Source organism: Callospermophilus lateralis, chromosome 3, assembly GCF_048772815.1.
Source record: "Callospermophilus lateralis isolate mCalLat2 chromosome 3, mCalLat2.hap1, whole genome shotgun sequence".
NCBI lineage: Eukaryota > Metazoa > Chordata > Mammalia > Rodentia > Sciuridae > Callospermophilus > Callospermophilus lateralis.
Genome location: NC_135307.1, coordinates 185395325 through 185466664, shown reverse-complemented (window position 1 = coordinate 185466664; position 71340 = coordinate 185395325). Strand labels below are relative to the sequence as shown.

Sequence of the window (71340 nt, the reverse complement as noted above, 5' to 3'; positions counted from 1 at the left end):
CAGACACCGTCGGGCCCAGAGCCTCCTTTGCTTTCTTAAAGGTCACAAAATCTAATTAGAACCATCGCTAACTGTATATTCTCGTTGTCGGTAAGCCTTAAATAATAAAAATCAGACCAAATGAGACTAATCAAGGGAGATGGAAAATCGATGTCATATTTGTTCCAAGTAATTTCCTTTTAGAAAAGAAAAGCTCTTAGGAGTGGTTTGTGAATTTAAAAGATGTTTAAAGTTGCATCTAGACATCGGAACATCAAAGTCAACCCTAAACGGGATTTCACTGGATGATCTCTCTCCTTATTCCCGGAAAAGTCAGTGCTATTTGGGATAAAGGGCTAAAGCAGGGTGACAGCCTCAAGTCTGCCTTAAGTAGTTCTGGCTTTGCCAAAAATGTAAAAAAAAAAAAAAAAAAAAAAAGAATTCAAATGGATCCCTTAAGACAGGAGCAAAGAGTAATAACATATGGAATTCTTTCCCTTCCCTCAAGATATTTTTCTGAGTAATCACTTTCAACTATGCACACTTAGGAAACCCTAAATAACAAGAAGGCAAGAGACACCCACGTATGCAGAAATGCAGAGTGAAGAGGACTGATCTGCTTCTTCTAATCATTTGCTCTTTTGCCTGGAATCCCCGAAAGATGAAGTAGCATCTCCAGACAAGCACCACTGCCCACTTGGTTTTTTCGCGTGTGTCCATAATGACAGAAGAGTAATTGGCCTCCTTCCTCAGCATCCTGCCAGGTACCCTGGATCCTCAGGTGGGAGCACCAGCACCTCCTTAGCAGGGAGGCGTTTCTCAATGTCACCCCTATCCCATTAAACAAGCATTGAGCACCATGATGGCAGGCCTCCTTAGCAAAGGCTATTGTTTATCACCAGATAGTCCCCAGGAATCCAATAAACCCAGGCTAAGTCTTTGCCCTGGGCCTACTGTCCTGCAAAGTCTGACCTACTGTGTGCAGAGCCACTTGTACCTTTGGCACACAAGTTGAGGGTAAGCACACTTTCCCTTTGGCATAGAAATCTTCTGAGGGAAGGGGCATCTCCCATGGAAACTGGCAGCTTGAGTCCTAATCCAAAAAATGCCCTGGAAGTCTTCTTTGAATTTTGGTCTGTCGTGTCTCCCTCTTCTCCACAGTTTGTAACTGTCATCCTGGGTCACTTGAAAAGACACTCACAAGAAGACTGGAATGCACCACCTGTTGCTCACAGCCAAGCACAGGGCAGGTCTCACCTGAAATGTGTTTAATGTCCCTGGCACCTGCTGGGTATATGACTCTATGCATCAGGCTTCTTCCTTCTTGGCACATTTGACCACGGAAGTAATTGCTGTCCAGAGAGCTTTGCCTTTGTCCCCAGCTGGATCTGGAAGGTGTGTCAGCACTGGTGTTTCACACAGACACCCATACACGTCTGTTTCCCTCGCTGTCCATCCACCTGGCTACCCGTGGCTCCAGCTCCAGGCCCTCTTAACTGCCAGTGCTCAGAGTACAGTGTGTGTGTATTGTTAACGATACCAACAGAAGACAGCCCTTGGCAGATGGGGGAACCCACCACTCTGCTGTCATAGAGGAGGAGCTAAGATTTTTGTTTCTGGTTTTTGTTCTTGCAGTGCTAAAGACCAAACCCAGGCCTTCAAGAATGCTAGGCCAGTGCTCCTCCACTGAAAGGCCCCTAGCCCCTACACTTTTTGTTTCTCGTAGTCCTGGACTCGAACGGCAAATGCGAGTCACTGTCTGTGTCCTAGCCCCAACCCTCTTTAGGTGAACAGCAGACATCTCCTAAAAAATGGGCTGATCCTGGGGCGCCTCAGCTCTGGGCAGGGCCAGCTGTCCCACCTGGCCACCACCTGTTGTGCCTCTGGAGGCTGTGCTCCAAGGAGTTGAGGTCATTCTCCCACCTTCCTCTTGAAGGAAGGATGTGTCCCCTGAGGCTGCCACCCTCTCCTCTCTTCCTCATTTTCCATTGTGCTGAGATGGTCTGGACAGACGGAACTCAAAATCTATCATCCACTTCTGCTCAGAGCCAGGTTGTGCTCATGCCAACGAGGAGCTGCGCCAGACTGCGCCACTCACCTACCGAAGAGTCAGAACCAGCTCACTGGGTGGTTACCCCCCCTCCCTACAAAATGACTCCTTTGGGCAAATTAATTAGTGCAAATAAAATCTGAAAAGGAAATCTATCACGGACTTAAAATAATATGCTGTTTTCCCGTGTCTCCAAGTCCACTCAGCACATAAGCTCACAAGTGCTTTGAGTCCCCAGAGAGACCTCCCTGAGCAATGCTTTGGGAGACCAGACCTAATGCTTTCATGAATTTGAAAGTATAAAATGGAATATCTTTTCTTAAAAGCACCATAATTCAGTCTTGTCGCTAATTCAGACAGTGTGCCCCCCAATTAGGGAGGTCAAGCTATACATCACACCCTGCATCTAAATGGCCAGAGGACACGGCGTTCGCTTAGCAGTTGACAGCCAAGTGATGAAACCGAAGAAAAGAGAAAATCCAGTCCAATTTCAAATCACAACTTTAGAAAGATATTGTATTTGTTTCGTGACCGATAAAAAATGGAACGCCTTTCTCCTTGAGCCACCTGGCCCTTTGGGGAAGTCATGTTTTCTGAAAAATCTCAAAACTGAAAGGCAGAAAAGCCATTTAAAATAAATAACGCCGGAACCTGCTCCCAGGGAACCGGGGCCCAATTGAAAAGAACACTTCTTGACTGGGGTGCTTGTGTTTTGCAAATGGGGGAGGGTCCCTTCTGCCACTTCCGTGGGATTCAGAATTTCAACCCAGAGCACGATTCCAAATCTCAACTCTAAACGCATCAGACAAAAAGGCACTTCCATTATACCACAGTTCCGAGGGGAGAAATCCATTTTCCTGTTGGCACCTGGGTGGCAGAGGGATCAGTTTAATGTTCCTGTTTCAAGACCATAGGAGCAAGTCACCTCCAGGGGCCCAGGGCAGCAGCATCTCAGCCTTTAAGAAGGCCCCTCTCACGGTGTCCCCTCTGGGCAGGTGGCTTGTGCTAACGGCCAAATCGTCAGGCCTCCTGCGGGCTCTCTGCAGAGCAGCAATTTCCTTTTGCTTTGCTTTGATTTTTCTTATCCTGGCAATTGAAGACAAACAGAGAAAGCCATTTTCTCCTCCACCAGGCAAAATGCTTTGGTCATTTTGTTGGTTTCAATGCTGCCCTTCTCCCTAAAGCCAATGCTGAGGAAGGAACGCGTTCGGTTCCAAGTTCCCCTTAGTTACCAAGGGACCCTAGCCCTACCCTGGATCCATCAGACAAGGTCCCATGCACTGTGACAGACAGGTCCTGCTCCAGGTGGCTGGATGTGTTGGCAGTGAGAGGGACAGTAGGGCTAAGAAGACAGGACAAGTGTTACAGGTGGGGTCCAGTGACTTCAGATTACCACTGTGCTAATAAATGAAGGTGTGGGCTGGGGAGGGCCGGGGGTTCTCCAGCCAGCAGCAGAATAGCACAGCCTCAATTCCAGCCATTTCACACCAGAGTTTCTCCAAAGCTATTTAATTTCTGAAGTTGACTTCAGATCAATTCATTTAAAAAAGTTTCAACCTAAGCAATAATATCCTTGGGGTTGGGGATATAGCTTAGTTGGTAGAGTGCTTGACTTGCATGCACAAGGCCCTGGGTTCAATTTCCAGCACCACAAAAAAAAGAAAAAGGAAGAAAGAAAAGAAAAGAAAATCCTTGAAATCACACACTGAGGGTCTAGATATTTTTCTCTTAAAGTACATTAAAATAAATAGCGCACTAAGTGAAAATAGACTAATCTGTGTAGCCCCTTGGGTGTTTCTTGGAATAAACTGGGGGCATGTAGTATAACACGAAGGGCAGTGGGTAACACTCTCAGCAAGGAACAACTTGAATGCAGGCCTAGACCCCAGAAGACACATGGTCTGCTGGGGGACAGAGAACCAAATCTGCCAGAGCCCACAGCAGCCTCACATCCCCTTCCAAGAATTGTGGCAGGTGATGGTTAGTCCCTGGAGAAGCCTGGTCCTCATCACACTCAAGAGCCACTTTGTTCCTCAAGGTAGAGGAATCAACCTGCAATTTCCGCCACCTTCATCCACTGATTGACCCACATTTCTAGCTCATTAGTGCCCCACACTCCAAACAGTGGCACATTCCCCAATCTTGTTGCATGCTCTTCCTCCTGGTGAAATCCAAAAATAAGGCAAGGAACAAAAAAACAGTAATGCCTATATCAAAGAGACAAATAAGCCATCAGAATGTGGCAGGTCCTCTGGAAGGGACGTGTGCTTCCAGGAGAGAAGAAGAAAAGCAGGCAGGCAGGCAGGAGGGCAGGCCACCGTGTCATGGGGACCACTTGGGGTTTGTCTCATCTTCTTCATGGGGTTTCAACATGCTTAGAGACTGCGCTGACAATCTGGTACCTCTGTGTGGGCAAAAAAATAAATAACAAATAAATTATCTTAGTCTAGGTAGCATTTTGCTGGATCCTGTTGGGGAAAAGTCACTATCCATTTTGGCATCGAAACAGCTTGTGTCAATCGTTAACGAGACAGGTCTCACTAGCTGCTCAAAAAGAATCCTTCTCTTCTGTTTTCCCCAGAGACCGTGAACCTCCAGAGCATAAAGACCAAAGTGACTCAACAGATAGAGAACAGAACACTTGGTGAACCCTGGAAACCATGTGCTCTCAGATACTTACGATCAGCCTGAAGACCATCGGCAGCTGGCCAGGGCCTGGGGAGGGGGGAGCTGCTGAGTTTGAGGGGACCCAGTTGATCAATAGTGTCTCTGAATTCTGGAATATTGGTTTGCACTAGTGAAATAAATGGTATAATTCCCTTGAAATTGAATCTGTCCCTTCCCTTTGGCACAGTGTTAAAATGCATCGTGAGGTCTACTCCAGAGAGTGGCTCCCATCAATTAAGAAGAACAGCCCAGGGCTGTTAGATGATCAGTTTAGTATCAGATGAGGAATTTGTCACTGGGAGGGACTGTCAGGCAAGGTGGACCGGTGGACATTTCAACAAGAATGGAGGCCTGAGGCTGGGATGGGGACGGCAGCTGTGTAGAAAGGTTCCCAAGCCCCTGGAGCAGGGTAGGGTGGGGCTAACCTGATGATTCTGCCCAGAACTTGGGCAACTTGGCCCTTGACTCTAAGCTTACTTGGTTGCTCATGGCCAGGGGATTAATGTCCCTTATCCAAAGGCCTTTGGCCTGAGCTCTTCCTCTGGGTTTACAAACCCATAAAATCTCAAGGTCTCATGGCCTTACACAATCAAAGGCCCACAGGGAGACAAGCCAAACTGAGAAAGCAATGTGTGGTGGAGAGGACTGAAGAGGAGCTGGAGGTAACCCTCTGTCCCCAGCCATCTGAGCAACTCCAGAGAGATGGTCTACTTTGAACCTTAGCTCTTCCTCTTTTAAAGGGAGAGCTGAGATCAGGTGGTCTGAGGATTCTAAGATTCTGTGATCCTTTGAGCTAAAGTGTGCTGTCTCCATCCCTAGGTGTCCTGGGATCTTCTGTGCCAAAGACATAAGGATCTCCAGGTCAGTGACCATGTAAAAGTAGTAATGGCTCAGGCTGTATCAGCAGGAAGGAAAGGCACCAGTGGCCCAAAGCGTTCCTGCTCCCTTTTCTGGGGCTTTACAGAACCTGTCTACATGGATCACACTGATCACACTGTGTGAAGGCAGGAGACGCCAGAAATCTCAGGTGGGTGCTTGAGGGAGAGCCATTCTGGTCTGGGGAAGTGTGCTGTGCTTCCTTAAGGTCTGCTCCACTCCCTGTCCCCCATTCCACCCAAATGACTGGTGCCATCTGAAACAGGCAGTGAGGGCCCTGTGCTGAGGGTCACACTGTGTTGACCAGCCCCTCTCTGGAAACTTGTCCCCCACCAGTCCCCTAAGGGGACTCATGCCCAGGCGGCCTCTGGGTCCCCTTTAGGCAGGGCAGGTGTTCAGGGGTGTTGAAGGCCCTTTCCTCTCAGGACCTCACTGTAAGATACAGAAACTGGCTGTATGCCGGAAGCTCGGGCCTGTCTATGAGATAAAAGACACGTCCACATGCAGCTCACACAAACCTAGAGAAAGAGGCCAACCCAAGCTGTCACTCAGGGGCAAGAGGGAACACAAGGCACTTCCTGTTTCCTTCATTCAGAGAGGGAAGCCAATCCCAGTGCTACTGGGGCAGAACCAGGGCTCCGCCCTCTCTAAACAGACGGGATCCCAGTCCTCATGGCATGGCTGGGGTGTTGCCCATGTTTTGGAAGCGCCCTTGGCACATACTGGGAGTGTCCCCAAAGCTGCTGCCTGGAGGGTGCTCCTGGCCTCCCTGCACTCTGCCTCCAGGCAGGGCTTCAGCGCTGCGCCCCCTCTGTCCTTTCTGTTTGGTCCCTGGCCTTTCCCTTGGGAGAATGTGTCCTGGTCCTCGGCAGTCCTTTAGAGAGCAGTCTGGCAAACCATCAAATGCAGGGGTGGGGAGCTTTGACTGGATCCTGATTCTAAAAAATGATAAAAGCTGCAATCAACAATTTTGGACTAGCTGGGGACACTGGAATGTGACCCAGGCCTTAGGTGAGATTGAGGGATGGGAGGTAACTTTTAGGGTGTGCTGAGAGGTTGTGGCTATGCAGGGACTACCTTTACATCCACATCCTTCCCTCTCTCAGTGGTTCCAGCATCTGTGTGCGTGCATACATACACACACACACACACACACACACACACACACACACATCAAAGACCGCGCTAGCCAGGGTGGGCATAGGGTTGACCAGAGTTCTGTGTCTGCACTTTTTTTTGAATCCAGCAGGTGATTCTTTGCTGTCCCTGGGTCCCTGCCTGCACCGTGCTGTGCTGCTGGAAGTCCTGGAGTACCTATCTAGCCGACGCCCCCTGGCCACGCAGTACTGGTAGGAGCCATGGACGAGCCAGCAGTGGGAGGCAGGTGCCATCTGTAGATACATGCACACCGCCTGGACCAGAGAAGCAGCATGGAAAAGTCTCACCACACCTTCGGCCACATCCCACAGAGCCCCTCCCCAGCTAATCTCAGTGTTCATCTGTCTCCTTGGTGGCACCCCAAGTGTACCACTCACATAGAGCAGCATGAGGCTATTGAGCCAAAGAGATGGAATTCTCCATCTTCCCCCAAACATGGAGGGGTTTAACCCAGAGCAGCCACTGCATGGCAGTGTCCCCCTTGTCCCACACTCAGTGTCCTCGACAGCACAGTCACTTCTGAAGCCTCCTTCCCCCCTGGCTAGAGTTTTCCATAAAGTAAGACCTACTGGCCATGAGGAGGATGAAGTCCTGGGAAATGTCACATGCAGTCTACGGGAGAGGCCCAAGATCCACTGGTCACACACATGTCATCATTACCGTAAAAGAGAGTTTACCTGCAGACCATTGCTCAGAAGTTTCAGGCCAATGAAGACCACTGAATGATGAGTTGAGGCTTCTAGACCTCCAAAGAACAATGCCATTAAGCTAAGTGGAGCTTGATGAGCAGCTGAGTTGGAGATCCCAGTGCGAGCACCAGAGGCTAGTGTCTCCTAGTCTGGCTGCTGGTCTCTGAGTCCTCCATCTTCATCCTCCACATGCAAATCCAAAGTCTTACCAACCCAGATAATCTCTTGAGGCACCTTTCAGTTTTTTAGACCCCTCAGTTCCTTAGGCTTCAAGCTGTTGGATGAATCTCCTTTGCTCTGTAGATTCTAACGTGACCGCCCGTCAAATACACTAGCAAACGGCGCATGTTCTATTGCGAGGAATGAACTCAGACCTGCAGGCAGCATCTCTGGGTTGGTAAAGCATTCTTCCTCTTTTTGCCTCTCAATTCCCTATATGTTCAGAATTCTCCAACATGGAAAGCTGCTCTGGAAAATTAGTCTACATCCTGTGAGATGTGGGGAGGATCGTTTTTCATGTTCCCACCTTTGGTAAACATATCTTTGAAAGAGACTTTTTAAGATGATTATTGGTTTGGGCCTCACCCTTCATTAGGGTATTAAGACAGTCGGGCATGGGAAAAAAGCAGCCTCGGAAGAGGGGGCTCTCCTGTGATGAAAGGGCGGTCTTCACTGCCACACTGAGCACCAAGTGGGTGTTTAGACGTCACGTGGTCGGCCAGACAAGCCTCCTGGGCTTCAGGAGGAGGTGGCTTCCTTGCAACATGATGCCTACCCAAGCAAGGCCTTCTGGCCCCCAAGATGTAGATTAGTGTCCTTACTGCAAGGAAAACCAGAAATGATGCTCTGAGACAGCAACGTTTACCATGTCGGAATGGAACCTGTCAGAATGGAACCTGGAAAACTGAAGAGGCTGTAAGGAGCAAAGACAGTGTCACTTGACAGCAGGACCCACATGTGTCTCCCACCTACCCCTTAAACAGGAAGAAACACAGGAAACAGAGGAGGCAAGAGAAAGGCAGGGGGAGGAGAAGCCACAGGCTCTTACCTTGGCACCAAGTGGGCCGCTGCCCGAGGGCGAGGGGTCTGTAAAGTCACACTCATTGGGCTGAAACTGCAGCTAGGGAAACTCCCCTTTGTTAGGCCTGCAGTTCTTTAATTGTAGAGAAATGCATGCAGCCCTGTGACTGACACCACCATTGAGAGACGGACATCTCCTCCGTTCCCTAAGTTTCCTGGCCAGTGCCCACTTCCATCTCCAGGCAGCCATTGTTCCACAGAATCCCACCACTGGTATCCTGCCGTGTGTCACTTGTGGGTCACCCGTGTCATTGCACATGTCCTCAGCTCACCCTTACACTTGCTGAGTGACACACTACAGTATGTCCATGCCGCAGTGTATCCCTCAGCAGTTAGTTGATGGACATCTGGGCTGTCCCCAATTTCTAGTGATTATGAATAGAGCTGCCATAAGTGTTCACATGCAGGTTTTGTGTGGACCATGCTTCCATGTCATCTGGTGAATCCACGGCCACAGAATGGTTGGGTCACATGACAAGTGTGCACTTAGCCGCCAAACTGTCTTCCAGAGGGCTCTGCCATTTTGTTCCCCAACCAGCAATGAGTGATTCCCGTTGCTCTGCGTTCTTCCCAGCACTTGGTATCATGGGTTCTTTGTTTTGTTTTGTTGTATTCCAATCTGAGCAGTTCTCATAACTGCCTACTGGTATCTCTTTGGTACCAGGGATTGAACCCAGGGGTGCTTTACCACTGAGCTACATCCCCAATCCCCCTTTTTTTAAATTTTGAAATAGAATCTCACTAAGTTGCTGAGGGCCTTGCTAAGTTGCTGAGATTGGCTATGAACTTGGAATCCTCCTGCTTCAGTCTCCAGAGTACTTGAGATTATAGGTGTGCACCATCACACCCAGCCCTCATTTTCATTTTTGATTTGAATTTCCCTGATGTCTAAAGATGTTGAGCATCTTTTCAAGATATGCTTATTATCTTTTTATCTTTTTTGATTGTCTATTTAAACATTTTGCCCATTTTTCTTTTTTATCCAGCAGCAGAAGTTTTTGCATATTCTGGATGCAAGTCCTTTGTGAGATGTATTTTGCAAATACTTTCTCCCTATCTACGGTTTACCTTTTAGTGATCTCATAGGGTCTTTGTAACCTGGGAAAGTTCTGTTAAATAGCACACAAAAGCCATGAGCCATAAGGGAGAAGGCCAAGATGTTTGACTTCATCAAAGGAAATTTGGCCTTCTTCCTTATGGCTCATGGCTTTTGTGTGCTCTTTAACAGAACTTTCCCAGGTTATAAAGACTTTCTCCTGCTTTTTAAGAGAAACTTTTATAGTTTGGGGTCTTACCTTTAGGTCTGTGATTCCTATCAAGTTAATTTTTGCAAGTGGCCTGAGGTTTAGATCAAGTTTTCTGTTTTGGGGTTCTGGGTGTGGATAGTTGACTGTTCTAGCAGTTGGAAAGGTGTCTCTTTTGCTAGAGCACAAGCCTACGATGGGCCTTTCCAGGAGGTTCAGAGGGTGGGAGTGCATGCTCTATGCACCTGGATGGATTCTGAGTCTAAGACAGATGCTCACCCTGGTGGTTGAGCTGCAAACATGGACAAGAGGGGAGTTTGCCGTCTTCCTGCTCAGGTGTGCTTGGGCACATCAACAGACCATAAACGAGTGAAAAACGGATTTTACACCAGCAGAATTCAGGGAAAAGTCAAGAAAAAGATGCAGGAGAGCAGCCCAGTTGCCATGGTTCACCATGGCATCATCACACCTTCCCATGCAGCTGGATCTGTCCTTAGGAAGGGGGGGAAGAGGGAGAGCACCTGGCCTGACAGAAGCTGTGACTCCCAAAGGAGCACTAGCAAGGCTCCCTTTCCGATGGGCCAGTTCTAACAGCCCAAAATCCAAATTTCGGAAGGCCTTTATTTCAGAAGATGACATTTGGGAATCTTATTTGCAAATCAGCCGTCACTTTTTTATTTAGCGTCTCACTAAATCTCTGGATTTTAAATCATCTATTGAAAGTCCTACGCCCCCTCTCCCCATCAGAATAATGCTTATGAATTAAAATTCTCTCCGACGCAAGCATTTTTTAATTAGATGGAGACCTTGGAACCTGGTAACTATATTTCTTCACTGAGCACCGGCTGGGTGATTAGAAGAAGATGAAATGGAGATGTATCGGAAAGGAGATTGGCAAAGAAGGAGGGCTGCAGCGGCACCTGGCATGCGCTGGGTTCTCAATTCCTCCCTAGTCTAAGGCTCCCGAGGCAGAGAGACACTCAGACACCCGCAGGACTCAAAGAGTAACAAATTGGCATCGGCTTCTTGGCAAAGTCTGGGAGATACAACCACTTAATGAGATTTGAATGTATTTCTGTACTTGTGGTTCTCCGTGGGTAATCTGTAAAGGAAGGAGCAATTTTCTTTTTGTCTTCATTATTTTTCTAAAGATCATTGAGTCTATGTTCTATTAATGCTTCTTCCAAATTATATGGAATGACTAAGATGTCGGATATGATTTCAGGGTCAAAGGAAGGACTTCTTTTCTAAAAAGTTGAGAGGAGGCTAGAAGCCACTTCCAAAAACCGGACAGTTGGCCTCTCTAGGGAACCACCACCCTGCGTGCCCTGTGATGTATAGGGTACATTATGGTGACAAGTTCCCGGCTGGCACTGAACATTTGGGATCACTGAGTTCTTACGATCCGCAAGTGGCAAACCCAGCGACACTCTGCACTCTGGAAATTGGTAGGAAGGGGCTGGATGAGGCTGGATGCAGTGAAATCAGCCACCTTGGAGGGGTGAAAGCCCAGGTCCAGCCTTGGAGAGAAAGGGAAGGAGGAGAGAAGGAAGGAGGAGAGAAGGAAGGAGGAGAGAGGGAAGAAGGTGGGGAGGCCCAGCTACACAGAGTGGAGGAGAAGAGAAAGAAAATGGGGGCAGGGGGCTGAGAGCAGGGGTGAGAGCAAAAACCAAGAAAAGAGACGGGGTGGGGAGAGAAAGAGCTCAGAATGAATGGACAGGAGAAGGAAGGGAGAGGAGGGAAGGAAGAAGAGGAAGAGAAAGGGGGAGAAGAAATGGAGGCAAGAGGAAGGGGAGGGCAGAGGGATTCCATGGGCCAGTGTGAAGATGGGCGGGGATCCCCAATGACAGCAGTACCCTCGTGAAAGTCAGCACCAGACAGCAGGACGGAGGTTTTGAATCTGAGCTGGGGTGAGATCTTGGAATCTTCAGTGTGTTGATGAAGATGTCCAAGGAAAAGACCACCTGGGGCAAAATAGGACTGCAGACCAGCCATCTTTGGTCTATGCCGGCATGAGCTGACCACGGGCAGCAGAAGGCCCGCACCAGGCCTGGTGAAGCTGGTGCTCTGGTCCCGGCAACCTCATGGTCACCTGTGTAATGGGAACGCTGGTGTCTGACTGCTTTAACCTAATAGGATTGCCACAGGAAAGAGGAAGAGATGCCTGGGACACTGAGTGCCCTCGGGCACAGGAGAGCCTTCTTCTTCCTGTATCCTCTTCCTTTCACCCATATTTGCATTTTAGGGCTGAGTTGGACCAAATCCTCCCCCCCTGTAGGCAAGCCTGGTTGGCTGTGGGGGTTCAACTTTGTTCAGGGACTCTGTCATTGGTGGTCAACCATTGTATAGAATGAGGTGATCCTGGGTGTTGAACTGAGTCATTTCTGAGGTCCCCTAACTCCTCAGAGCAGCAGTTCTGTTATAAAAGGAAACTGAGACACAGGAGCCCTGGTTTCCCTGCCCAGGGACACCCAAAGTGTCCACAGCAAAGCCGGCATTTGCAAAAACTCAGGGTTGCCCCCATAGAGGTGGCAAGGAGGCAGACGGTCCAGGTTACCTACTCAGAAAGCTGGAGGCAGCCCAGGGCACAGGGGAGACTGAGCAATCCTCGGGCTGACGAGAAACCACAGCATCTGAGCCAGACCTCAGCAATTGCTTTTCTCCGCGGAAGATTCAGCAAATAAATCAAGCAGATGACTGGATGAGGGAGTAGAAACCCATGCGCTGCCCTGTGGCATTGAGGGCAGCCACAAAACATAGCTGCAAGCAGATGAAAGATGCAAGACAGGTCTCCACAACTGGAGACAAGTGGAAGTCGAGGACAGAAATGGAGATCCCCGGCCCGGGGCTAGAAGGCTGTCCGGATTTGGGGAGAGCAGGGAGTTGGGTTCGTTAATTTGTTTTTGCTTTATTGCTTTTATAAAGCACCCCTATAGCCCAGAAATTCATTAAAACCACTTGATGTATTAGCAAATTGGATAAATAACAAGACCCAATTTGTTAAAGACTGTCCTCAGAGAGAGAGTACAAAGCCAGATCTGTCAACCACAGGTGATAAGGAGAGAGCACTGTGCTCTGCGGTGAGCGCTGCAGTCCCTTGGGGCTCTCTGTGGGTCTGAGATTCAAACAGAAAGCAAGGCAAGGGAAGATAAAAGAAAACGACCCCAGGGAGAGAAGGCAGGGGGCTCCCTCTGGCCAAACTTGAGTGGCAGGAGGATGCTAACTGTGATGGGTGGACACACAGAAAGCCCACTGGGTATCTGGGAGGGGGCCAGGGAACCAATATTCTATTCTGAAACCCGTTAGATATAAAAAAGGCAAACATTCATCTTGCTTTTTAAAAATAAAAACCTGAAGTGGGGCACAGTGGTGCACACTTACAATCCAAGTGACGCAGGAGACTGAGACAGGAGGATCGCAAGTTCGAGGTCAATCTCAGCAGGCTCCATGTCCAAAAAATAAATAAAAAGGGCTAGGAATGTATCTCAGTGGTAAAGTGCCCCTGGGTTCCATCCCCAGCCCTACCAATAAGACAATAAAAATAAGAACTGATCATCAGTATCAGAGACTGAATCAATGATGAAGGAAATTTCTTCTTTGTAAGTCTCTTGGTTAGTCAGTAAAGAAGACAGGATAGAATGAGAACACCACCATTTTAAATGAAACCAGGGGATGCAAACAGTAAAATCTAGACCCTGAGAAATCCTATAGCATTTGGTCACATTCCTTCAATCAATAAATTGCAGGATAGAAAAAGTTTCTAAGGAGACATGTCAATCAAGTAACCAGGGTGATGTGTGGACATTGTTTGGACTCTTTTTCTTTGAAGTCATGAGTCAATTGGGGAAATCAAATCTGGATACAAATTCAATATTGGATATGAAGAAAATGTTCATTTTTGAGGTGAGATAATAATATTATGTGTATGTCTTTTGAAGAGTCTGTATCTCTCAGAGATTGACACAGAAATATTCATGATGTTTGGCATTTTGTTTGAAAAAATAACCCATGGTCTGGGGAGAAGGGTGACTGTCAAAGATGGTGACGCCAACGTGGGTTTCATGATAATATTCTCTGTGTTGGACGTGTGTTTGTTGCTTTCCGTATTAACAAGACCAACAACCCAGGAAGCAGGGCAGGCCCAATGGTATGTTCATCGTTGATGAATTACTGCAATGTTCTCAGCAGCCTGTTGTCAGGATGGCCCAAGTGACAGTAGCAGTCATGGTGCTGGCAAGGGGCTCCAGTATTTGACTCTGAAGCGCTCCCCATCACTTCCATAGTCATTGGGCCAAGATGGCAAAACAAACTCGAATCCAGGCTCCCAGGACAGAAGCCTGTTTGCCAGGGCCGTCTGTTGAGCAAGTGAGAGGAACTCTCCTTCCTCAGGCCTACGGTCATGTCAAGGTTCAAACCATCAAAACTCGTGCTGCCCAGCCAGCTCCCCACCGGCAGGAAAGGGCTCGTTTCCTCCCCAGCTCTGTGTGGAGGAGCGTCTGCTCTCCGACGCAGCTGTCAGAGACCTAAATGATTTCCTGAGCGCTTCCCAAACATTTCCTTTCCCTTCTTCCTGTAAGAGATGCTCTCCGCAAATACCAAGGTATCGATTTTCCAATTGATCGAGGCGGGGAACGCTTCATACAGTTCTGACTCCTGACAAGCGGGAATAAAAAGCCTATCATAATGAGTTCATTTACTTTGCTTGATTATATTACCAGATAACACAATGTGTGTACCAACATACCCCCTCAAGGACATCTCCCCCTCCAAGCCGCCAGCTCCTCATAATGCTGCCCGCTAAGGCCGAAATCCATCTTGCTGCATGATGTGCGAATTTAAAAATCATCCTCAGTGACTTCTCTTTTTTTTAATGCTATAGCCATGCTATGGAATCTTCCCTGTACCCAGGAAGTCTTGATTGATAGAATGAGGATGACTCAGATTTGGGGACGGGGTTGAAAGTGGGTGTTTGTTGATGAGCAGTGAGGGGGTAAGTTCAGTGAAAGCCTAATTGTTGGTTATAAATATGCTGTGTTTTCCCTATTGATTAGATGTCAGTGAAATGAATAGAAGTACCTTATTAGATCATATTTAGGCATGAGGATGCCCCATGTGCTTGACTCGGGGCACTTGCAAAACACTCATTGATTATTTGAGATGAAGAGGGAGGTCTATGCAGCACACCAGACGGTTGGCCCCTGATCTGTGGCGGAAGCTCTTGGGCTCTTGGCCGCCTTTCACAGACCGCATAGAGATTCTCTGTTCGACCCAGCCTCGCATGGCTTTTGGAGACCTCCTGTGCATCTCCTCAGCAAATTAGGAGAGAGACTAAATAGAACTTCTGTTTGAGGATCTGGAAAGACTGTTTGTCCTTTCTCATGAGCTTTTGGGGGCAAGGTCTTGCACTGCGTGGGATCCGACAGAAGCTAACACGTCTTTACACAAACTGTCCTGTAATCAGGCTCCAGCTCTCCAGGACTCCCAGGAAGTGAATCACGAGGTCTGCCCACAGTGAATCAGGAGAGAGCAGAGCCCTTGCCCCCAGGGTCCCACAGAACTTTGTTATGAATCTTCATGGGTAACTTGTTAGAAATGGATTCTCTTTCCCTGCCTTCTCAACAGTGTGGATTGAACACAACTTGGTCCTTCGCGGACCTGCAGGGTTAGCCCTTCCCATGCCTTCCAGGCCTCAGCTCACTTTGGTCTGGACAGACAGTGCCCTGGCCTGTGTGGTTCTCATCAGGAGAAGGAGCTGGAGCCCACAGTTTGCAGCCCAGACCTGTCTCCTGTGTGACGAGAGCCTTGTTTTCTGAGAACAGAACTTCTTCACAGGTGGAGCAAGAATTCAGTGAGCAAGTTGGTCAAAATGTTGGCCATGCTTCGATCATCTTGGAGGGTGCTGGGAAACAGTGTCCCTACACCAAACTATCTGCTGTCTCTGTTATTATCATCCCCATTTCTCACATCTGAAATACTTGCTCATCCATGTCTGTACCCTATGAAGCTGGACTGTGGTTTCAAGAGCCTCCTTCTATTTGCAATCTCATCCCCATTTGTTCTAGAGCTGAAAACCCTTTAACAAGCCAAATGAGAGTGAAGTTGCACCTGCACTGCTGCCCTCTCCCTTGCTGGGGAGGCAAGGGCTCTCTGCTTACTTGGTGCTCCCCAGGTATGCCCTGGTGAGATGTTCTACCAGCTAAGTGGTAACCCTGAGATGGGGTCTCATGTTAGCTGCACTGTTCCTTTTTGGGTGACCTTGGGCAAATAATTGTACCTCTCTGAACCTCAGTATCTTTCTCTGGAAAATAGAGCTACAACCCTTAAGCCATGGGGTTGAGTCAAAAGAATTAGGGTCAAAAGAGAAGATCCCCTTGACCTCCCAGCACTGGGAAGGGCCCCAGAGGGAAGCAATTAATCTCCTGATCTGCACAGGCCAGGCACTGCCAGCCTTCGATTTTGGCTGAGTTGTTTAATTTTCACTTCTGCTAACAGCCTGCCTTTAATGTCACCTCTCTCCTTATTCATTTCTGGCTTTCCGAGCTGCCACGGAAACCTCTCTAGGCAAAACAGTAAAAGTGAATGATAAGTCGGAGCCAGGTTCATCTCGGTAATATATAACTTGGCCACTAAAGCAATTACTTAATGTAACGTTCCCCACAAAGGGATGGGTGCTGAGCTTATTGAGCGGGTGCCTATTGCGTGCCAGGCCCAGGCCGGGCACTTCGTCTCTTCCAGCCCTTCCCGGCATACAGATCAAGGGGTTTGCAATTCTCTGACAACCCCATTTGTCTGCACCCATAATCATGCACCACTGTTCCATCCCTACCTTCAGACACAGTACCCAGGCCATCTCATTTCCTTACACTCTGGGCCACTGTACCAGTCCACAGGCTGCAGGGAGAGAATTCATTCTCTGGTAAACCTGCCTGTTGGACATGTTCTGCTTTCTTGCCATAGCCTAGGGGAGGCAAGAATGACACTGAGGATACTTGGTAATTAGTCTGTCCCTCCTGTAGACCACAGAAGGGACTCAGGCTTCAGGGCCACCTAGGAAGGACCTTGGACTAAAAGCAAGAAGGCTGGGACTCTAGACCACAGGCAGCCTACTGCACCTTGCGGAGCACCATCTGTAAGTGACCAGGATGGACCTGCAGCCTCCCAGCACCTTCATCCTTCTTTGCAATTTCTCGAGACTGGGTGCTATTTCCCTGCTGGCTAGGGCTGGAGAGCTCTGTGCCTGGCCCTAGCAGAGGCCCTTCCAGAGACCCCTGGAATAAGAGCCAACTTCCTTCTGCTTCTCCATTCTGTCTTCTCCTCCCCTCCAAGAGCACAGGTTCCCCAGCCCTCCTGCCCTCTTGTATGCAAGTCAACAGGCCAGCAGAAGGAAGGCAGCCAGGGGCCATGGACCAGGGCTTTCCTGGGCCCTGCCACTGGCTCCCCCACCCCTGACTCAGTCTCTGCTGCCCACCCAGGAGCTCCTGGCCAGGCAGGGAGAAGCTCTGGTGTGCAGTGGGGCTCACCTGGGCACAGTGTGCAGCATGGACTGAGGGCACACCACATTTCCTGGGCAGAATGCCTTTTTTTGCACATGGCCCAGTAGGGGGCTGGTGGCACACATGCGTATACTGGAGCCCCAGACCATGGAGGCAGAAGCCATCGAGGACACAGGTGAGAAAGCTCAGAGCCTAAGGGTTGATCAGAGCATTTCAAATTAGGATGAAAGTGGGAGTTAAGAATACCATTGTGGGCAGGACACAGTGGCCACACCTGCAACACCAGTAACTTGGGAGGCTGAGGCAGTAAGTGTGAGGCCAGTCTCAGCAACTTAACGAGGCCCTATGCAACTTAGCAAGACCCCGTGTCAAAAAAAAAAAAAAAGGTGGGATGTGGCTCAGCGGTTAAGTGCCCTTGGGTTCAATGCCTGGTACTAAAAATAAATAAATAAATAAATAAATAAATAAATAAATACATACATACTCATGGACCTTCAGTAAGAGGTGAGCTGGGGGAGGGGAGGGGAGGGGATACCCAAAGCCCCATAGCACATGTCTTCCAAAGGCCACTACCTGCAGAATGAGCCCCAAACCCACTGAGGCCGTGAGCTTCACCGAGTTGTTTCAGGAGCACACCTTGGAAGTCCTGGGTTCTTCCCAAAGCTCCAGGAAACCTACAGGTGGCTTGTCCATCAATAAGCTCCAGTCACACGAGTCCTTCTCTGAGGCAAGAGAAAGCATTCAGCTGGCTTTGAGTCAGTTTCTTGTTGGAAACATCAGGAGTATCTCTCAGTGAGGGGGAAACTAGAAGAAAGCAGAGGAGGCTGAGAAATGGGGGACTTTTTACTAATGCTGCTTTCCAATGCCCCTGAGGACCAATTGCAAGGTCGTGGGTTCCAGGCTGGGTTCCCTCCTCTCAGTTCTCACAGCGTCTGCGTCAGGCTCTCTGTCATGACATAGATCTCCCATATCCCAAACACCTGTGTACACTCCTGTTGCCGTCTGCAGACCAAGGATTGGAGAACTGTTTCCACAAAGGGGCACACAGTATGTTTTAGACTTTGTGGGCCCTACCACTCGTCTCCTTCACCCATGATAGCATGAAAGCAGATGTGGACGGCACACAGATGGCCTTACCTACAAAACAGGAGGCTTCGATGTGGCCCAGAGGCTCTGGTTTGCTGATCCCTGAAAACTGGAAGACACTCTTGCCTTTTTTCCCCCCTAGTCCTGGAGATTGAACCACTAAGCAACATCCTCCTCCTCAGTCCTTTTCTTTTCTTTTTTTTTCCAGCAGGATCTCAGTAAGTAGCTCAGGCTGACCTTGAACTTGTGGCCCTCCAGTCACTAGGACTCCCACTATGGCTGTGTTTCCTCAATGCTGAGCCCAGCACCTGGCATGTCAAAGTTGTTCACCACACACTCAGCAGTGGGCACTGGAAAGAAGCACAACCAACCCACTGCCCAAGAGAAGGCTTTCTACAGTTACTCTTCTTCACAGTTGAGAAAGATTGGAACGTGGTAAAAGGAAAGAAACTGGCATTGACTTAGAATACAAGTGCCATCCTGGGCACCCTACTTTTCTCATTTCAGCCCCAACCACAAGTTAAATCTAACACATCCATGTTTCCAAATCACTTATAAGGAGTTGGTTCCCCAAGTAAGCAAAACATAAACCAGGAATCTGTGCTACTCTTAATTTAAAATCTGTGTTTTCATTAAAAGTGCAGTGATAGCTTCAGAACTGAATCTGCAAGTCTAACTAACATGAGCTGGCACAGCAATGAAAACATGGCTCTTGCTGGGCATGGTGGTACATACCTATAATCTCAGTGACTTGGGAGACTGAGGCAGGAGGATCACAAGTTTGAGGTCAGCCTCAGCAACTTAGCAAGACCTTGTTTCAAAAAAAAAAAAAAAAAGCTGGGGATGGCTCTTGGGGAAGAATGGGAAGGAGCTTGTGGGGAAATGAGCATTCTGTCCACCTGCATCTGGGACAGCTGTCTACTATGTTTTGGCCTGCTCCCTACATAAAATGTGAGGAGAGCATTATTGAATCAAGTCTACAGTTTGGATTAACTTTCTAATTAATGCCTCAGACCTCAGGGGCCTTCCACCCCTACTTTATGTCCTTTGGCCTTTACCACCCTTCCTCTGAGTCGCCTCCTTTTCCCAGTCCAGTTCTGGGCTACAGTCCTAAGTCAGAGTGCTCTCAGGCATGGAAATATCAGGGCCCCAGTACCGACGTGCCTGCCTGCCCCACCGAAGCCTACAAGTGACCAGGCCCAAGCCACTGGGACATAAGGACAGGGGACATAGTGACTGACTCGGTCTTTTTGAAAAAATCAGTTTGTCCTGGTTCATTCTGCACTGTTAGGAATTATGTTTGTGCTTTCCTCACATTCTCCAGGCACAGTTAACTCCAGAAATCAAACTAGAATAATGCATTTTCCTTTGCAATTTAGCTCTTACCTTAAGCCAGAGAGAGAGAGACTCTTCTGTTTATAAACGCATTAGTTTTCCGTTGGATTTATTTAAGCAGAAAACTTCCTAATAGATTTTTAATATTTTGTTCATTTGTTACATTAAGTAGACAGTGCCTGTACCTAGTTAAAACATAATTCAAAAGGTGAGACAGGACACACAGTGGCAGGTCACTCTCCTTCCATCTGCTGTCCCCCTCCCTCGAGGTGAGCGCCGCAGGCTCCCTCTGCAATCCTCTGAAGAGGCGCTTTGTATGGACAAGCATGTTTGTATATATATCTTTTTCTTAAACAAATGGCAGAACATTCCATACGCAGTGTTCTGCACTTTGCTTTCTTCACTCAGCAATATATCTTGAAGCCTATTCCATACCAGTGTATAGAGAGCCGCGCCTTCTTAACAGCTGCCCGGCATGATGGTGCTGAGGCTGGCCATGATTTGTTTGACCAGTCCCCCCAGTGATGGACACTGTTTCCTGCTCAGGTTTTTAGAGGAGGAGATTCACACTCTCTGAGCCGGAACACAGTGACAGAGCAAGCAAGGCCCCAAGAGGTGACCCAGCAGGGAGCAGGCCTCGCAGGGGCCTCCATCTGACAGGCCATGCCCCCTGGGACCCCTCCCGTCACAGGGGATATAGATCACAAAGTGTTTATGTTGGAAAAACAGCCAGAGATGGTGTTCATATTGTTAGGAAGGCAACCTGGCCTGCACGGGAGAACCACTGGTCCAACTCTGAAACACCACCCAGCGCCCTGTTCAGTGAGGTGTCCCACAGGGAGCCAGGTGGCCTCAGAGGAGAGGTTTCTCCCCTGGTTCGTCCTCTTTTCATGGCAGGAGTTCACTCATGCCACACGCCTCGTGGCACATCATTTCTGGACCAGCTAGCGGGAAAAGCACACCCAGCTCCCGGATGTGGCTTCCGGCTCCCAGGGGACCCCCATCCACAAGTACCACCTCCTTCCTGCAGCCTGGGCTCCCACCCTGGAGATGCAGATCAGGGTAAAAACAAAAACAAACTCACGATGATGACAGAAAGCGAGAGAATATTTTACAGTCTCTGGGGAAAAGACGATCAAGCTGTGGTATTTTGTGTACTTTTTCACGTAAGGTGTGGGGCTGTCGCTCATTGTGATTAGAGAAACAGATTCACACAGTAAGAAGACGGCAGACTCTGGCTTAATTTTTCGGAGTGAGAAATGAATTGCTTTGGCAACGTACCACCTTTTAAAATAAGAATTCTGCGAAATACTGTACCATATTAGTGACTCAGTCTAAAAATTAAGAAACCTTTAAAAGCCAAGTTTCATAGCCAGCTTCTTAATTTAGTTAAAGTACAGAACGGTAAAAAATGAAAATAAAAGCAAATCCTTAGGCATATGGAAGATCTACTAAGAGATACTTAGTACTTGAGTGGCTCTGGGAGATTCAGTCGAAGGCAAAGGGCCACCTCTAGTCAACATGAGCATCATTCTGAATGGGTGGCCTTAGTGGGAAGGACAAGGCTCCATCCTGTCCTGTCTGCCAGTGCCACAAAGACATGCAGTTTCTAACTCCAGCCATCTCTGTGCAACGCCTCACACAGATGGCTCCGCGCATGGCGAGTAGACCTGCTGCTCTCTCCTGAGCAGAGCCAGCAGGACCTGCCGGGTGTGCCTCTCTGTTGAGTGGGAATATTACGCAGGCTGGTGGTCTTTGGAAAGTGCTCATTAAAACAATTAAGTTGAAGGATTACGCTCGCAGAAAAACAGTGCGCTGCAGCATCCTGGCACATCTCACAGGACCAGGATGGGGACAAGGGAAACAGTTCCCTGACTCCTATTGACGGAGAGACTTGCTTCAGCAAGTCCTGTAGCCCTTTCTCTTGATAACCAAATAGAATTTGTTTATTTTTCCATATTTTTTGGCACATGATAATTATACGTAATAGTGAGATTCCTTTGTTTGGGTGTCTCATAAAAACTGCCAGAGACCCTCCTATGAGAATGAGCTTGGGCTCCAAGATTTGGAGTGGCAGATAGGCATATGGAAGATCTACTAAGAGACACTCTGTACTTGAGTGGCTCTGGGAGACTCAGTGGAAGGCAAAGGGCCACCTCTAGTCAGGATGGGCATACACGCACACGATGTACCAATACAATTGGGTCATTATTGTTCCCCAGTGTTAAATGGCATTGATTTGGAGGGGTGACCTTGGCTTAGTGGGGCTGCTTCAGGTCCAGCCAGGGCTCTTTGGCAGGTGACTGAGGGAGTCCAGTATTCTCAGAGAACCATCTGTGGCACGTGCTCTTGGTGTGACTCATTGCCTGAGCTCAGGGTGCAACCTGAAGCTGGATTTGGTGACAGTCTGGTGAAGCCCTACTGGGTGTGAGAGCCCTATGGGGCTTGAGCCCTGGGGCTTAGGAACCCCAACAGAGCAGGAGTGCCTTGATGATTTGGGAGGATGCATTTCCCTGCTTTGGACTTTGGAGAAGGGAGAGCACTCTCCATAGGTGCCTCCAAGCAGGACAGAACCAACCAGAGGGGTCCCTTCCTAGCACATTCACCCAGCTTGTTTGCTGTTTGTGATGAGCCCATGGGGGACCTGAGATGGCCACATGTAGTTCTGGGTTTTCCATAGGGCCATCATAAGCTCAGCAGACAAAAGTCCTGGTGAGTAACTGATGAATTTCCCCTACAAGTTTCCACCCAGGAAGCCATGGGCCTGGTTTCTGTGGACAGCTGTCCTGATCCCAGAAGCTCATAAACTCTGGCAAAACTGGGGGCCTTTTTTGCAAATTAAACTGCAGGTCTGCTCCTCCTGAGCTTCAGGAGCCACATTCTCACCCCTCTTCAGACACCCCAGGGTTTGGTTGAAAAATTCATGGACACTTTGAAACTGATCAGTGTGGACAGCTGTAAGTCCACATTGACTAAGAGACCATGACCATTCAAAGCCACTTCAGGGTTCTTCTCCATAAATTTGTAGCCACAGCTATAGTTCAGGCAGGTCCCCTGGCTAAATGGACTATAGGATATTGGAGAAATGGACAAGGGCTTGAGCCAACCAGGGCAGGAGCTGGCCCCAACCTGGACAGCCCACACAGGGGTTTGGAGGTAAAAGAGCCCCTGTTCAAAATCCTATCTGCCACTGGAAATCTTCCCTTGGCGCCCAAGATCATTCTCATAAGAGGGTCTATGGCAGTTTTTATGAGACTCCCAAACAAAGTCAGAGTCTGTGGCTTTAGCTAAATTGCCTGAAGAAAAGGCAAGGTCTGCGCATAGACAAGTGCGCTGCGTGGGACACGGAAGCCCATGGCTGAATTTTCTGTGTATTGAGTGACTTGGGTGGTATTGGGAATCAATCTCTTCCTGTTCACCTGTGTGCAGGAACTTCGGGGCTATCTGGAGGGAAGTGTTGATGTGGGCGGTTGTGGATAAGGCTGTGTGACCTTATTGATAAATGCAAATGGACTTCTCTGTTTCCTCTCTGGGCCCCTACCATCAAATCTATCTGCTGTGTCGAGAGCTGCCACCCACCCACCCTGTGCAGGGGCAGGAACTAGAAGGCTGAGGCCAAGGGATCTCAGAGGCTTTCTTCAGGAGAGGGGCTATGGCTCAAAGCCTGCCTGTGGCCATGAGTTGACAACGCTGGGGACCAGATTGCCTTCCTAACAATGGAAATGCCAGCTCTGGATGCTGTTCGAACATCAGTACTGTGACCCACGTCTCCCTGGGACATGGGGGAGGAACCAAGTGTGCATCTCCCGTCAGATACACTGATTGTGAAGAACAAAATCTAACATGGCAGAGCCCTTGTTCCAGCACCAGGCACCTCCCTGGACAATGGGCTTCTGTTGGGCCCTGCCTGGGCTTCCCAAGGGACATCATCTGTGTGTCCTCTGAAAATTACCCAAAGGGCTGCCCAGGAGAGGCCAGGAGCATGGGCTGGGAACAATTCCTTCATCTGGGCCTAGGATGCTGGGGCTCTCAAGGGAAGCTCAAGTGTCCTGCACCTAAGTGTCCAGCACCCCCACTGCTCTCTGTTTCCCAGATTCCTCCCAAGCTTCTTCCTTTGCCTCCACCAGCATATGCCTCTCTAGGACCTGCTGCCGCAATAGTAGCCAAAATAAAAATGCACAGATACTGCAGCGGAAACAAACGATGACTTGATTGCTTCTCTGCAGCCTCCCTGGGATATGAATCATGAGCCTCCATCCTGTCACTGGGCTGGAGTGAGGCTCAGGTTTCTATTTCGTTTGGAGGCCCCATCATCTCGTGTGCATGAGCCACCATGGCTCAGTGGGAAGGGGCTCAGTTGGGAGGACTGCCAGGGATGCATCTGTCCCTGTACTGACCCAGGCCTGGCCACATTCCCAGGCCATGCTCCAGAGCACAGGGTGCAGAGTGCCAAGGTAGGAATGCCGCCTGCCCACCGGCATCCCACAGGGGAGGAATCTGAAGCCCAGAGATCAAGTCTCAGGGCTCCTAAGTCCCTGACTAGAGGCCTCCCTGCCTCCCCTCAGATCTCCCTGTGACATTGACCAGTGTTGTGGCCTTTCTGAAATGGAAAACCACTTTCCTCCGTGGTTCCACGTTCTTGGCCCCAGGTAGGCCTTCCCTCCCAGCCAGCCCCTCACCCTGGGCACACAGCTCAGGTTGGGAAGAGAAGAGGCCCTACTGGGCACCATGGAGACATAGCCCACTCCCCACTCCCCAAGGTGCCACAGGGAGTCACATCCCAGCGCATGACTCAGCCATGAGACCCACTCCTTCCCAAAGATTCACCACAACCCACAAGACTATTTTCCCACAAGTAGAATTTGGTCCTTTTTAATGGCAATGGTAGCCCCAGCCATGGGACCCAGAAGGCTCAGTTTACTATGACCCCCTTCTCCTTGGGCTCCTGTCAAGTCCCCCAGATCATGGGTAAGAAAGCCGATAAATTCTATGGGAGGTTTTTCATCCAGTATGCCAGAGATCTTCCACCCTCTGAGCTGTGAAAGCTACTCTCTAACCATCCCACATGACTAGGGAAAGTTCAGGTGGCCTCTGTCCCAAGCCTATCCTTTAAAGTCACTGAGCATCCATCTTGAGGATAACGAGTCAGGAGGTGGATGGTGCAGGCTGACCACTGTTCTTTCTCAGCCTCGGGCAGCAAAGCCTGGAGAGGCTTCACCCTATATCTCTTTCTCCTCCCTTAAAAGAGGAACCCTAAACTCATGCCCCAGAGTTCTGCACTCAACAGGAAGAGCCTCCACCCTCCTCCAGGTCACTCTGAACATTCCAGATCTCCCTCAAAAGCCTCTTATGCACCCTGTACCCACTATTGTTCTAAAGACCCCAAGAAAGGGTTTCCATGTCCAGCCCCTGAGGCTCCTCCTGAGGCCCACCATGGTGATTCATGCTGGAACACTGCACTTCATGGCAAGTTGGACCAAGTCATGGGCTGCGTGGCCCTAAGCCCATGACTTCTGACACTGTGGGGACATGACACTGCTGAAGAGCCACCTAGATGGCAGCTGAGAGGCAGAGGAACCCAGAGCCTCTGATGCTCAGAGTCCCAAGGGCTCTTTCTGTCCTCAGTGCACAAGGGGAAGCCCCACAATCAACATTGCTGGACAAGGGATCTTGATCAGGACTTGGCCTTGCCACCCACCTGCAACCTCCCTTGGAACAAAATTGCACCCTTCAAGTCTGGCTGAGACAGTCTTTGGACCCAGCTGCCTTTGCCGACACTCTTAAGTAAACATTTACCACAGGGCCATGCATAGAGTCTCATATAGGGCCTGTCCATAAAATCTAGGTAGATATTTCCACAAGAATGATACAGAGGTCCCCACTGTAGGAGCCCAGTGCCACTGTAAATTCCCTCTAAGCCATCCATGACATTCAGTCATTCAAGAAGGCATTATTAGGTGCCTTCTATATGCCCAACCTGTGCTAGGCATTGCAGAGACCACCTAAGAGGGGTAAGCACCAGCTCTTCCCTCCAGGGAGCCAAAATGGATTTGGGCAGAGATGATCCAAAGACACTGCTGGAGAGGCAGGACAGCACGTGTACTGGGTGCATCTGCCATTCAAAATCATCTATGTCTCTCCCAGAAAGGGTGAAGCTAGGAGAGGGGGACTTGGACTCCCTCACTTCTTTGGGTCATTGTAGTCCCTCTTATAAAGAAAAGTGTAGCACAGTGACTCCCAACCACAGGCAGCGCCCCCAGGGGACATTTGACAACACAAGGGGTGAGGGGTGCTGCTGTTATCCCATGAGTAGAGTCCCCATGAGTAGAGTCCCTAGAACAGAGACTCCTCCAGCCTCGACTGTAGGGGAAACGGGGGACTCACTGCAGCTCGACTGTTAAGAGCACAGTTTCCAGGTGGCCAGACATGACTTCACAGGACCAGGCCCTCACCCGCTAAGTCTCCACTCTGTCAGCACAGTGAGGCAGTGACGGCCCCTCTTCAGGAGTCTCGCTTCCTCTTGCCAGATGCGGGAGAAGGGTGCAGACGAAGTCTCGAGGGCAGTGTTTCCGTTCTTGACATTCTGATGAGCCTCAAAGTTGCCCAGTGAGCACCCCCAACTCGGATTTCTCTTACCCAAGGAAACTTCCTCAAGAGAAGGGGAGGCACAACTTGGCTTAGATTGGGATCCGCCTTTGTGTTCCCAAATGTGTCCAACCAACTCCAGGGACACGTGACAGTGACAAATTGTCCCATCACTCAGGGTGGGATGTTCTAAGAGGGCTCCAGGCTGTCCTGTGTCCCCTGGAAGGCATATGCTACGCCCTCCCACTTCTGCAGAGGTTTCACACTGTGCATCTGAGGGTTGGGTTGGTGGGGCCTGGGGCCATGTCAGGCTCCAGGGTTCTTGCCTGAGAAAGCCCTTCTCTGTTCAGGTGTAAGAGTTGGCAAATTCTGGCCTGAACTGGGCCCCGGGTGCTTCCTGTAGCACCAAAGGTCAGGTGTCACCAATTTCCCTTGGGCAGGGAGTTGCCAGGCACAGGAGGGAGGGATTTTCAGGGAGGGCTGGATGGGAGGCATGGGAACTGCTGCCCTGCATCAGGACACCAGAAACGGGACACGGGGACCCTGCTCTGCCAAAGCAGAAGCTAGTAAGGAGGCCATCTCGTTAACGGGTGACGACATATACACAGGTGACGTGGTTTCCACGTTGCCTGATCCTGATCCAAAGTCTTTCCTACACATCTTCCCCTTCCTTCCCGCCAGGACCCTGTGCTAGGTCTTCTTGGCAAAGCCGCAGTGGCCTCTCCATGGCTCTTGCTGCCTCTGACCCGTCTCTTGTCTCATCTACACTTCACTGTGCTTCCTGAGGAGCCATTAGGGGCTGTTGGCACCCTTCCTCTTCCCAGCACCCGCTCTGCAGCCTCTGGCACGTCAGCAGCACTCCAAGTCCCTGGGGTCTGGACGGCAGTGTCTCGCTCCCTGGCCCTTTCAAGGTCTCCCGCGTGCGTTTGTTCAGGAACCCATGATGCGCTGCGCATACAGTCACGAACCAGAGCAACCCCTGTTGGTGCAGCCTTGCTGCAAACAAGCTGGGAGCAGGCACACATTAGAGAATCGCACACACATGTGTCAAACGGCAGCTGTGCCCAGAGGCACACAGAGGTACAGAAACTGAAAGGGCAGGGAGGCCCTCTGGAGAAGCTAGGACTGAGCTGGGAAGGCGTTGTGAGTACTCAGGGAACAAAACGCGCCCGCTGTGAGGTTGACCCCTGATGGGGAGGTGGTGGGCTGGAGAAGGCAGCCAGGGGGCTGGAGCCCCGAAAGCAAGGAGTGTTCTAGCAGTTAGGACAGGAGAGGGAGGTCACACGAAGCATGAAGGCCATGTGAAGCACAGTGGTCCTTATTCCAAGAGCAATGGGAAGCCATGGAAATGTTTAGGCAGAGAAGGGACAAGGTTAGCTCGATGGAAGCATGTCTCCGGCTGCTATGCAGAGAACAGATGAGAGGGGATGAGAGTATTCGGACAGGCCAGAGGGGGGGATCATTGTAGACATGCAAGGAGAGCTGGGGAAGCACACGCTTGGATGGCCGGTGGGACAGGGGGTTCTGGAGAAGGGTGGGCAATGTGAAAGCGCCCTCCCAGGCTTTGGATGCGAGTGGAAGGTGCACAAAGGAACCAGGTTTTGGGGAGGAATCCTGAATCTGGTTTGGTCTGAGGCCCTTAGTGGCCCTTGCTCTTTTCTACCCAGCAGCTATTTCCTCCACACCAAGACACAGACTTCACATATTTGTTTCGCTGGACAGGAATCTACTTTCCACCACCTCTCCCTCCAGAGACTCAACTCATTCTTCCAGCCAAGCTCTTACTCCAAGAAGTCTGGTGGATCAACCAGCTGTTGTTGAGCACCCTGAATTGGGGCCATGACCCAAGACCTAGAGATGCTAGCTACCATTCTCCAAGACCAAGATCCACAGGAAACACCTCCTCAGCACAGGACGAGGCTCTGCCGGGCTGTTCTCCAGAGATGTGCATTTTGCAGCTGAGCCCTCTCTCTGGAGAAGGGGAACCCTGCTTGTCGTCTTTGTAGTCTCCATGCCCCCATGCCCCCATGCCCCAAGTCTTGCACTGAGGTGTCACCCCATGCCCCTGTGGAACCATAGCCTCCCTTGGATCCCTGGTGGTACACAGCCACATTTACATCTCAGTATGTGCATTCCAAACAGGCTGCAGGAGGTGCTTGCTAAAACACCATTCCATCTTGCGCTCAGAGCCAAGGTGGAGCAAATGGATCTGTGCAGAAAATGCTCTTTAAAATGCATTACGTGCATGAGTTTAAAGAGATGCCTGCTGCTCAGTGAATTTCAAAAAGGAGTGAGCGAGCCGGTGATGAACGACCTCAGGTTGTTACCAGGCTGAGGAACAAGGGGCTCTGTCTGTCTGCTGGTAAATAAAGTGTGGTCATATATCACCTGCAGGGCTCTGCCTGAGGGAGGCTCTTAAACCTGTTGGACAGGAATACACAGTCCCCAGCTCATCAGAATATCACACAATAAGGTTCTTATTTGGTTGAAATATGAAAAGAATCCCAGCTTGGGGAAGGGAATCCCACATCCACGTGGAGGGTAGGGTCTCCGGTTCATGGTCTTACTTTGATACGCCGGAATGTGAAGAGGCTTCCATGCAGAGAGGAAATATCTGGGAGGCTGCCTTAAAGCACAGATGGACAGTGTGACTGTTGTTGGTTTTCTGGTTTTTTATTATCTTTATTATTATAGACTAATCTAGTAAGAGTCTGTGTTTCTGGACTTTCTGTCCTGGGCAAAACTGAGACAGGCCTTGGGATTTTCATCCTACCCTGGCATAGCAGGGAAGAAATTAGCTGAGTTCATTGATGGTATATTAACTACCTCCCCTGTTTCCTCTCCTCCTAGAGCTAGCTGTGAAATTAAAAATGGAACCAGCTATTAGCAAGCCATTACTAAGTGTGCAATGTCCATGCACAGTGTTACGCACCGTGGGGAGATACCCCAGGGTGCAGAAGCCCTCCTGGTGCTCCTGGGCTCTGCACACAGATGCAGACAGCTCCAAAGCTATTGCAAATCTACACATGGCTGAGCAGATGAACTCAGGCAGGTGGATGCATCACGCAGTTTGGGGATGAAGTGGAGCGGTTTCCCAGCTGAGCCACATCTGCAGCTTGCCGTCCTCTGGGGAATGGAGATGGCTGTCTGAGACTTCCTTTTCATGTATTACAAATCGTTCCAGGGCTGCTTAGGCTCTGGCACTGCTGTTGTCACAGGGTGATGCACAGAAGCAGGCACAGGATGAAGGATGGGCTCCATCCTTCAAGGTGAGAAGGTGTATCATCACCCTGGAGTGAGTGGTTTGGGCAATTATTCATACAGACTGAATTTCCCAAGATGGACAGCTTCTCATCAGTGCTCAGGGGAGTTGGGTTTGTGACCTTGGGCAAGTTATTTGCTTCTGGGAACCCTGCCCCCCATTTGCAGAGGAGCAGCGCCTGCCAGCCAGTCCCCAGGGTGCTTTTGTGACCCTCACCACCCCCACCACTTCAGTATTTCAACCCACGCTGGTGAAGTACAGCAATGAATGATGCATGGGCACAGGCTTCGCAGTGCGCTGAGAAGCAGGCTCGTTGTTGCTCCCCAGGGCCAGGCTCATTCATTAAGCGAGCACTTACCGAGTGCTTGTTGGGTGCCAGGAGTGTGCTGGCCGCAGTGCAGATCTGTAGGTGTGCTGCCTGCTGGGGCCACGTTGGCTCGCCAAGCTTGGAATTTCCATGATGGTTTGTTTGAACTCAGCTCTGGACATATGTTACAGCTCCTAAATAAGCAACAGAGCATGCTGTGAAGGCAGAACCCCACTGCCTGGGTTCAAGTTCCGGGACTTACCACTTAGTGTTGCCACAATTTAAGAAGGTGACATTCCCCACTTAGGTCCCTCATCTGTGATTCGGAAGGATAATGTCAAGCACCTGAACTAGTATGCACGTGGCAGGAACCCTCAGCAAGCTGACCTCTGATCTTTGCTATTACTATTATCCCCATGCTATTTTTAAAAGAAAGTGAGTGGAGGCCATGAAGCCATCATGTCCATGAGAGAATGCCCTCCTTGGGCTTCCTCACTGCCCAGGCTCACAGTGCAGGATGGACACAGCTCCATGTTATCAGTTTTGTTTTGTTGAGTTTGGGATAGCACCTCAGTCTCCTGATGGATCTGGAGGAAAACTTCAGACCCTCAGCCCTCCATAGAGTCCCTTGGACGAGACCGACTGGTATAAAGAAGCCCTCCCCAGGAAGCAGAAATGGAAGGGTGGGATATTTCCCCAGTAAGTCCACTTGCCCTGCCTCTGGCCCTGCAGCCCTGGAGAAGGAATCCCTTGCCTCTATCCGTGGCTCAGGGCTGCAGGGGCAGGGCCACAGGGCTCATGGGGCTGTTGAAAACATTGAAAGATCAGAACTTCAACACGGTGAAAATGTAGAAAGTATTGTGGTGCCTTTTTCTCCACATGTTTTCAAAATCTACAGTGAGTTTTTCTTTTATAACATAACTCAATTTGGATGCTAAATTTTGATTGAAAATACTTGATCCATATTTAGATTTCATAAAATTTAAAGTGGAAGATAGCTTCACACACTCTAGTTATTCCAAACAGGCTTTCAAGTTTTCCAATAACTGAATCAAGTGTTACCATTTTAAGTTTTAACGAAGTCAAAGAAAACATCATCTCCCCAGTCAGACAGGCCGCAGTTTGGGCACTGAGAGGTCACGTGCGGCTGGGGGCTGTAGTTTCTGGCACGCTGACGGAGACCATGTCCACCTTCATCACAGGAAGCTCTTCTTACTGAGTGCTGCTCTCTAGAACACTGTGATGGTGCCTGACGTGGGACTCAAACCACGCTGGGCAGGGCGAGCTGAGGGTCTGCATTCCCACAGGGCCACACTCAGCCTGGAGAAGCTCTTAAGAGCAGGGTAGGGCCTCATAGCGTGGGCTCCCAAGAGCACGGGTACCCATGCTTGCTGGCCCAGTATGCCCTTCAGCGGTTCTCAGAAGTGATCCGTCTCCCTCAAGAGCCATCTGCCTGCGCCCACCAAACACTGGGCAGCAAGACCCTGAGTGTTTTCTGAATGCATCATGAGACAATGACCCAAAGCGCCTATCTAAGGACCTGCATGGGGCGAAGGGTCAGGAACTTCATGCCTCCTTCAGGGAGCAGCTATCATGTTTTGGCAATTCTTTTTCACACAGTAAGTGGAGGCAGGCCTCTTTCTAACCTACGTCTTCTTCTTTCCTGGAGCTGAGGGAAAAAAAGCTGACCACCTCCTCCTTCCAACATTCTAAGGTGCCTATGCCTATCACATCTCTTCAATTTTATATTCCACTTTAGACCATTCCACCAGTCCTAGTATCATGGGAAGAGAAATCTAGTAAGCGACTATCAGTCATTCACATGTTAGTAAAAACTTGCCTACCAACTTGTTCTCCTCGGTAGGAGTGGGAAAGAGAACAAACAGCCCCAGTTAATGGAATGGAGATGTGAAAAGGAAGCCCTCAGCTGCACTGTCTGTGCTCCAGAGCTGCTGGAGATGGGCACAGGATAGACATCACTGGTGGGCCATTCAGGTCCCCTTGCAGCGGGAGGCTGTAGATACCAGTGCCCCATATACTTGCAGGAGGTGTTGGGTTCAGGAGCGGGGTTCAGGAAGCCAAATGAACCCTGCCACAACACTGACAGGGTCTTTGAGGGTGGGGTTCCCAGATGGTAGCTTTTTTGAGGTATTTAGGAGGAGATGTGAAATGGGGCACTTCTCTGGCCTCCTATGACTCTCCTCTGCTTGAGCCATTTGCTGATTTGCTACTGATTTGCTCTGGTAGGACTCTGGCCCATTTGCCAGCCACGGGGCTGTCAGACTCGACACTGGATGGGTGGCATGGTCCCGGCTTGGTCTAAAGTGTGTCTGGCTTTCCCACATGAAAGGGGCTGGACACATGTTTGGCTGGCAAAGCACTACGAAGCACAGCAAGATCTGCCCCAGGCTGGGTGCCCAGAGGTCCAGGAGAGAACTGGCCTGACCATCCACTCCAAGAGAGGGGCCATGCAGGGGTCAGAGAGGGAGGCTGCCGCAAGGCCGAAGGGACTCCATGTAGAGCCTTGGTTGGGAGCGGAGTGACACTAGCCCAGGGGGCACTCAGCAGTATGCCCTTCAGCGGTTCTCAGAAGTGGTCCTTCTCCCTCAAGTTGTTCTTAGGGAGGGCAAATGCTCTTCTTTATGAAAGGTGGCCTAGAAAGTGGTTGCTATTTGATGCCATTTCTTGATAGAATAAAAGTGGTATTTTCCCTGCTAATTATTTTTATTTTTGTACTGCTCTATGAAATCCCCAATATAGGGAACTGCTCCCTAAATGAATAAATCAGAACAATACACCACTGTGTTAATTGAATGGAAGGAGTATCCCTGAAGCTCCAGAAAGCAGATCACACTGACCCATCGCCCCTGTTTACTATAAAGGGTTTTTATCCAGGCAGCTTGAGACCCTCCGCGCACTTTGTAAAACGAGGCATTACAAAGCTTTTAATATTGATCCCCTGGAAGGTTCGAGGGAAATGCTCTCTGGTTTAAGCCAACAGGCATAAAAAGACCATCTGGTGAAGGCTTGACGGAGTGGGGGGGACTTGCAGGTCTAGCGCAGGATTCTACCCACCTGCCGGAGGCTTCCACGTGGCTGGGCCTGCCTCTCAGCCAGCTAGCCAAGGGGTTGGGGAAGAGAGGACTCTCAGGCACCAGGTAGACACGGGCAATCCACTGAACCAACACAGAACAGCCAAGGGAGGAAAAGAAAGCGAGCCAGGTTCAGGATACCTCACGTGGCCCCACAGAGGGCACAGAGCAGACGGGCTGGAATTTCATTAAGGGGGTCTTGAAAAATCAGCCTGTCAGGATTAGACTCTTGTTCTTTCCAAGTGGTTTTTGAATTTTCAGGTTTTTTTTTTTTTAAGGAAATAAATAATTCTATAGATTCTTTTCCCCAATCAGTTGCCCGTCTTTGAAATTAACCATCCCCTGGCTTTCCTCTGATTGGGATCACGTCCCTCCTCACTCTTTCTGAAGTGCTATTGTGCTGGGTGTTATTCACTTAGCCACACATAATGTAACTTTGAAATGCGATGGAAAAAAAATTAGCATTTCCAGTGAACTGGAAAGAATGCATCTGATTTCAAAATGTGTACTTAAAAAAGAAAAAGAACACCCAGATTGATTCCACCACCTATAGGGCTCATTCTGCCCAGCCAAATCTGAAATGCACTTTTGCAGAGGACAACTTCATTTATGATTTTTTAAGGGAAAGAAATATGAGATTCAGGCACAGGGGGAAAAAAAGCATCGTAAGAAATTAATATAGCTTGGATTAATCAAAGCGCCTGCTTTTAAGCCGTGTGCCCCCACAGAGGAGTGAATTAATGAGCAATTTATGCAATGAATATATTTTTTTCTTTCATTATCTAGGTATTTCAGAGGAATGTGCTTCTTCTGACTGGAATTCTCCAGATACTTCTCTGAAATTTTAGCCTCACTTTGCATGTATAATTGCAGCTCAGGGTTGTGTGGAAAGCAAGTCTCCAGGCAGCCCCAAGCCTCCTGTACCCAAGCCCCGGGCCAATCCAGCCACTGGTTCCATTCAATCTCTGGCACAAGGAATCCTTCCCGGTGAAGAATGCACTTTGGAAATACCCTTAGGCCAGGGTCTCCAGGACTGTTTTGAAGAGAGGGCGCTTTAGCAAGAACACAGAGGCAGACCCTTTCCTGGAGATGCCAAGCCAGCAAGTCTGCAGCCTGGAAACCCAGCTCTTTCATGGTCCACGAAGCTCCACCCACTCAGTGAGAACAAAATGCTAAACTGGGTAAATCCAAGTGTGTGCCACATTACGAGGGTAATTTATAGGCCCAAACCTGATCCTGAAGCCAGGTGAGCTAGAGCCAGGTGAATCACGAGAAGATGGACCTTCCTCTCCTGTAGCACGCTCAAGTGCAATTTAGATCCCCAAGAAATCCGCGTCGGGTCTGTGAAAATGGCTTGGATTTGGATCTGCCTGGCTCCAGCAGCCCCTAAAAATGCTGGCATCATCACCAGTACAGCCTTCCTACTCTGTAACCATCCTGGCTTCAAGGAAATGCAAAGGAGTCCTGGGGACTAGGCGGGTGGAATTCCCAGATGCTGGGCCTACAGCTTTATCTCCCCTTGCAACTTCACCAAAGTGTACAGCCAGATGGCTGGAAATGGTAGGTACATATGGCCAAAAGAGTTGGAACTGTTGGAAAGCTCTGGGCACTGACACCATCCAGTTGGTGGAACGTCCCTCCTCTCTAAAACCAATCCAACAACCTCACCCAGGAGCATGGAGCTGGGCGGTGGGCCTCAGGAGAGGGATCCAAAGCTTCTCTGTGGTCACGGCCTTCTCCACCTTCTGCCTGCTCCCTCCTGGGTCACCAAGTCCTTTTTTAAAGCCAAAGGAGGGGGTGGGTGGGGCAACATTGGGATTCAACCTGATACTAAAGTGCTTGATCAGGGGAAAGAGCAATTCCCGGCCTATCTTCCTCTAATCCAGTGCCTCCTAGTCTTCTGTGTCAGGAGGTATGAACCTCCATCCTCAGGTTCACTTCTTTCCATTTGCCCCACTTAAGTCCAGAGGAAGGGGAGGGGTGAGTTCCCAATGGACTGAGATGGATCCCTAGCTGGTCTCTGACCCTCTGATCCCACCCACCTAAGACCTTTCTGGGACAAAAACTTTTGAGTTCTGGGAAACACAAGCCAGCGTTCCTCATAGCCCCCCCACTCCCCCTTTTCATTTCCATTAGCAGAGAAAGCCTTGACGGCTTCCCAGCTTAGATAATTATTTTCTCATTAGTTCCATTCACATTCACCTGCAACCTTCATTAGACACTGGTGTATAAAATGGTCATCTTCAGTACACATGGCCAACTGGGGGCCACATTGCTGCTGAGCCCTTCCCCACGTTTGCTCACTCCATCAGGGGTGGCGAGTGATGGTCCTGCCTTCCTGTGTGAATGCAGGAGGAAGCCTGGGAGGGGGACCTGGGGTGATGGCCTGGCACCCTCCCCTCTGCTGCCTGAGCATCCACCATTAGCAGACCAGTGATCTTAGTTGACAATTGCTGTCTTCCTGTGCCTGGGAACAGGCGTGGGAGGATCACAGGGGAACGGCAGGGCCGCTGGAGACTCTGCAGGCCTTGTGTCTTCCCAGAATCGCTCAGAGCATGTCCTGCCTCTGGGACTGGCAGCCCCCCCCAACCAGGGGCCACATCCGCCCACTCATTCAACAGCACCTATTGAATGCCTGCTGGGCTATGAACCCTGGGCTTCAGTGGAGAACGAACGACAGACCATCCTGGTAGGACTGAGCAGGTGAAAATACGGGAATCTGGCAATGTGTGGCTGTCTTTAACCAACAACAGCCACAGTCTTGTCTGTTTCAACCGGATATGTGGCAGGCAAAGAGACAATAAACAGAGGCCACAGACATATTACAGACATAAGCACTGGGGCAAAAAAGCAGAGAACAGGGAGAGGTCAAGAGTTGGTAGTGGAGATACTGAGCAGGTTCCAGGGGTGGGGGGCACAGCCACATCCCATATGATCTGCAGGAACAGGCTTGTGCGGGCTCCTGCTTAGAAGCTGAACCAACAGCACCAGGAGACAAGGGTGGTACTTTCCAACCCCTTCCCAGGAGATGGCCATGGGCATAGAGGAGGCAAGCTCCAAGAGTTCCTGGAGGTGGAGGCATGGTCCCTCCCTAGATGCAAGCTTGGGCCACTGAGCAGCGGTAGCAGGGCTTGACCACCCTGAGCCTCTGCCCCAGTTCTCCCACAGGCCCTACCTCTCCTCTGGGTGTAGGATGGCCCATGTGATACAGAAGGACTCCCAGCTTGGACATGCCCAGGCCTCTCTCCAAGCGATAAGCATTTAAACAAGCAGTAATGCCCCATGTTTGGAGTCCCCGTGGGGCCTAGTCTGCCATCCTCAGGCATCCAGGGATGCTGGGTCCTTCTTTCCACTCTTGGGGGTGGGGCCCACCTGTGGAGAAAGACCTACCCTGAAGTGCTGCCCTGGTGTTCTGCCATCTATGTGACCCTAGGCACACCACCTAGGTTCTAGGAGCCCCTTTGGCCCCTGTGAATTAGGTGGCTACAGCTCTCCTTGGTGCCCTGAGCTGTCAGACTGGCTGGGCACAGCTCCTTAGTTGTAGCTAAGCTCTTTGAACAGGTCTGTCTACCTGTGTCTGCTTCACCCTCTCAGCCTCCAGCACCATTTTCAGGATTATCTTAAAACCCCAAGAGGCTGAGCCATTCCTGACTTTCCAGAACCACCTCCAAAGACCAGCTAGAAACTCTGGCTCTCTCACTTCAGGTCCAGCGCCTAAATAAAAGCTGGAAGGAAGGATTAGCTAGACTCTCTAGCATAGGAAAATCAATGAACGCTAGATGTTTTCCAAAGAGCTCCTGCAAGGGAGACCATGATGTACCTAGCTGCCATAACCACATAAGAAGGCACTTGGGCTAGGTACGGTGGGGCATGGCTGCTGTCCCAGGGACTCCAAAGACTGAGGTGGAAGGATCACAAGATTGAGAGCAGCCTGGGCAACTTAGTAAGACTCTGTCTCAAAATATTAAATGTAGTTTTTTAAAGGACTGGAGATACAGCTCAGTGGTAAAGTGCCCCTGGGCTCAAACCCCAGTTTACCCCACCCCCGCCCCGCCCCATCCCCAGCAAAAAAGAAGGTATTGCATTCTGGGTAATTTGGAGGCAAATGAGAGAGGTGGGAGCCTGGGAGAGGTGGGAGCCTGGGAGATGTGCTTCTCTGTGACAGTGACTCTGCAAATATCACCCTCAGCCCGCTCGGCTGGAGTTCTCTTTGCCCCAATTAGGAGAAACCATTATGCCTGCTCCACCGGCACCCTCCTGTGGGTGTCTGCAGTGTAATTTGGAGATCACTTGCATCCAAGTACCCCATAAAGCAACATCACCCTCCCATCTGATACTCAGTTAGGCCCCAGATCTTCTGACGGTGGCTTTGTCCCCTAATCCACACTCAGCAGCGATAGCTGCGAGAAAGGACTGCAAGCAGGTGTCCATCCAGCCCAACCCTGGCGCTCATTAAGACCCTGCTTCCCAGCTCAGGATCTGCTGCACTTAAGGCATAGATGACATCAGAGAGTGGACAATACATTCTAAAACGGAATAGAAAATACACTTTCAAATGGAATAGAAAGCCAAGGTCATCGCTGCTGTTTATAGAGGTGGCCAGAGCAAGCAGGGAGCATGGTGTGCTCAAGGAGGCTGCTTCCCCGCCCACCTGATTTGCTCTCAGCAGAGTAAATGAAAGCTCACAGCAAATGCGTATCCTTTCCCTTCTCTCCATCATATTGATTCCAGGAGGCCAAGAGACCTGGTCATTGAAGGTAAAGTGGATATGCTGGGGAGATAGGGCGATGGGTGCAGAGCTGTGCACCCCAAGTTCCAGCCACCAAGTTTCCACTCTATGGTTTTTTCATATTTGTAGGTCCAGCTACTATTTCCTTAATATTGTTTTGTCCTTTCATTATCTAAATACATGATTTGAAAAGGAAATTTTACACTACCAGAGTGAATGGAAAAATCTGTGCCACTTGCTACGAAGAGGAAAAAATCTACACTAATAACCCAGGTGTTCTCATTAGCATAGCAATCCTCTGCACCTCAATTGGAACCAGCTTCATGTCAATTTGGGAAATGGGTCAAAGGGATAAAAGCTTTGGAACAAGTTTTGGCCCAGGACTGGAGGATGATGATGAGTTGTTTGGGAGACACCAGAACATCGTAGAATATTAGCAAAGTAAAGCATCCTTAGAAAAGAACCACAAAATGAAGAATTCTGAGAGCCAGAGAGGGGCTGGGTTCCCCAGGGCAAGAGATACACTTGAGCTTGTTTCACAGGAATCCATCATCTCACCCCAAAGATTAATTTCTTCTAATAAATTAGCAGAGTGTTTTCAGTTTTTTTTTAAATTAAGTTTTACAGTTTGATTTCTAAACACTAATTTCTGGTTCAAAAATCAAAACAAGCCAGGTGTGGTATCACACACCTGTAATCCCAGCCACCCAGGAGGCTGAGGAAGGAGGATGTTGACTTTCAGGCCAGCCTCAGCAACTCAGTGAGGCCTTGTCTCAAAATAAAAAATAAGAAAAAAGGACTGGTGATATAATTCAGTGGTAGAACACCCATGGTTCATTTCCCAGTAACTTTCCTCCAAAATTAAGAGAGAGAGAGAGAGAGAGAGAGAGAGAGAGAGAGAGAGAGTTACTTTTCATTATTTTTTTTTAAAATCAAACAAACAAAGGGCGTGCAGGGCAGTGTCCTTGAGGCCTCTCTCACTGGCTTCCTGGGAGTGGATAGCACTGGGTACACAAAGACAGAGTGCACATATACATTCTCTCCTTTGTGATAAACAGAGATGGCAATGTACTAGAAACACTGCACAGCCTGCTTCAGCAATGCAGTGAAAGTGGCTCAGATCTCTAAACAATGCGCCTCTGGCTCTGCTTTTGCCTCCATGGTAAGCCTGCTGCAAGGGAGGAACAGGCTTATTTCACCAGCTGTGACGATAGGCACCTTTGTGGCTCCCAGACTGTTTCTCTTACCAGCCGCTCTGCAATGGATTAACCTGGATATTCATCTCTGGGGCCTGTGCAAACAGCACGGGGTAGGTTCCTAGCAGTGTGATTAGCATGTGTTCCAGAATGTTGTTCAGCACGTGTTCATGATGTTCCCAGCCCGATGGGTTAGAAGGGCTGTGGCAAGGAAGTGGGGATGGGAACGTGAGCCCAGAGACTTGGTTCTCATTTTCCCATGTCAAGAATTGAGTGCTCTCCAGGTCTCAGTCTGTAGAGAAAAAAGATGATTCCGTTTGAGCTGCACACCCGCCGACTGGGTTCTCTATGAATTATGGATTTTTAAAAAGACAGGAAGGGAGGTGAGATATTGGATTTTCCAAACTGGTTTTATCTTACTCAATTTGAAGTTCATCTTCTCGTTCTGATTTAGGCGCTAGCGTGAAAAGTGGCCTCGGCAGCATCTCCCCGGGCCTTTTTGCAATTAGTAAGTAGGTTTATGCAGTCCCAGGAAATGAAGGATTTATTTTTCTGTGTTTGCAGGCTCATTTCTGTGGTTCCTGCCTGCCCTGTCATTTCTGTAGGAAAACTGAAGCCCCAGGCCCAGACCTCTTTAGATGGTAGGATGTGGCAGGAGGACTTATGGGGCTCCAGGCAGCTAGGGATCAGGTCTGGGAGGGGGTGGGTATCTTGGAGGGGCAGACACAGTGGAAGATTTCTGAAGATGGAAAACATGGGCAGTGACTCAGACATGCAGCAAACCAACATCCTGACGCAGGAGCCCGTGTCAGCTCTACCAAGTCCTCTCAGACACACCAAGCAGGCCAGAGCCTAGGCGTCCGCACTGGCTGAGTTCCGCCCCCATCCTCCCCATCCCCCAGGGACAGCTCCGGTTGTCACGACTCGCTGTCAGGGCTGCTATTAGCATCTGGTGGGAAGAGGCCAGGGATGCTGCCGAGCATCTTGTAAGGCCCAGAACATACCCCTCAACAAAGAACCCTCCCAACCAGAATGTCAAGGAGGGAGTGCTGTTGGAGAAACCCAGCCCTGGCTGGGTCAAAACCAAAACCACCCCAGGATTAAATGTATCTTTGTGAGGCCGGCACAGCCATGCCATGCACCTGTGCGCCAGTGCGATGGGTCCACTCTGTTGCAGTCTCTGGCACAAGCAGCTGAGTCCAGGTCTCCTCAATTTCTATGCAGCATACATGTACACACCATCTCAGAGGGGAAATATATGAGATAAGCAATATCTCAGGACTCTCAACAATTTTTCTCCTCTGAGCTCAGAGAGCTTTTCCAGGACTATGTTACTTTATATTCCTATAATATAATGCAAGAAGGATTGCTCTGCTCACGTTCCACATAGACATATTTTCCAGAGAGCTGTTCCTGACAGCTAGTTAGTGAGGGGGCTGGGTCAGAATCAATAAGTCCTGAAGCCCTTTTTTATTTTTACAAAATGAAAACAACTCTTTTTTTTCTGATTATAAAAATGATACATGCACATTGTTTCTTAAAAAATTCAAACAGTACAGAAAAACATAAGAAAGAAAAATACAAAATTACCCAAATCCTTTCACCAAGAGATAAACAAATGTTGCCGTGTCAGTGCTTATCTTTCTAGCTCTTTCTCTGGCACGGGCACATATATATTTTACCCCCACAATTTTACTTAAGTCAGAGTTTCTCAGCCTCAGCACTGTTGACATTTGGGGCTGGTTAGCTCTTGGATGTGACATCTCATGCACTATAGGATGCTGGACAGGGTCTCTGGCTGGTACCCACAAGATGCAGGAGTACCTCCCACTCCTGGTGGTGATGCCCACAAATGTCCCCAGACATGGCCAAATACTCACGGGGGTAAAAGTGCCCTGTTGAGAACCACTGAGGTAAATGGAATCAGGGGCCTGCTGTGCTATGAACTTCTGCTTGGAGATACAGAAGTGTAAAGGTTGTACCTTGTATCCTCTGGCTTTTAGCATCAGCACTTGGGGCTAAGGTCTATACTGAGGGTTGGGGATGTGACTCGGAGGAGCACTGGCCTGGGTTCAATCCCAGCACTGCATTGAAAAAAAAAAATAATAACAGGGGAAAAAAAGGAGAAGAAAAAAGTTTTTTTTTTTTTTTTTTTTTTTTAACTCTGCTCTAATATTTAGCTTTAGCTGCCCTGAGCCTTAGTTTCTCTGCCTGCAAACTGAGACTATGATAGAACAATGCTTATTATCTGGTATCCCCAGGAGGGGGTTTCCTCAATCTACCTGGTGGGCCCCTAGGTACTTGGCTTGGTGCTTCCTCAGTTGATGGGAGAAGGCAGGCACCCTTCCAGGGGGAGCAGGGCTCCAGGTGAGGAGGGAACCTCGGAATGGTCCACTCCAAGCATTCAGGTGGCTGCACAGAGTACTGCGGGTCTGCCAGAGAGTCGTGAGGTTGTTTGTGGGCTTTGGTTCTAATTCAAGCCTTTGGGAAACAGATGAGCATGAGTCTGCCTGATCTAAGATGCTAGTAAGTTTTTTGGTGGCTTTTTCCCCCCAAGTAAACATTGATTTCTTTTTAGCTTTAGATGTTAAAAGCAAAGCAAAACATCTCTTCAGGGTATGGCATCTGGAGGCCCTCAGATGGCCCAGCGTTTGCCATGCCGTCTTGGGCTTTTCTACAGTACAGCCTCTAGCAGACTTGGCTGTCTCAAATCCCAGTAATAGATTCGTGTACCCTTATACAAAGAAGTTTGGGAAAGTACCAAACTCTGTATGTGGTGTGTGCCCTGGCAGACTTCGGAGTTCATGCTGTGAGGCCTAAGTCCTTCTGAGATTGTCTAAAACAAAAAAACACATCAGCAGGGCCTGTAGTGGCTCCATGCGTGCTGAGTGTGTTTGTGACAGGATCAAGCGTGCTCTCCTTTTTGAAGAACAGAAATTCATTGTGAAAGTGTTGAAGGAACAAGCACAGAGTCAGAAAGCTAAATAAAAAATGAAGCTTCTTTGAGTAATAAAAAGTCAAAGTCTTGTTCTATTAAAAAAACAACAAAAAACAAAAAAGCAAATGACTGAGACCTGTTGCAGGTTGAGTCCACTTGGGGCCTGGGACTGGTCCCAAGCCTGGTTTTGTCGGATTGTAACAGTGCAGCCTCTGGTTTCATTGCTGGTGGAGAGAAAGAGGGACACATGGCAACCCTTCTCGCTGCCCCCTCCCAGCCCTGTCTCCTCACACAACAGTAACGTTAAGTCTCCCACCTTGCAGTCCAGTGCCAGGTTCTCCTGGCAGAGAACCCCTCCCTTCACTGGTCCCCCAGGGCAAAACCAGAGGTGACTTCAGGAGCTCTTGCTCTCTCCAGCCCATTTCTTCATCCATAACATGGGGCTGTCCCCTACCCCATGCCTTTCTCCCCAGGGGGCACTCGCAAGCCTGGCTCCTGCCAGCTGTTCCTCTCTCACCTCCTCCCTGCATCCTCCTCAGGGTCTCTGCACACACTGTATACACTGCCCTATGCCTTGGGCCCCTGGCGTTCTCAGCTCTGCTCCCTTGAGCAGAGTGTTTTAATTGTCTGACCAACCGTCTCCTGGTTAGGCTATGGGGTGGAGACCTGTCCCGTTTGGCTCACTGTTGTATTCACACTGTCTCACTTTCTCACCTGCACAGTCAATAAACATTTGAAGGAAGAAGGGAAGGGGGGAAGCTTCCATCTTTAGAGTGATGGTTTTTTACCTTCCACAACACAGTCTTCCATAGTCAAATGGTACATGAACATATGCTCTCTCTGCTTCCTCCCCTCCTCCTCTCCAGTGAGGTGAGCAGCTCCCATTAGTGGATTCGGGGGATGCATCCATTAAGCACCTGCCCCATGGTCTAGGCAGCTGCCTATGCCGCCAGCCTGCGCGTGGGAGAGGCCATGACTCAGCGCTTCCCGGGTTGAGTGGCCTGGGAGCGGGCTCCAGCCTCTCCTGAGGAGAACCTCCACCCGCAGTGCAGGAACTATGTGAGGCATAATTGATAGTAAAAATCAAATGGGCATTAATTCTGGTGAGTCACCCATGCAGAAAGGGCGCTCGGCAGCGTGGATGTGGGCTGCGGCTGAGGACAGTGACACGTCTAACCCAGTGAGACAGGGCAAGTCAGGGGCGCAAGGTGGGGTAGCAGGAATGGGGCTGGATGGGAGCGGAGATGCTGCCAGGGGCTGGTCAAGCTCTCTCACTTTAGGGCTTTACAAGGGGGTGCAGAGCACTGGGAGGAGACGCCTTCCTGTCACAGGCTGCCCCCAGTGCTGCCTCCTGGCTTTCCCCTGCTCCTCTAACAGGGCCAGGGCAGCTTGGGCTTTCTTCCCCTCCCTCCCCTCCTCCCTGGTCCTGGTGCTGTCACCTTTCAGGACAACCCCACCCCTGCTTATCTCTTGATTTCCACTTGGGGCCTCAAACAATCATTTAGAATTTTCCAGAATGCAACTTGAGTTGCATCACTTGTCTGAGAAAAACTTGAATGGCTTATGGCCCCTGTGCAACCCTGAGCTGGGGTGAAGGCAGCTCTGCAGGGTCATGGCCTCAGGGGGCCTGCTTCCCTTCTGCCTGGCCTCCTGGATGCCATCTTCTCACTCCTCACAGACCTCTTCGTCCAGGAACCCCTCCCTGCAACTCCCTGTTTTGTCCCTGCTGTGCACTGAGCTGCAGCCAGTCTCAGGCATGAGCCCTAAATGCCAAAGGCCCAGGGGCTGGGGACATAGCTCGGTGGTAGAGTGCTTGCTTAGCACTCATGAGGCCGTGTGTTCAACCCCAGTATCTCTCTCCCTCTCTCTCTCTCTCCCTCTCTCCCTCTCTCTCTCTCACACACACACACACACACACAAAGAACAAAGGAAGGTCCATCTTGCCCTTGCCTATGTCATAAGGGGCCAATGGGATGGTCTGTGGGAAGGGGTGGGCCAATGTAATGGCACTGGGGCTTTGTCCTGGCCCCTCCTCTGGCCTTGCTGGGACTCTGCCTAGAGGAAGGCGGAGGCTCAGGACAGCTGAGGAGGGGGTGTCCTCACTCCCACCCACTCCCCCACAATGGGCCCTGCCCAGCTCCCCCCACTTACCCTCTGACCCTGGCAGCAAGCCAAGAACCTCCCCGCATCCCTGGCTGAACTCAGGCCCAGTTGTCCCCACTAGGTGTGAAGGAACAGGCCGCAGATGGCTCCCGCTAGCAGGTGTGTGTGAATGCCTGGCACACGGGCACATTTTCTTTTTGAGAGGGTGGTGCTGGCCCAGGTTCACCTTGGATTACAGGAACACCCTGCCTTTTGAGAAAGCGAAGTTTCAGAGGAGGTGGGGAGGTGTTTGGGGGCAGATGGGGACCCCTTTGAATTCCTTCTGCCAGAGCGCACTTTGGGTTTTCTTCAACTTGTAGAAAACACTGCCAACAGCCAGGAGGGCTGGGCCCAGAGAGAACCTGGAGCTGGTGGGGTAGGCACTGCCAGGCAGCCCGCAGCAGACCAGGCATGTTTTTTGCCCTGCAGTTCTCCTTTCAGAGGCAGGCTCCCCTATAATGTCCAGTAGTGCACGCACAAGCATCACGCAGGTTCTGGGCCACCCCCACTTCCACTTCCCGTGCCCCTAACCAGGACTCAGTGCCCAGCCCCTCTGACTTCCTGATGCAACCCCAGCTCCAGCTGATGCTCCAGGTGCCTCCTAGACAGCAACACTTCCCTGGGCAGCATATCCAACATCCCTACCCAAAGGAGGGACAGTCCTCTCACCCAAGCAGCCACAGCGCTGCTTCTTCACATTTGTGTTCACACTACCTGTGTGCACTCCTTGTACAAACACCAAAAACATGGAGGCAGTGGCATAGCTGTCTCCCATATGGCTATCCCGCCGCTTTGGCCCTCAGAGTCCCCACTATATGCTCAGAGGGGCCTTCATCTGGTCCTTCCCATGGATCATGGGTGCCCCAGCCTCCCCTGGCTCCTGCTCTCCTATCCCCTGACCTGCTCTTGGGGGTCAAGGGCATTGGGCCAGTGGGCAAGCAGAGGAGGTTGTGACATGCAGCCCAGGTTTACGGTTCTCTGTGGTGCCCATCTTACCTGGAAGACTTGAGGCCTGCCCATTAGCTCAGGAGGGCTGGGCTGTAACTGTTATATATGTGGACATATATATTACACATGTAAATCAAAGTTCTTTTAAAACTTTGATGTTTACAGAGAAATTTCGGTGCCAACCCAGAGCTTTTGTCCCCACTGTATTTCTTCCCCAATACTTTGCCATATGCACAGCTGCCACTGACGGAACAATATGGGTGAGTGACTGCCTGGGCTCCACGCGTCGGGCAGAGGTCACTGGTTCTCATCTAACACCCTTTTCCTGTCCCAGATCCCACAGGAATATGCTTACTGAGTCTCCTTAGGCTGCCCTGAGGCTTCCTCGTTTTTGAAGACCATGACCATTTTGAAGAGTCCTACTCAGGTATTTTGTATAATGTCTTTCCATTTGGGTTGTCTGATGGTCAGATCACCATTAGTAGGGGTGATGGCTTCAGGGAGGAAGACAACAAGGGGAAGCATCTTCTCATGGCATGGTTCCCAGGATGCACACTGTCACGTTACTGGACTTCATCCCTGGCTGAGCTGCTGCTCCCTGACTTTCCACTGCAGACCTCACCTCTTTAGTACTCCTCTACTCCTGGGAAGCAAGTCCACTGAGCATCTCAGAGATCAGTTGTTCCATCTCCTTTAGTTAAGACTGAATTATCTGGAGTTATTCTGTACAAGAGATTTGTCCCCTCTACCTGTGTATTCATTTAATTATTTGCTATCTCTATAAACTCATGGATACTTTATATAATGTTAGGTTATAATCCAATACTACTTTGTTGGTCAAATTGTTCCACTTTGACCCTCAGGAGCTGTCAGTTGGGTCCTATGTCCTTTTGAATGCTCCCGTGTCTTTTTCTTCCCACATTTTTTTAAATTGGTGCATTATAGTTGCACATAATGATGGGACTGCTGGTACATATTTGTACAGGCACACAATATAACAATTTGGCAAATATCCCTCCCCAACACTTCCCCACTCCCTCCTCCCATCTCTGGGTCCCTTTCCTCTATCCTACTGATCTCTTTTTGATTTTCAGGAAATCCCCACCCCACACCTTTCTTTTCCTTTTTCCTCTCCAGTTTCCATGAGAAAACATACAATCTGAGTATGGCTTATTTTGCTTAACATAATGTCTCAAGTTCCATCCATTTTACTGCAAATTATATAATTTTGGTTTTTGTGGCTGAATAAAAACCATTGTGTATGTATATTTACACCTTTATCCATTCATCCAGTGATGGACACCTAGGCTGGTTTCATATTTTGGCTATTGTGAATTGTACTGCTATAAACATGCATATGCATGTGTCATGTAGTGTGGTGTCTTAACCGAGAAATGGTCTAATTGGGTCATATGGTGGTTCCATGCCTTTTGAGGAAGTAACCTCCATATTGATTTCCATAATGATTGTACTAATTTGCAATCACACCAATAGTGTAAACAAAAGTGTTCTTTTGTCCACATCCTCTCCAGCATTTATTATATTCTTTTAAAAAATATTTTTTTATTTAGTTTGGTTGTAGTTGGACACAAGACCTTTACTTATTTTTATGTGGTGCTGAGGATCGAACCCAGGGCCTTGCACATGCTAGGCAAGTGCTCTACCACTGAGACACAACCCCAACCCTTAGTTATATTCTTGATAACTGCCATTCTGGCTGGTGTGAGATGAAATCTCAATGTAATTTTGACTTGCATTTCCCTAACCATTAACGATGTTAATATTTTTTCATATACTTATTGGTCATTTGTATTTCTCAATTGTACATGTATTGATTGGGTTGTTTCTTGGTTAAGTGTCTTGAGTTATTTATTCTAGATATTAATCCTCTGTCAGAACAGTATTTTCTCCCATTCTTTTTTTTGAGAGAGAGAATTTTTTAAAATTTATTTTTTAGTTTTCAATGGACACAACATCTTTATTTTATTTTTATGTGGGGCTGAGATCAAACCCAGCGCCCTGTGCATGCTAAGCGAGTCACATCCCGAGCCCATTCTTAATTTTTAAAAATTTGTTCTTTTTAGTTATATATGACAGTGGAAACCATTTTGATGTATTTATACAGTGTGGAATGTATCTTATTCTAAGTAAGAACTCTAGTCTTATGGATGTACATGATGGTGAGATTCACTCTGGTTTATTCATATTTGCACATAGCAAAGTTATGTCAGATTCATTCCACGGGTTTTCTCCCATTCTGTAGGTTCTCTTCATTCTTGTTTGTTGTGCAGCCACATCTGCTTTTTTATTTTCTAGGCTCATCTTATAGTCCTGCCCCAACTAGAATCACTATCTCCACTAAAAGCTGGGTTCCTTTTATCAGAGAATGGTGCTAGAAACCAAAATCTGGGTGCTATCATCACTCTGAGGCCTCTCAGAGGCCCTGGCAGAGCCAGGAGATCTATGTGTGTGTGTGCACAGGCATACCAGATATCAACCCTCTGTGCACAACTAGTGAGAATAACTTCTTTGTCCATCTAGCAGTCTCTGTATTAAGCTAAACTCCCCCATACCTCTGGGACCCTTGAAAGGTCACAAGACTTCTTTACATTTCAACTACCGCAGAGCAGTACAATTTAGGTTGTTTTAGAGGGCAACAGGCCACATGGTGAACATATTTATTTATGTTTTCCTTTTCTTTATGGTTAAGGAAATCAAGGTGAAATTGATGTGACCTAACTGGAGCCTGACAGTTTGCAGCCTAAGATGGTTTTTCTTTCTTTTTTAGTTGTAGATGGACACACTACCTTTATTTTATTTGCTTATTTCTATGTGGTGCAGGAGACCGAACCCAGTGCCTCAAGCATGCTAGGCAAGCACTCTGTTACTGAGCCACAACCCCATCCCTAAAGTGGCTTTTCTCAAGAGGACAAGGGGCAATAGCTGGAGACATTCTGGTTGTCACAGCTGGATGGTGGTGGTAGCTTCCAGCACTGAGGCAACAGAGGCTGGGGAGGCTGCTCAGTGTCTTGGTGGACAGGCCCTGGTGCATATGAATGCCAGGGGGAAGGACACTTTAGCAGCAACCCGCCCTCCCACCCTCCTCCACTTTCCCACAGAACGCATTTCCTTCTAATCCCTGAGATAATTTACAAATTTCTTGATTCCAAACTTCCCCTCTATTGGAAGTAAACTCCCCTGAGAAGGGAATGTTGCCTCTGTGAGCCAATGTCTCCCAGCCCCACACATAGCGCGACACTCAGCTGCACTCAGTGTCTGCTCATTGCACAGATGGGGAAGAGACAGGCTTCACACCATCCTCATTTCTTGGCCTTTCCATGCCCTTGGCCTCTCATGCCACTCACCTGTGGTCTTTCCACCTAACACCTTGGCTGGTGGGAAGGACTTGAGGCCTTGTTGGTATAACTCAAGGAGTCCCAGCAGAGGGGCAGGGCAGCTGGTAGTTCCCAGGCTGCCAGCTGTGGCCCTGAACATGACCACACCACCCTATACAGCAGGCAGTTCATGAGCTCAGCCTCAACTGCTCCCTCAGCTCACTGACCAGGGGGGCTTGAGAATGGACTAAGGGGTCCTTGAGTCCCTGGAATTCTGCTGGTTCTTGGCAATGTAGAAGGACTTCCTTGTAGATAATTAATTTGCTCTAAGGGTTGGGAGTCTTGCTGCACTTCTGCTCTCAGGACAGCTGGGGGATACCCCTCACCCTAACTTCTCCTGGCCATCCCAGGGACTCCTGCTCGACTTCCTCTGCAGCCAAAGTGTATCAGCAATTTTACTTCTGTGCTAACTCACTTGCCTTGATCATGTCTATGAACTTTTTTGCTTCATTCTCTCACCAACCCATCAGTACCCAATTACCTGAATGTCTACTCTGTTCTAAGATGCTTCTGCTCCTTTGGGGTTTAACCTAGGGGGAGACAAGTGCTAAGAAAGTAAGACCCAATACCATGCCATGAATGCTGTCAGCGCTATAAAGGGAAAAAGCGGGCAAATGATGAGAACTGCCAAGGGCTGGCTTGATCTGGGTAGAGGGGGGTGCTGTCTAGAACCCCAAGCAGCAACCATGTTAGAAGTAAAGTGAGGAAGTCAAGTGATAAGAATGGACCACCCACTTGTTTTAGGGACTCCACCAAGCTTAAGCTGGGCTCTGTGCAGAATGGAAAAAAAAAAGAAAGAAAAAGAAAAAGACATTCACCATTCCTTTTACACATATTTATTAGGCATCTACTGTGTGCTATGCATGGAGAGAAGCTGGACAACATAACCATCCACAAACCACGGTCTTGCTTTCCCCTGGTGTCCCAGCAGCAGAGGTGGACAACCAAGCAGCCAGCGAGCAAGAAAGGCCCAGATGCTGTGAAGCTGAGTAGGGAGCAGATGGTTGCAGGCTTCCCTAAGTGACAGGGAGAGTGGGAAGACCCTTAGGGAGATAGAGGGAGTGCAGGGCAACGGTCCACCAGTGACCTGGAACAGAAAGGGTGTGGCCAGGTTCCAGGTTCCCAGTGCATGGGGACTGATTGGAGTGAGAGTGGGGTCACCACAGGAGACCAGGCAGGAATCTATGGCCCTTCTCTTGCACAGACCGACTGGAGGCCTGTGGGTACGCAGCTCCTCAGAGCCCTTCGGGAGAGCCTCCACCCAACCCTCTGAATTGAACACAACAGGATTGAGGGGGGGCCCTCTGGAAGGGCCCTTGCTTGTCACATTTCACCTTTCTACTTCACCTTGGGTCCTCAGTCTTCCATCCTGCCCCATCTTGCAGCCTGTAGGAGCCCCAGGCACACAACAGCAGTCCACAACAGGTCTCATATGATCACCAACAGGGACACTGGCTCTGGCAGCACCTTTCTCTTGAACCCTTCTACTTAAATGCACAGGTCCACACTTGCCTTCCATGAGCCTATCCCCCTCCCAGGTGAAGGGTACTCCTGTGCACTGGACACAGGCTGTGGGGGCCTTGGCAGCGGGTTCAGGGCACCATGAAAATAACTTCCTAGCTCTGCCATGTCCTCAGGCACTGATAACCATCCTCAACATCTTTTGTTTCTCTGAAGGTTCTGTCAGTTACCTTTATGTGAGGTGGTGGTGGAGGTGAGGGTGTTATATGTTCTGCAGGGGCCCTAAGAGAAGAGCCTAGGAGCAATTTTCTAACTCAAATGTCACAATGATAGAGAGCCCCTGCCTATCTCTGAACCAAGGGAGCTGTCAGTTCACTGCTAAGCAAACCAAGAGGCCAGTTCTTCCTGGGAAAATGGCCTCGCCTTTGCCCAAGGCCTGAGTGTCTTCCCCATGTGCCCTATTGCTGAGCAGCTGATATGGCAGGTCCACAGAGCTGATGCACTGCCTGATGAGGATGGCCATCAGTCTGGCCCTTCCTTCCACCTCAGAACACTGGCTGGGCGCTAAGAATGCTGGGGAAGATGAACTCTGGGAGGGCTGGCAGAAGACACCTCGAAGAGAGCTTTCCCAGGACTGCTAGGAAAAGAGCGACAGGGAGGGCACTCCTTGCGGGGAAAGGCTACACACCCAAGTGTCTCATGGCCCAAAGACAAAATGGGTGGGTGAGCTGGTAGCTGCCTACCTCTGATGGGCTCATTTAATATGCAACAGTACATGGTGACACTGCTGCTCACTGCTCACAGTAGCTGGTCTCCAGTTCCCACCTACTGCCTGATGTGACATGGCAGTAACCTAGTACAGCAAATCCTCTTATTTTAGATGGCTTTGTGTGGTAGGGTTCCCACCATGAATTTATCACGCCATCTCGAAGAAGCCCAGTGGTGAATCCAAAGCAAACTTTGCCAAGGGGCTCCTAAGAGGTCAGCTTGCTGGATTCCACTCAGGGAGATGTGCCTTGACTCTGTCTGATGTCTCTAGCCATGTAATTCAGAAGCCCTAAGGACAGCTGTCTCTATTGCTCTATTGTAGGGTAGAGATCAGTCCTTACCTCCATAAGGATCTTGTCCCCAAACTCTTCAGAGGGCAAAGGTGATGCCCCATTCAGAAGAAGCTGAAGCAGCACTGATTTCAAACCATAGAGGAAGTGCTCATGAGGCTCTGCACTATACAGCAAGGCCAGGGCAGTAAGGTGGCACTACAGCCCAAGGCTTCAGAGACACTGAAAAAGGAAGGGCTGGGGGAGAAAGAAGAGAAGCACATAGGAAAGGATAAACAAGATAAAAGAAACCACACACACACACCCTTCCCAAGGACACACTCAGAATGTTCTTCACTTATCTTTCTTCCAGTAGCCCAAACAGCCATCAGTGTAACTTACATTTACAGGCAATCTCTGTGGTGTTCACCATTGATGTGCAGGATAGCATTGAACGTGCAGAAGAGTTGGCTGCTAATGAGATGGGCTTGGAACCCCATCTCTAAGGCCTTTGTGAATGATGGTAGTCAAATGGTTTACCCACTGAAGAGTCCATTTCTTCAGGGCCCTCAGCCGGGTAAGCCCAGAGTAGAAGTCATGCTTGGGAAGACTTTTCTGAAATCCTTTGATTAGCCAGCGCAAGGGGACAGAACCCTTGCACTGCTGTTGATCCTGTGAGATAGGGACAAGAAGTGGGGAACAAGAGAAGAAATGAGGCTACTGATTCGCAACCCAATTCATCACAAAATGACAGAGCTGATGGAGACCCATCTATCTCTGTCTCAACAATAAACTTATGGCCCACATAGGTGACGTGACTCGCCTGTGAGTTCAAAGCAAGATGGCACAGGTGGGACAGGGTATTGGGTCCAAGAGGTGTCCAGGCAAAGGGGTCCTTGAAAACCCATCCAAATGGTTCTGCTGAGAAGGGGTATTTGAAAAGCTCATCAGCATCATCACGGCATCTGCGCCATCTAGTGGTAAGGGGCTCAGGCACCTTGCGCCCCACTGGAGACCCCATGATATCAATCACCCAGAGTTGAGACCATGGCTTCAGCAGGGATCCCAGGAAAGCCAAGGAGACTTCTCTATGGTGTCGCCACTGTGAGCCCCAGCTGCCACTACATCTGATCTGGTAATGTCCAGTAGCCTGCCATTTTTCTCACGGATCAGAGGTATAGCTTTAAGCATTAACCATCTATAAGGCCCAATTTCCTCACAGAATAAAAATGGGGGACACAGGAGGCCCTGCCAACTTACCACTGACCAAGAGAATGGTAGAATGATGGCTTCAGAAGGACTGGAAGGAATTATTAGAAGCACATTCTTCTGTCTGTGTATATGCCCCAGGCTGCCTCTCTAGAACTTTCCACAGTTCCTTGTGGCTCCATGGTCTTCCCACCACCCTGGGCAGCTCTCCAAGACTGCCTAACCCTGAGGCTGTGTGTGTCCTTCAGTTTGCAAATAACCAGCTGATTATAGGCTGAGCCTCAAAGAGGTGAAGATGGTAGCTAGGTAAGGTGGTGCTCAACTGTAATCCCAGTGTCTTATGAGGCTGAGACAGAAGGATCTCAAGTTTGAGGCCAGCCTCAGCAACAAGGGATGCCCTAGGCAACTTAGTAAAACCTTGTCTCAAGAAAGAATGAACAGGGCTGTAGATGTGGCTCAGTGAAAAAGCATCTCTGGGTTCAATCCCCAGTACCTAAAAGGGGGGGGGGTTCTCTTTTCTACACTTTCAAAGAGCAATCAAGGAAGCCTTTCCAAATTGAACAGCTTCAGTGAACAGGCCCTCAACTATCAGTATGGGGAGCTCAGACTCCCCAGCAAATCTAAGCCACCCTTAAGCTTCCTCTTCCTCCTTCTCTCATATACCACAAAAAAGAGGTCACTTGCTTCACATGTCACGATGTCACCACCCAGCCCAGCTAGACCTCACCTGGGTCTTCCTGTTTCTCGTTCTATCCAGACTCAAACTCAAACTGCCAATGGCCTCCTTCTTCTCTACAGCTCCCAGTCAACTGTCCTACCCCACCCAGGGCCTTTCCACCAGCTGCCCCTGCTACAGGGCAGGCCCACACCACCTTGGACTCTTCCTGAAGGCCCCACAGCTTCCAAACTTCATCTGAGGGAACTATTTTGGAAAGTGGGATCCAAAGTCCAAATGATTTCAAGTTCAAATCCAGAACCTACCACTTTCCACCTGTGTGGTTTTGGGCAAGTTATTGGACCTCCCTGTGCCTCTCACTCCTTAGAAGACTCATGACAATGAAGTGAATTAGCACACTTCCCTAAGGCCCAGAACACATCTGGCACTGTAGAGCAAGGGCTTTTCTCACCCAGAAGACCAAGCACGGGTAGCAAGCACTTGGCAGAGTGTCCCCTAGAGCCCACAGAAGGAGACTTGGCTTCAGGAGCCTAGGGATCTCCTAAGCCTTTGTGCAGAGGAAGCAGTTTAAGGCCTGTCTGTGAGGTGCAACTGCCTTGGCTTCCTCCAAGAGACCTAGGCTAGTGAGAGGGGGCTCTGAACTGCCACAGAGAAGGAGGAAACAGAACAGGAAAATCAGAATAAATGGGGTTGCCTGACACCCAACCAAGAGTCCCAAGAGAAACTCCCCTTTTCTTCCCCTCTTCCCTTGTCCCGAGAAACAAGGCTCAGAAGCCAAAGCTGCCTTGGCCTCCCCAGAGCCTCCTAAGTCAGTCCCCACCCAGCTGGGACTGAGGGAGGCCCAGGGATGCACAGATGTTACGTTGCCATGGTAACTGCCTAACCTTGTTGTGCTTCTGTTCAGGTTACCAAGGGTGCAAAGAGGAAACATGTTGGCTCCACAGACCTGGCCCAGGCACCTGTGTCAGTTCAACGCTCCCTTTCTTGGCCTTCCCCTCTCCAGGCCTGGCCACTTGGTACTCACCAAGAGCCCAGGTCTCCCAGACCAATGTCACAGCAAAGCCAAGGAGGACCCAGCCAACGACTCAGTTGCTGGGTCTCTGCCTAATTCTGATGGCCCTTGTTCCTCCAAAGATAATAATAGCTCCAGTTCACTGCAGGGAGAACAAGTGCAAATGCCTACAGAGGTTAGGCTCTGATCAGATGAGTGACAGGCGGGTGGTGGCAGACATAGTGGTGGGGTGGGGTAGCAGCTGCCGATAGGGGGCGGCCGCCCCTTGCTTATGGCTGTCTGAGTACAGGCAGATGGCAGACCCTAGTAGTCTGGAGGGTCTGCTAGTTCAGAAGTCAAGCCCCCAGATGCTTTTGTAAAACCTCCTCCAGCTAAACACAGGTTTTGTAAAACCTCCTCCAGCTAAACACTGGTGGTTATCATCTTTCAGACTTTAAACAAATTCTATGCGGTTGAAACACACCAATCTCCGGGTGGGCTTGGCTTGAGGGGCAGTTTCAAACCCCCTCCTACAATGGTAGTTGTTCACAAGTTCACTTTGACTATTTATTTAATCATAGCAGCAACCATCTAGGGATTCCTGAACATGTTGGAGGCTTTGTTTTCTTGACTCAATTCTTGCCTAGACCCTTTGCCTGAGTCAAGAAACTGCTGGGCAGCTAAGGAAATTACCCGGAGGCTTTGGGATAGAAAGTGGGACACTTAGACTGCCAGAAAGGGGCCCAGCCACCAGGCTTTGGATAATCCCCACCATTCCCCAAGTGAGGGGCTTGGCTTTGACCTCTCCTCTCTAGCTTTGTCCTTGGCCTTCCACACAGCTCCCCATGCCCCCAGCCCAGCACCTGCTCATGTCCCTCACCTGCCCTCTTGCCTGCCAGCTGCCCCTGGCGCCAGCTTACTCACAGGCTCCTTCGTGCTACCTCTTCCCAGGCGGGGCTTCTTCCCAGGCCCTAATCCTACCCAGTTCTCCTGACCATATCTAGGCATGGCCATGTAATGTCCTCCAAATCCCCCTGCCCCTCGACTCTCTGCCAACTGAGCTTCCATTTGGCCTGTGACATTTAAAAATATCTGTCCAGACTTGGCACACAAAGTCCAATACCTCAGCTGCCTCGTCAGGCCCCACACCCCTGTGCTGCCAGCACCCGCACACTCTTGACCCAGGACGAGGCCATTGAGCTCTCCACTCCAATCATCCTGTCTTAATTTGGCTCCTTCGTCACATGGATCCTCAGCGCGAGTCCTTTCTTGCCCCTACATGGGCAAGGCAGGCAGGGGCTCAGGGGGCTTTTGAGCGGCAGGGCAAGGTGCAGGCCATCTGTGTGCCCGTGACACAGGAGCACATGCCTGGAGCATGGTGTGATGTCTGCTACAGCTGTCCTCTCCCTGGCTTCCAACCCCAGCAGGCCCCATAGTTCTGCTATTAATATAGTGCAAAGAGGCCCAGCAGCTGATCAGGACAAAATCTTTCCACACGGATGGTGACAACTGCCATCACACTGGTTTGGGCTCCATGTGTTCCCATTGTGCATTCCTTCAGAAGGGGCACAGCTGAAATCTGTCTGGGCGCCAGCTACTGAAAATGTGCCTGCTTTTGCTTTGGCAATGGGGGCATTTGCCAACAATAAATCTGGAGGCCTTGAAAGGGGCCTCAAAAGATGGGTGGTGGGTTTAGGAAACTCCTGGGGCTCACTGAAGCAAGTGTTCTCTTCCTTAACCACATCATCAGCCTGCCTTTGTGCAGAGGCCCAAGGCTACCTGTTCCTTCTTTTGGCTTTCATTCTCAGGGCCCAGAGCAGTACCCGGTACAAAGGTGCAGGCAAATGCAGAATGATGTGTGCCATGGGAAGAGAAGGCAAGAGTTGTTTTAGTTTTCCAAACATGCTTTCTTTGGAGGCAAAGAGGGTGGCTTCAACTTTTCCCAAAAGGACCTAGAAAGAATGAACGGCTAAGTGTGGCAAAGCCATCAACCCAGAATGGTAGCACTCACTCTATTGTCCAAATATGCCAAGGTGAATCATGTGCTTTCTGAGATTTACTTGAGGAGATTCTGGAAGAAAAGATGGGAAGGGCGGGGGCAGAGGACAGCAGAGAAGCAGATGTGGACAGTCCTTCAGCATGCTCTAAGCCCACTGACCTCCTTTCTACTTGGTGTGCCTGAAAATTTCCATAGCAAGTTTAAAAATATGCATGTGCAAACAATGTTAAATACTTTCCAAGGGTCCCTTATGTACTAGGAACTCTCCTGGAGCCTCTTAATTTATAGAAAAAGAACAAAAGTAAGTAAAGTCCTGCTACCTAACAGGGACAGCTTGGCCTGGAAATGACCATTTTCCAGAGGCCCTGGGTTGGTTGCAACCATCCCATGCTCTGCACCCACAGAGACAATCTGAAGCCATACTTTTAAAACTTAGTGTCGGGGTGCTGAGGACTGTGCCTCAGTGGTAGAACACTAGCATGTGTGAGGCCCTGCAGAAAAATAAAAAATAAATTTGTGACCCAGAAAGCACTGAAAGAACCTCATCCTCGGAATGACCTTCACTACTAGAGGCAAGCCTGAAGTCTTGGGTTCATCTGATGCTTGCCAAGAGTGCTCTAGTCCTACCATGCATGGTGGCTTGGTTTCGATTGCTTTTGAACTTTATGAAAGGATTATCTTCCATATGCATGAATCTGTACTTTTAGGCATAGGCTCTTCTGGCACCACATCAAGCACAGAGAGAACAAAGGGAGGAAAGACCCACCCCAAACCCCACCCAAATTCTGGGAGAAACTGAGAGTGAAGACAGGAGAGTGGGGTCTGCTTGGCAGAAAGGCCAGAAGTCAGCTGGAAAGCAGCTGCAGAACCTGCCTCAGGAAGCCAAGAGCCTGAGCTTCTGCTGGCTGGGGGCTGGGACACAGGTCCACTGAGGCCAAGGCTAGAGAGGCCCTCCACCATCAAGGCCAACCCAGCTACATCTGCAAACATGAACATGTGACATGACAGCAAAGTGTCATGGTAAAGGCAGATCAGACAACTACACCTGTGAACTTATTATTAGAAGGCAAACGTCATGGAAAGAAGCAGTGTTCCGAGTAACGTGGTCCTGCCAAAACCCAGAAGGCTTCAGCTTGTGGGGATCAAAGCCTCTCACCACTCCCCAGCTGAGGCGCATAGTTGGATAGTGAGATTCAAACCTCATTTGTCTCTTTTGGTGGGAAATATCTTATCACACAAGAAGACCACCCCTCACATCTTCCCCAGGCACCATTATTCTATGTCAATGAACAGACTGGAGGACTGGTCAAGAACAAGGTGGTGCTCAGGATGGGTCTTGAGGGGAGAGGGGAAACACTGTCCATTTCTAGAACTATGCATTTATCTTCATGTGTAACCAGAAGCCAGGTGATGTTGGCGATTTTTTTTTTTTTTTAATCTCAGTGGCCTGATTTTCCTTTAAAAAAAAATTCACTCACATAAAGAAAACAAGTTAAAGAAAACTATTAGGTTTACTTACATGATGGGAATATGGCAAAAATCATGACAGTGGTGTGAAAGGAACAAATTTGAGCAAAAATAGAGTCAATATTTCTAAGATATTTCTAAAGGACTGTGCATTTCTAAGGTACTTCTGAGTTCAGTTTTGACTATAATCTATGCCTACAAATGACTATAGCACACCCCTAGACCAGCAGCTCCCAGTCTAGACTGACTCCTTCCCTGTCCAAGGCCCCATGTGGCTCTGCTGGAGGAGGCTACATGGCAGCCTCCAACCCCACCAGCACAGCAGGAACAGCTCCCAGCCTCTCTCCTCCTTATGGAGCCTCTGATTACAACAGTGGTTTTACAAAGCAGACTTCAGCCTGAGCTCTATTTGGTATTTTAGAATTACTAGATGCCACAAGCTATTCACACAGACATATGTGCAAATCTGCCTTAAAATTCAGTAGTAAAAGGCTGGGGCTATAGCTCAGTGGCAAAGCACTTGCTTAGCATTCGAGAGGCACTGGGTTCGTTCCTCAGTACCACATAAAAATAAACAAATAAAATAAAGGCATTCTGTCCATCTGCAACTATAAAACATTTTTTTTTAAACAATTAAGTAGTCAAGCCAGGCGCAGTGGCACATGCCTGTCATCCTAGCAGCTCAGGAGGCTGAGACAGAAGGATCACAAGTTCAAAGTCAGCCTCAGCAATAGTGAGGTGCTAAATAACTCAGTGAGACCCTGTCTCTAAAGAAAATACAAAATAGTGCTAGGGATGTGGCTCAGTGGTTGAGTGCCCCCGAGTTCAATCCTCAGTACCGATAAATAAATAAATAAATAGATAGATTGAGTAGTCAAGGAAGAAACATGGTGGTCTCCTGGAATAAAAATTGGAGTGCCTAGAAGCAGATTATAAAGGTGGTTGCTCTTCAGAACACCTTTCATCACCATCTAATCATAACACAGTTTTAAAATGGGTGATGTCAAAGAGAACTTTATTGAAACATTTATTTCCAGGTCAAAATGGAGCTTTATCTGGTATTTGTCATAAATCTACATTTTCTTCTCTTCCAGACAACTCTAATTGCAAAATAGAGCTCATTTTGACATCTGATGGCAGAACAATAGTATGCTACCACCCTTCTGTGGATATCCCATATGAACACACACAGCCTATCCCTCTACCAGATCCTGTGCACAATGATGGAGAAACACATGATCAAGTGCTGAAAACCAGATTAGAAGAAAAAGCTGAACACCTTGAGCAAGGATTCATGATAGAAAAACTTAGCAAAATGTTCTTTACTACTAAGCTTAGTAGTACCTGTCCTCAGGGACAGTTTCACAGATATTATAAAAATCCGAATTCTCCAAAAGACAGATGATATTGAGACTCTTGGAAAAATCAAAGAAAAATGTCATCCAGTGTCTCATTCGCCATTTGAGAAAATGCAATCTGGTGTATTTACTGTTATATAGTAAAATAATAATAAAAAATCTTTTCATGTTAGAATATGTATTTATTAATCCTGGACTTGACATTTTTATTTAGAAAAACTATTTCATCTTATTCCTTTTGAGATATTAAAGGCTACCACTTATTTTAAAAAAAATTAAGAAGTCAAGCTAAAGGAAGCTGTAGATGTCACAGTTTCCACAAGCAGACATCTTGAAAACAGGTCTTGAGAAAAATGGATTTGCCTTTCTTGTACCGCAATTCTCAAGTTTTGGGGGGCAGTTTTAAGTAATAACTGGTACTTTTGAAGCTGGCTGGATTTCTGAATAACCAGCAGAAAAAGAGAGTGTCATCAAACCATATTAGCTTTAACCTTATCCAGTCCTTCCAGCTGCCATGTGGACTTTGCCAGGCTTGATTAGTAAGAGCATGGTATAGTTCTATTTCTAGCTTCTAAACCACTTCTAGCCAGTTCTTTCTTTAATAAGGAGCCGGTGGAATGTCAGTTCTAAAGTGATCAAGAAAAGAATGTGAAGCTGTGAACTGTTGCAGACAAAAAATAGATCTGATATCAAGAGGGCTGCCATCTGAGCCGATGGCTCATCTTCCACTCCACATGAAGACTCTACACTCCTAATGAACAAACCGGACAGAACTAAGACTAGAGAAATGCAGCCTACAATCTGGTTTTGCCACAAACTTGCAGATCCCCCTGCTCTGAGTCTGTTTCCTCACTTGTAAAATGAGGGCTGAGGCTTTATATCTGGGAAGAAAGACTTCTGTTCACGTAGACTTTAGCTGGAAACTCAATTTGGGGCGTTCCTCTCAGTACCCTCGTTATCTCTGGATTTTTCCTGCTTCTACAACAGCTTCTCCATGAGCACCTGACCTACCTGTTGCCTCCTCATGCATGACACAAAGCCACTTTCAATTCCAGAAGCCAAAGGTAGAACTCGGGCAGAACATACTAGAACTTAAGAGTCTCTTTCCCCCTTCATTAGCTCAGTGGAAGACAGGCTTCTATCTAGTTACATACACACACACACACATACACACACACACTGGGGATTGAACTCAGGGATGCTAGACCATGGTGTCACACCAAAGTTCTTTTTGTTGTATTTTAAGATAGGGTCTGGCTAAGTTGCTGAGGCTGGCCTTCAACTTGTGATCTATCTACCTCAGCCTCCAGGGCAGCTGGATTACATATGTGCGCTGCTGCACCCACTCCCTAAGCAGCTCTTGAAGCTACTCTCAGCACCACCAGTGTTACATATCTCTAGAATCAACCCCTTTCTAGATCCCAGCTATCACCAACTCGACTTCCTTCCTAATCCCATCTTTTCTTGCTGGGGTCAGAGAGGTCTTTGAAACAAATGAACTGATTTCAACACTTTCTGCCCATCACAATGGTTCCCACTCTTCCAAGGCTAGGCAAGAAAACATAAAGACTTCATTTTGTCCTATTGGGCTGAAAAGACCCTGAGTGGTAACCCCTGCCCACCTCCACACACATCTCCTCTGTCCTCCAGCTCCAACGACCTCCTATGGGTTCCCTAACAGACTTAGCTCCTTTCCACCAGAGGGCCCACGAATATTCTGTTCCTCTATTTGGAACGGCACCAGCCCGGGCTATTGCTCTGTTTGGAATGGCACCAGCCCCTGCCACCACATGCTCACCCTTCAGTTCTCAGCTTAAGGGTGCACATATCACTTTCTCAGGAAAGTATTTCCTGACGTGTCTGAATGTAGGGTGGCTTCCTCTGCTGTACACGTTGGAAAAAAATTCTTTTTTAGTGCCCTTAGCTCAGATTGTAATAAGACCCTCCTTAGTGTGGTGATTCATCATTTCCAAATCCCCACTGCATACACTGAGTGAAGACAAGAGAGTCTGATTTGGCTTTCAACCATATTCCTGGTGCCTATCTGAATATTTGACCCATAGTGGTTATTAGGGCATCTTTTTAGATAAAACTCCTATAACTTCTAAAACTTTCCACTGAGAACCCACTAAAGTGCTGGGCACGGTGGCACACACCTGTAATCCCAGTGGCTCAGGAGGTTGAGGCAGGAAAATCAAGAGTTCAAAGCCAGCCTCAGTAACTTAGCAAGGCCCTAAGCAACTCTGAGATCCTATGTCTAAAATAAAATATAGAAAGGGCTGGAGATGTTGCTCAGTGGTTAAGTGCCCTGGGTTCAAACCCCAGTACTAGAAAAAACAAAACAAAACACTAAAGAAAACTGAAAATTCACATAGACAAAATTCAACAATTGACTACTTCTCCAATCTCATTTTTAAGTCTCCTTCTGCCTGACTGGGTTTCTTGAAATTCTTCCCTGGTTTTCTTGGCTTTAGGCCTTTATCACCACCACCATCTCTACCACCACCACTACAATCATTGCTATTACCATCACCTTCACTGCCAGGAGAAAAAGTTATTGGTCAAGAATGGAGAGATTTATATCCATGCCCAATGGGTCCCATGTCTGGCATTTGGCCTTTTACTTCCAGCCTTGCTGCTGGATCCCTCTCACAGGGATATCCACTTGTTCCATTTTAAGCCCCACCTACATACTCTTAGAGAAAGGATGTTAGAGAAAATCCCTTTAAAAACAGAAGCAAAACAAGGGTGGCCCCATTCCATCCCTCTCATTTAGTAAAGTATTAAAGATTCTTCTCTTTCATGTATTTTCAGAGAACACAGTGAGGCGCAAATGAGGGATGAAGAAATTAGAGAAAAATGAAAGAAGTAATAAAAAACATCAATCTAACTAAACAACATGACTAGAAAAAGCCAAAAGAATAAACCAAAAATTATTTTAAAATAAAAAAAGAAGCCCAGATTTACTGAATATCAAAACTATAAAACCCAAGAAGGCATTGAAATGGAAGCTCCTATATTCTGAGATTTCAGACAAAAGAAATGTGTGGGACTCACAGGATTGCCAACCACCTTTTTTCTGCTTAGTAAAGACACTGAAAAATTAAACTAAATTTTTAAAAACTCTGAATTCTTTTAGGGAGGAGGGTAGAATTCAGTTTTATTTGTGTGTGTGTGTGTGTATATTATCTATCCATCTATGTAAGCACTTCTTATTTTAAAAACCTGTAAAATCTTAAAAATGAAACCATAATTATCTACAACCCATCTAACAACAACAAAATGCCAAAATCCTAAAAGGTAAGAAGCTTATGTAGCCTCAAAATCAAGATTAGTTCCTTCCCTGAATAAATCTGGCTTGTATCATCTTTCTTTCCCTCATTTCATCATGGACCAGCATTTGGGTCTTTCCCCATGAAATAATCCCTCCATGATACCCTCTGAACCCTGCACAGAGTGCCAGGGCAGCTACCTCACCAACAACCTATTCTAAAAGTAGCAGAAGATGAGAAAAATATACCAAAATCAATATCGTTCCTATAAATACATAATAAACAGTCTGAAAATCTAATGAAACAAAGAGAGTTCATTCACAATGCAACAAAAGTATCACACACTCGGGAAATATATCTGAGATATAGTCACCTACCAAGTTATACCTGATACATTAAAATTACATAAAGAAAAAATAAATCCTTAATGGAAGAAATAGAGACATGAATAAATGAAGAGACCATACTTCTGGCTTAACACTAACTGCAGAAAAGACAGAAATATTTCCCAATTTAATTTACAGATTGAATGCAATTCCAGACCCAAAAAAAAAAATAATAATCACCAACACCATTATAGAACTGGATAAAAATGGTTCTTAAATTCATATAGAAAATCAAATGGGCCACACTCTGAGATAACATGCAATAAGAGGGTCCCTGCAGAGTTTAAAATACAGTACACACTGGGTGCAGTGGCCACATCTGTCATCGCAGCAACTCGGGTGGCTGAGGCAGGAGGATAGCAAGTTTCAGATCAGCCTCAGCAACTCAAAATAAAAAAAAAATTATAAGGGCTGTGGTGTGCTCAGTGGTAAAGCACCCCTATGCTCAACCTCCAGTACCATCCCCCAACACACACCACACACACACACACACACACACACACACACACACAGGTGATCAGTAAGCCTGTAAACCAACTGCAGTAAAACACTGGGAAAGACATACAACTTCACAATCGGAATAGGAATAAACCTACTTTTTTTTTTTTTTTATTGTGAACTGTCACAATAAAAAAAAAAAATACAAACCTACAAGATGCCAAGGATAGAGAGATATCTTTTAAAACCCTTTCATTCCATTGTAGGCCAAAAGAGCTGTTTTATTTTTAAAATTATTTTTTAAAATAATTTAGAAACATCAGAAATTTTCAAAGGGACAAGATAAACAGTGTTGAAACAAAAAAAAAAAAGAAGAAGAAAAAACTTTTTGAATCCATCCCAAGCCCTTCATTCCTAGGGTAGTTAAAATCTAAAGCATACCTTGGTAGTTAGATAAATTCATATTGCTGTCTATGAGTCTGAGTGGATGTGGGAGGGAGGCTGTGGCAGACGCATCTTCTGCCCAGCTCCTTCACCAAGGCTCTGCATCACCTCTGCCCGGCATTCAGAAACACCACTGGACTTCACACAAGGCTAGTGGCCTCCTAAATAAAGATGACTGCTCATGTGGCTCAAACCCAACTGGACCTCTACAGTTCAGAAATGAACAGTCTTCTCTTGCTCTTCCTCTGTCCATCCCTCCCCTAAAGGGTCAAGAGGGAATTGAGGGTAGTTTTATGAGCAAACTTCTAGACCAACAAAAGGCTTGCAATTTATGATTTTTAGGCTAGGGGTGGGAGAACCCAGAAGACATTGCCAACCTACAATGCATTCTCATTTCTACTTCTGGAAGACCTGTGCTTCAATTCTCCAGGTTTCATCATGTGCAACGATGCCAGTCATGGGCCCTGTTGGGCATCACATCATCTAGGCAATGGAGATTATCTTGTCTATCATCTGGCCCTGCACCTCAGGATTCTCAGGCACACAGCAAGAAAAGATAAAGAAAAACAATGGAGTGGAACCAAGTGTCCACCTCAAGAATGCAGAGGGCAGGCCAGCTGGAATGTACCCTGCTGTGGACCCGATTTGATTATAATAAACACATCCCAAACAATGCCCCACATATTGGCAGTATTCTAAGACTTAAGGGAGCCATACACCCTAACACCTGTTTGGAGCAGGACCGGATCTTCAGCACACTGCCTTTGGAAAAACAAAGCCAAGTGAAAATAATAAACAAATACCTTAGAATCCTCTTTAACTCAAAGTAAAGCTACAGTGAAAGAGGCCGCTTCCCTGGTTATGGGGATGGACTGATTACAGGGCCCAGATTCATCTGCCTGAAGATAATTGCCTCAATTCTCCACTCCACTCTGCACATACAGAAACACTCCCAATCTAGCAGAGCCTCAGCGACTAGACATGTAAAATTGGCCTAATCACAGTCTGAAGAGCTCAAGCTGAAAAGATTCTCTGAGCGTGCGCCTGAACCATGACACCACTGAGGATTTCTTCTCTCTGGGCTCGAGCTCCCTAGCTCCCTCCCCCAGGGCTGAAGAGTGAGTCAGATCCTCAGCAGATGAGATGAAAACAACTTGGAGGCTCTCTGTTCATCCTGGTGGGGGTGGGGGTAGTGAAATGTCCAGGAGGGTGGGACAGATGATAAAACACACATCAAGGACATACCTGATTGTTGGGTGGCCCTTTGCAATCAGTGGCCCAAGAGCTCCAAGCAGAAGATACTATACAGGGTAAAGGTAGACATCTGAGGCCCAAATCACCAAAGCTGGACTCATCTTTGGACAGGGTTGTCTCAGCCAACCATAGGAAAGAACCAGACAAGCTAAGTCTAAATCCAGTCTCAGGAGGCAGAATCTAGTCCCAATTCCTATAGAACAAAGCAAGTGGTCAGTCTAGAGGCTGAACCAGCTGCCACACAAAAGCTGAGCTCTAGGGTCAAAAGTGAGGAGCTTCTAGACACTTCTAGAAACTGACCCTCCCCTAACACAGAGAGGGAAGGAGACAGGTGTGACATCAGTGGAATAATCTGATAGAGCATAAAGGGTATCATTAGGGGTATCTTCTCAGAGCACTCCTGAGAAGATACCCCTAATGATCTGCATGTAGGACTGGAGCTCTGCTGATCCTGTCTTCTTTTCTAAAGGACAGTACAAACACAGCATTGTAATCCCAACAATGGCCTGGACAGAGCCCAGCCATAGCAGAAAGAAGATTATTTCCCCCTATTGTTTGCTTTTAGCTCTAGGCAGCATCCCCCCAAAATCATGAACTCAAACTAGAGGTTTTCACCATTTCTACTGGTGAAAGTCAACTGAGATCAGTACAATCCAAATAACGCAAAACAGCACCCTGGAGAGAAGAGCCAAATGTGCTGTATTGTACCCAGTCCTCCTAGGGAACAAGCAGGGGCGGCCCATGCCAAAGCCTCAGTGGGTTGAGCCTTTCTGGCTGATTGCCACAGCGAGGGGTGGGAAGTACTTCAAAGTCCCTGAATTCATTTCTATCCAAAGGAAAGTTTGAAAAGCTCTCCATCTCCAAAAATAGTCTTTTCCAATGATTGTCCAAAAAAACATGTTCAAGAGCGATTATACCCACTCGCCAGGCAGAGCAATTCTTTATCTTGAGTCTTGTCTTGGAAAATGTTTTGGTGTCCACGGGACCTATGACAATAGCCTGCAAGCCTTCTAAAATCTTATGCAATTCATCTCTGTCTCTCAGAGCGACCAACACGTGGCTTTGCACATGGTAGATACATGCGTACAGGTGGACTGAAAGCAGTCTTCTCATGGGCTTTTAAAAAACTAAAATAAAACAAAAAGAAAATCTCAAAGTCTCCAACCTGGTTTTTAAAAAAATAAAACAAAACAAAAAACCACCTCTTTCAGAAAACCACCAGATGAACTGTACCTCTGATCCCAATCACTGCTACTCAGCTTCCCTCCCCCATGTATCTCTCTGGTGTGAAATTTATTATTCTGCACCTGTTGGCAGTCTGTTCTTAATATTCAGGGGCATTTCACAGTGATATGCGTGTTGCTGGATGGCAGGAATTGCTCATCCTCAATTACTTCCATCTCCCCACAATGCCAGGAATAGTGTCTTGGTCATGGAAGTGACTCAATCGTGATTGCTAAATAGCCAATTTCATTTGTAATTTCCGAGACAGCTCCAGGAGGGGAGGCAAAGAGGACCCATGTAATTAATAGATGGACTCGACCAGCGTTTTTGTTCCAACAAGTAAGTATGGAGCAGAAAGTCTCAGCGCCCTGCAGAACCCCACCGCAGGCTGTGGGTACATCCACATCCACCTGTGTGCAGGAATCTTGAACTGCCCCCAAACATTCCTTTCTATCACTGAGCTACCAGCACTTTCAAACGCTTCTAAAACAAACAAGAGTTAAAGACTATCCTTTGGTAGAGCCCTGCCCCACTCCATAGCCCCAAATGCTTGCATGGAATCAGATCTGAGATGAATAAGACAATGACAAGCTTCAGACAACCGGCTCAGGAGCCCTGTGGAAAACATCTCCAACATGTGGTCATTTGTCCTTTTGACTCAACACTGCTTCTGACAAGGAGCCAGCAACCCCTGACAGCTCATTCCACTTCAGTGTCCTGCCTGTTAGAATATTCTTCCTTGGGCTAAGCTAAACTAAAAACTATTTGTAAATGCCACCCATCGGTTCTAATTTTGCCCTCTGGAGCCACATAAAGTAATACTTAAAGCCTCTTCCACACAACAATCTTTAACGGGCTGAAGACAATATTCTTCACAATTCATCCAAATAAAAACCTTATTGTATGATACTGTAATGAACTGGAAATTGCGTTTTCCTGTCCAACTGGTTTAGGAGACTCCCCCCGGCAGAGCCCTGAAGGTAATACACGACCACACTTTATTTACCGAAAGACAGAGAGAGCCCCTTGTTCCTTAGCCTGGTAACAGCCAAAGTCGTTCATCACCCACTTGGTCCTTTTTGAAATTCACTCTGCAGCAAGCACTTTTTAAAGTCATGCACGTAATGCATTTTAAAGAGCATTTTCTGCACAGATCCATTTGCTCGACCCCGGCACTAAGTGCAAGATGGAACAGTATTTTAGTGCAGTCCCCTGTTCTTCCTGGAGTCTGTGTTGAATGCACACCAAAACATTTGTAGCTATACATGACTGGGGATGGAAAATGCAGTGTTTTGTTAAATGTTCCTTTGCTGATTAAAATGCATCTTGCAAAGAAAGTGCATTGCTAATGCAGAAACTTGTCCAAAAATATGTATTATATAATTCATATTTTTTTAATAATGCAGGCGATCTCTGTGTATCTATATTAGTGAGTCGGCTCTGGTCTGTCATCTCCTAATAGGCATAAAGCACTGCATCTAAAGAATGAAGGACTACCCATGCACATGAACACATCCTAACCTGCCTCACTGCTGACAGCTGGCATTAGCTGCCATTGAAAGGGCTTTTATTGCACCCAAATGTTTCTGATTTTTTCCCCACAACATGCCCTGAAATCAGCTTGACCAATATATTTATGTTTTGTACTCTGTCAGTGAAGCTATGCTAACTGAAAGAAAGTGGTAGGTCATCATGAGCAGACCCTTTAGAAACATCCCCCATTAGTTGGGGCTGCAAGGTGGGGTATCAGGATTTGAAATATACAGCTCCAAATGCCCCTGGTCTAGTGTCACATAATAACACCCACATGATTAGAACCATGCTGGCATGTGTGGTAATACAACCCTCCAGAGTTTCTCTGCAGAGTATTTGAGTGGGGCACAACTGGAATCCGGATGACTGTCCTTTTATGGCGTTTGTCAAATCAATGCCACTTTATTAGACCAATCAGTATTTTAATGCTACAAATTGACATCTAGAACAAGAGGTGCAATATAGATGCAGCCACGATGCAGAAATGAAAAACAACCACCAAAAGCAGTGTCTAGAATCTCACTAAGGTCTTAGCTCTGCCTCTGGCTGCTTTAATACAAGCCTGGCGTGGAGGGTGTGAGGGCAACCCCTCATATCCCATGGAACAGGTGAGTATTCAGTCCTGGAAAGGAGCACCAGGAGGGAATGCCTGGTGGACCAGCTCAAAAGGGAAGGAGAAGATGCTGAGAGGCAGAGCTTCCTCCTCCAGTTGTCCCACATTGACTCAAGGAGAAAAAAGCCTAGCCCGTGACACATGTTTCAAGTGAAGCACCCTTGTTGACATATCATGGATTCCAGGAAGATGGTCTTGCTCTGAGATTTATCTCCTTTGGCCTTGTCATCATGGCAAAGGAGCACTCTGTATTTAACAGGAAGGGCAAGGCTGAAGACACATACTCCAAAAGAAGCAGTGACATTATAGATGGAACTCAAAGAATTCCCCACCACAGGGATGTCCTCCTGTCCCTGTGGAGCTCATTTGATTTTCCAGGGCTGGGAAAGTGGGATTAGCTTACTCCAACTCTTCAGCCTTCAGAGTTCAACACCATGATTGGTGGGCGGGCGTGGCTGCCCCTTTGCCCTAATGCTCTGATTGATCTGTTTTTTTTTCCCCCCCTTTCATGTAGAATTCAAGCTGAATTAAACAATGATGGAGGGAGGTGGTAAGAAGGAATTCTTTTAAAAAAAATTTATTTTTTTAGTTTTAAGTGGACACATTATTTTGTTTTTATGTGGTGGTGCTGAGGATCGAACCCAGTGCCTCACACATGCTAGGCAGGCTCTCTACCACTGAGCACAACCCCAGCCCTAGTAAGAAGGGATTCTGAATGATTTATTAATATTCTGATTAATAGCATATCAATCCTCAATATCCTCTCCTTAATACAAGACTTTTGTTATTTGCTACTCTGCCTTTGGCACCTACAAGAGCTTGACATGTTCTGAGCACTCAATGAGTATTTGTTGAATGAATTCTAAGAGGTATCCAGTGAGGATTCTGATATCTGATAGCTCCCTGAAGAGGACCTCAGGGACAAAGAACTGGTTGTATAGACTGACCAAGAGTGCAGGAAAGCCTTCCCTCATTCAGTGATCCAGAACACCTTCCCTGGACAGCTCACCAGGGGCCAACCATGGGTTTACAGACTGCGGCAGTGGGTGGGTGGAGGGGGGGAAGCTTTCTTAAGGAAGAGATTCATTTGTCCATGAAGTAACTAGCCATTTCAGACTGCACAGAGTGTACATTTTCTGGAAGCTTCTCTAATTATAGTCACTATAACAGATCTGCCAAAGGTGGTTTCATGATTAATGACTGCCTGAGGTTATCATCCTCAAACTATTAAGCCCTTGGAAAATGCCTGGGGCTGGATCATTAATACTCACGTATGGCCCCTCATTCCTGCCCCCTCCCAACTGCCCCGAAATTTGAACTTTTGCTGTCTGGTTTTTAGCTGCTCAAAGATTATGCTCACTTCATTGAGAAGGTGGGGAGAGGGACTGACCCCAAGAAGAATCCAGACCCAGCTACCCAAGTATTCCAACCTGTGGCTAGCTCGCCTGCTTGGTGGTTCAAGGGTTGGTACTCATCAGGCGCCCCCCCCACCCGGCCCATTGCTTTGCCCAAATCCTTTCAAACAAGGTTCCCTCCTGCCACCTGCCGGTCCACCAGGGTCTGCGCCACCAGCTCCGCGCCACAGAGCAGCTCGCGGGGAGGCGGCCCCCACCTCTCTACTGCACATGCCCGGCAGAACTCCGGGCGCGCAACTTCGCAGATCCTCACCGCCCCATCTCTCCTCGCCTCAGTCTCCTCTTTCCTCTCCCAGGCGAGAGGACCAGCGGAGGCACCTCTCCCGGGTCTTAGACTGCGGTCTTAGACTTAGCGAGAGGAGCCCGGGAGGAGACGGACCTTTTCTTCCCCTTTCCCATTCTTTCTTTTGGCTTGGAGAGGCAAGCAGAGGCGCAGAGCTTTAGAAAGTTCTTAAGTGGTCAGGAAGGTAGGTGCTTCGGTTTTTCTCCTCACATCCGAGGTAGAAGTGGGACCTCCGGACCCTGCTTCTCACCTCGGAAGGTGCACTTTTTTCGGCTGCAGCAGCCAATGCGCATCGGAGCCGCTCTCTGCAGAGCCAGAGGGCGCGTTGGTTTCTCGGTGTGCGCCTAAGAGGATGGATCGGAGGTCCCGGGCTCAGCAGTGGCGCCGAGCTCGCCATAATTACAACGACCTGTGCCCGCCCATAGGCCGCCGGGCAGCCACCGCTCTCCTCTGGCTCTCCTGCTCCATCGCGCTCCTCCGCGCCCTTGCCACCTCCAACGCCCGCGCCCAGCAGCGCGCGGCCGCCCAGCAGCGCCGGAGCTTCCTTAACGCCCACCATCGCTCCAGCGCCCAGGTATACCCTGATTCCCCCGAATCGGAATCTGACCACGAGCACGAGGAGGCAGAGCTTGAGCTGTCTCTCCCCGAGTGCCTAGAGTACGAGGAAGAGTTCTACGAAACCGAGACCGAGACCGAGTCCGAAATCGAGTCTGAGACCGACTTCGAAACCGAGCCTGAGACTGCCCCCGCCTCTGAGCCCGAGACCGAGCCGGAAGACGATCGCGGCCCCGCAGTGCCCAAGGGCTCCACCTTCAACCAATCTCTCACCCAGCGTCTGCAGGCTCTGAAGTTGCAAAGCTCCGACGCCTCCCCAAGTCTCGCGCAGCCCACCACTGAGGAGTCGGAGAGCCCCAGCGAGGGGGAGGAGCCCGAACCTGAGGACAAGGATACGAGGGACCCCGAAGAGTCTGAAGAACCCAAGGAGAAGAAGCAGCAGCGCCGCTGCAAGCCAAGAAAGCCCACCCGCCGCGACAGGTCCCCGGAGTCCCCTTCCAGAAGGGGACCCATCCCCATCCGGCGTCACTAATGGAGGACGTCGTCCAGATTCTCCTTGTTTTCATGGATTCAGGTTAGTTGCACAAGGCTAAACTGGGGAGCCTGAGGGCAGTGTGGGCGCTGCGGGGAGGAAGGGAGAGAGAAGGAAAAGCCAGGTTAGGGGCAAGGTGGGAAGAGAGCAGGCTTGTACCAGAACGGAGGGTCAGGGTGAGGAGACAAGTGCTCCCAGATCTTCCCAATGTGCTGGGGCCGTCCCGGTGGTCTAAGCTTGTTTGACAGCGGGGAGCTCCTTGCGCCTCGCTGGAGACAACCTGAGGTCTCCGAGGGTGCCGAGCGGGTGACTGAATACTGAGCGCACCCCAGGTTTCAAGCTGCGCACCGAAAGGACAATGGTAAGTAACTTGTTTTAAGCGTTTTTTCCCCTTCTAGAAAGATTAGTGTCAAACAAGTTGGCTTTGGCGGGAGCCCGAAATGTGGTTCGGAGGTGCGCGCGTCAACTTTCCGGATTCAGGAGCTGCCGCGCAGTAGCGACACTGTTGCAATGTGAGAAAAGTAACCAGAATGGGATTGGGCGAAAACTCCGGAGACTGCCGGCTCCGGAGGGAAGTCGCAAGCGCTCACCGCGCCTAACAGGCTCGGAGCCTGGAACCCAGGTCCCAGGGCTGCCAATTTGGAGCCCTGGGACCTCGGCGCCTGTGTCCCCCATTCTGCGGTGCACCAGTCTTGGTCACCACCGCCTGCCTTCAAGCGCTAGCGGGACCAGAGGTCTTGGAAAAGAGCGTGCGCACCTGTCTGTGCGCCCCAGAGTCAATTTCTCCGCTGACCGCACCTTCTGGCGAGTACTGGTACTTGGAGGGCAGGCAGTGGAGATGCAGGGGTCTTTGGGGTGTTCCTATGTGCTCCCAGGGTAGGTAGCGCCGGCTTGGTCACGTCGGGGTATCTCCAATCTTTTGGCTCAGCTGGAAGACGGCGG

General features: G+C 48.7%; 1 protein-coding gene and 2 pseudogenes across 1 annotated transcript; all 3 read left to right on the top strand.

The window, feature by feature from the left end:
* Positions 1-41467: 41467 nt before the first annotated feature.
* LOC143394476 (large ribosomal subunit protein eL34 pseudogene) lies at positions 41468-41816 on the top strand (annotated as a pseudogene).
* A 14883-nt stretch (positions 41817-56699) lies between these two features.
* LOC143394920 (large ribosomal subunit protein mL42 pseudogene) lies at positions 56700-58496 on the top strand (annotated as a pseudogene).
* Positions 58497-69663: 11167 nt separating this feature from the next.
* Positions 69664-70398, top strand: LOC143394474 (neuroendocrine secretory protein 55). The gene has a single exon (XM_076849140.1). It carries the CDS (start codon positions 69664-69666, stop codon positions 70396-70398), a length of 735 nt encoding a protein of 244 aa, XP_076705255.1.
* Positions 70399-71340: the final 942 nt, after the last annotated feature.

Bases quoted from the DNA above. Each gene is read 5' to 3' on its own strand.
- LOC143394474 (XM_076849140.1), top strand. From the start codon at position 69,664: ATGGATCGGAGGTCCCGGGCTCAGCAGTGGCGCCGAGCTCGCCATAAT.